The following is a 70,781-nucleotide window of genomic DNA, read 5'->3' on the forward strand; positions in this document are numbered from 1 at the left end:
GCTGCGTCCCCAGCACCCCGGCTGCTTGGCTAGCTTATGCCCGAAATAACAACACACAAACTGTATTCATTTAAACACTGCTTGGCCCATTTCTATCTATCCTCTTCTCGGCTAATTCTCTCACCTGGACTAGCCCATTTCTAGTAATGTGTGTAAGCACCCCAAGGTGCTCTTACCGGGAAGATTCTAACCTATGTCCATCTTGGGTCGGAGCTTCATCGCGTGTGCCTCAGAGAGCAGAGCTATCGGGAGAGCGGAGCATGGCATCTCTGCTCCAGAGCACAGAGCTGTCGAGTCTCTCCCGGAGCAGAGCAGAGTCTGCCTGAGGAGTCTTACCTCACTTCCTCCTGTTTACTCCTCCCACCTATGTTCTAACCAATAAAATGTGCCAAGCCAGTTTCTTTATTAGCCAATGACCTTCCTCCATCACGAGGGGAAAGGGGTAGTGGGCATGGCTTGTCTCTTAAAGGGACAGAGCAGACCATTACAACAAGTCTTCCACTTGTTTGGTTAGAGTTATTCTGAGATATTTTATGCTATTTGTGGCCGTGAAGGGGGATATTTCTCTGATTTCTTTCTCAGCCCACTTATCATCTGTGTACAGAAGGACTACTGATTTTTTTTTTAGTTAATCTTGTATCCTGCTACATTACTGAAAGTATTTATGAATTGTAGAAGTTCCTTGGTAGAATTTTTGGGGTCACTGATGTAAACTATCACATCATCAGCAAATAGTGAGAGTTTGACTTTTTCTTTTCTGATTTGTATACCCTCTATCTCCTTTTGTTGTCTTATTGCTTTAGCAAGGACCTCAAGAACTATATCAAATAGATATGGAGAGAGTGTACAACCTTGTCTTGTTCCTGATTTCAATGGGATCGCTGTGAGTTTCTCTCCATTTAGTTTGATGTTGGCTGTTGGCTTGCTGTATATTGCCTTTATTATGTTTAGGTATATTCCTTATATCCCTGCTCTCTCCAAGACCTTTATCATGAAGGGATGCTGTGTTTCAGACATAAGAGTTTTACAAAAAGAAACAGAGGATAGAGGACAGATGCTTAAGGAAGCTAATTAAGTAGGGTCTGAGAAAAGCACCAACTGTGGAAATAGTGGAGGACTGGGAAAGCACGTGGGGAGGGGCTCACTCTCCTTTATTGTCTCTCAAGCCAGAACTTGACCTCTATTCTCCAAGGAAAGGGAAGTTTTAGCTAAGTGTGAGAAACAGAGGAAGTTATTTCTTTGTTTTCTGTGTTTTTGTGCTCCCCATCCCCATTTAGCAGGTCCCAGGTTTTGGGTGAGAAACAATGCTTTAGGAACAATGCTCAGCAAATAGCCACCTCCTTTCACACTCCCACCCCTGTCCTCACCCTCTCCAAAAGAGTGAAGATTTCTTGTAAAATGAAAGAGCCAAAGGGTAGGTAGAAACTTTGGGGTAGAGTGGCAAGCTTTCTGGCTTGTTAGAAATAGTCTGTGTTTGGACAAGGTGTGGGGTACAAGGGTGCATGTATTTGTCAGAATTCACCCAACCATGGCACTAAAATTCTGTTCAGGTTGCTGAGGGAGGCTAACAGGTCAACTCTGTTTTCTATGGAGCCCTTGAGCAAGTTTTCTGTGGAAACTCTAGTCCCTGAGTGGGTCTCCAAAGTTAGGAGGGTAGATGGTGGGGAAAGCTCACCATTCTCTTGCAAGATAGAGGGTCCTGCAAGATAGGGTGTGTAGAATTAAGATACAACAATACAGAAAGTAGGGTGCAGGTGTCAGCATCGCAGAGGAGATCACATCCTAGCTCATACCCACCACGGATGCCAGGATCAAGGTTCAAATATAGGTCCAGAGGTATGCACAGCTAAGTAGTCATCTCTAAAGTGTAGTCTCCCCCATCACTGACCCATCATTGTCTCAGCTCGATCTTTCCTACAAGATGGTCTGTTGTAGTATCATACCATATAAAATCTCTTTACTGGAAACAAAATTCCTCCTCAGAAAACAAACAAACAAAAAAAGCTTGGCATGGTGGTGCACACCTTTAATCCCAGCACTTGGGAAGCAGAAGCAGGTGGACCTCTGAATTCAAGGCCAGTCTGACCTATAGAGTGAGTTCCAGAGTATCTAGTATTACACAGAGAAACCCTGTCTTGGGAGAACAAGAACAAAAGCATGTTTCTCTTCTGGCTGGCACCAAGTTTCAGCCTTCTCCTTCTCCCAGCATGAGATTCCAGGGACAATTCCTATTTCTTGGGGATCATTGTTCCCTAGTCTGAAAGTCAAAGGGAAGGAAACAAATGTCTCTTTAAAATATCCCCATTCCTGTTGAGCTGGTTATAAAAAAAAAAAACCAACAAAAACCCTACCCCTACAAGGAATCTCTTCTACTCCAAAAGGGAAGTAATAACATTCAACCTTCTCCCTTAGAAGCTGTTGTAAGTATCTAATGTGCTCATATACATGAATGCATTTTACAAAGTATGAAATACTGGAGACCATCCAAGTTCATTTTTATTATTACTTTTTATTTGTGGGAAAAATACTTAAAACATAAAATCTATCATCTTCAATGTGTGTGTGTGGTCAGTGGTCCATGGGTGTATGTGCATGGAAGGGGAGGCACATAGAGTCCAATGACAACCTTGTCTCTTTCCCCAGGTATTGTCGACCTTGTCTTCTGAGATTAGGTCTCTCATCATCTGGACCTTGTCAATTAGACTAGGCTAGCCAGCCTTCATACTCCAGCGATCTGCCTACTTCTCCCTCCTTAGCACTGAGGTTGTAAGTGTAATGATCTGTCTTTTTTTAATATTTATTTATTTATTATGTATACAATATTCTGTCTGTGTGTATGTCTGCAAGCCAGAAGACGGCACCAGATCTCATTACAGATGGTTGTGAGCCACCATGTGGTTGCTGGGAATTGAACTCAGAACCTTTGGGAGAGCAGGCAATGCTCTTAACCGCTGAGCCATCTCTCCAGCCCCCAGTGATCTGTCTTGTTCCTTTAAGAGACAAGCCCTGTCCACTCCCTCCCCCATCCACTGAGGCAGGCAGATCTTTCTTCCTGCTTGCAGCCCAAGTCTCTTCCTTTCCATCTCTCTCCCAAATAGGTAGCTGCTGCCTTGGCTCCCCTCTTCTCCCCCCCCTTTTCTTTCTCTCTCTCTCTCTCTCTCTCTCTCTCTCTCTCTCTCTCTCTCTCTCAGCTCTTCCACCATCTCCCCTTTTCTGTTACCCATCCATAACCCACTAAATAAATACCCACTTCCTCTACATGGTGTGCCTACCCATCTCGGTCTTTCACCTAACATATGGCTCCCTGCTTAGGACCCACTGGCCCTCATGGCCCACAGGCCACTCAGGGGCTCCTTGCCTGGGACCCGGCTGCCTTTGTGGCCACCATGGTCTCGGGACCTGCTGCCCACCACTGCTCAGGGACCTGCGGTATGATCTCATGGCCCGCTACCCACTGCCACCACTAGGGGACCTGCAGCATTTCTCTTGCTGTACCCCTAAGGGATCCACAGCATCTTACTTAAGCCATAACATTGGTGCCTGAGACTCAGGAGGCTCTCCCGCCCCTCTCCCAGGGTTGGGATCTGGAACTGGGTATTTTTTACACAACAACCACATGTTCCATCTGCCTGAACATCAACCTCTATGTACACCAGCAGCTTTGATGGTGAGTTTTCCCCTTCCAGCCCTCAACCACAGCCTTCACAAGCTACGGTTGAGCCTTTCACTGCTAAAAACATGACTAGATGACCCAGGGTCAATCCTCCTGTGTTAGAACTGTACACCCTGTGCAGTGCATTCGACTGGGGGCCTAGAGTCCTTTGTATTTTTCTTTCTTCTTTCTTTTTCTTTTTTCTTTTCTTTTGGACCTCTTGTCAGTGGTCCCAGCCATGAGAGACAGCTTGGAGCAGCCTCCAGCCTCTCTGCCTTCCGAGTCTCCTGGACCGGAGCCAGTCAGGTTTTAACACCCTGACTGTAGAGAGGAAACGTTCTTCTATAGGCCCTGCAGTGTTTTCTGCTGTTTTCGCGGGATTTTATGTTTTCAGCTATGGTATAAACCCTCATTCCACTGGTGTCCTGCCAGCTCCACTTTTCCTCAAACTGTCTCTGCCACCATTGTCAACAAGATTGGTCGGATCCATGAGGCAGCTGTTTTCAATTCCAGCCTTTGCTCCCCACTGTGGCTTGTGGTGGCTCAGCAACAGGACAGATCATGCCTCTAGGTCTCTCTTCCATACAACATGTGGTCACTGCCATTTTGACTGAGGTCAGGTGACTTCACCACCACCATAACTGAGAGCCAGGTCAGGTGACCAAGTTCCTTTATCTGAGGTATTCCCTGCCTATTTCCCTGGTGTTGACTCTGTTACATGTGTGTTTTACACAGTGGCATGCCTTTGGTAGAGCCCACCAAGAACATTCACTTTGCCCAATTCCTGTTCACTGTGTGTGTGTGTGTGTGTGTGTGTGTGCATACATGTAACTAAAATACACCAATGTTTACTGTTAAATGTCATAATTTTCTGTTCATTGTATCTCTTTTCAAATTACAAAGCAATAAGTCTCATGTTTTAAAATGGTATGTACTTTTAAGTCTCTTACATAAAATACTTTATATTTAATCTAACCCTGCTTTACCTGTTAAGTTGAGAGTCAATGCAGTCAAGCTCAGACCCAAGACAATGTCCACAAATAAGCAGGAAGCAGTCTTGAGAATCCACCGTCCCAATTCCTTTAACCTGTTGTGCCAACCTCCCACCCTTTTATTATAAAAAAAAAAAAAAGACATGGGAATGTAATGGTCTTCCTGTGCCTTTAAGAGACAAGCCCCGCTCACTCATCCCCCATCCACTGAGGCAGGCAGATCTTCCTTTCTGCTTGCAGGCCAAGTCTTTCCTTTTCCATCTCTCTCTCAAAGAGGTAGCTTCTGCCTTGCTCCCTTCTCCCCACTTCTCCCCTTCGCCCCCTCTCTGGTTCTCTCTCTCTCTCTCTTTACCTCTCTCTTCTCTTCCTACTTCTTCCCCTTCCCCTCCCTTTCATAACACACTAAATAAATATCCAACCTCACTCTGCATGGCGTGCCTGCCCATGTCTCTGTCTCTCACATGCCATGTGGCTCCCTGCCTGGGACCTGGCTGCCTTCGTAGCCTGCCATGGTCTTGGGACCTGCTGCCTGCCACCACTCGGAGGCATGCGATGTGGCCTCATAGCCTCCTGCCCACAGCTGCCAGTTGGGGACATGCAGCATTTCTGCCACTGCATGACTCAGGGAACCTGCATCATTTTACTTAAACTATAACTATAAAGACATGCTACCACATCAAGTTTTTTCTCATATGTCCTAGGGTTCAAACCTAGTGGTCCTCAGGCTTGCATGGTAAATGCTTAACCAACTAAAGAAACTCCCTAGCTTCTCTCAGGCATTTTGAAGTATAGAGTGGTACAAGCCATCTCCAGAAATACTATGATCATGTACCCATGAAACATTGTCTCCTGCCCCCAACCTCTGACATCAACCACTCTACTTCCTGTGTCTCTAGCCGCCTCTGATGAATGGACTCAGACAAAATCTGTCTTTCTGTTTTAGGTAGACTTTCTCTGGCCTGCCAGCCACCGTCAAAATAATCATACAGAGACTTATTATTAATTACAAATGCTCAACCAATAGCTTAGGATTGTAACTAACTAGCTCCTTTTTATTGTTTTTTATTGAGCTATAATTTTTTCTCCATTCCCCTCTCTTGCTCTCCCTTTTCCTTCAACCCTCTTCCATAGTCACTATGCTTCCAATTTACTTAGGAGATCTTGTCTTTTTCTATTTCCCATGTAGATTAGATCCATGTATGTCTCTCTTAGCGTCCTCATTGTTGTCTAGGTTCTCTGGGATTGTGATTTGTAGGCTGGTTTTCTTTGCTTTATGTTTAAAAACCACTTATGAGTGAGTACATATGGTAATTGTTTTTCTGGGTCTGTGTTACCTGACTCAAAATGATGTTTTCTAGCTCCATCCATTTGCCTGCAAATTTTAAGATGTCATTATTTTTTCCACTGTGTAGTAGTCCATTGTGTAAATGTATCACATCTTCTTTATCCATTATTTGATAGAGGGGCATTTAGATTGTTTCCAGGTTCTGGTTATGACAAATAATGCTGCTATGAATGTGGTTGAGCACATGTCCTTGTGGTATGATTGAGCATCCTTTGGGTATATACCCAAAACTGGTATTGCTGAGTCTTGAGGTAGGCTGTTTCCTAATTTTCTGAGAAATCGCCATACTGGTTTCCAAACTGACTATACAAGTTTGCACTCCCACCAGCAATGGAGGAGTGTTCCCCTTACCCTACATCCTCTCCAGCATAAGCTGTCATCAGTGTTTTTGATCTTGGCCAGTCTTACACTAACTAGCTCTTACAATTGAAATTAACCCACACTTTTTTAAACCAATGTTTAACCATGTGGCTCAGTACCTTTTTTTTTTAAGCAGGGCATGCTTGTCTCCTGCTTCCTCTGAGTCTGATTGGTGACTTTGCCCTTCCTCCCAGCACTCTCTCAGTCTGCTCTCCTGCCTAACCTCTTCCAGCCTAGCTATTGGCCACTTGGCTCTTTATTAACCAATGAGAACAACTCGTCTTCACAGTGCACAGGATTGTTCCACAGCATTGTTTCTCACAGCATAGTGTTGTCAAGGCTCACTCATGTTGTACTACTCTTCAGAATTCCACTGTCAAAGCTGAACAATGTTCTACTGCCATTTGCCACCTTTCGTTTGTCCTGTCACCCATCATGGGACAGTTGGATCGCTTTCAAGTTTTGGTATTTGCAAATAATGATGCTTTGAGTACAAATCTATAGATATTTCTTCAACACCCTCCATTTAACTATTTTGAATATATGCAGTAACTAAAAGTTGAATTGCTGGATTATATGGTAAATATATTTTTAGTTTTGGAGGGACCATTTTCATAATGACTACAGCATTTTAAACTTCTACTAGTAGTTCACAAGAGTTCTAGCTTCTCCACGTCCTTGCCAACACTTGTTATTTTCTGGTCTGTTTCAGTAGCAGCCAGCCTACTGGGTGTGAGTGGTATCTTATAGTTATGATTTTCATTTCCCTAATAATTTATGGCACTGAGAATTGTTTCACATGTTCAGGAGTCATTTATATAATCGTTTGTTTGTTCGAGTCCTTGGCCTGTTTTAACTGGGTTGCTTGTTCTGTTGAGTTCATGCTAAATCTTTTGTGAAAGAAGGTGAAGAAAAGGTACTATGGGTAGATGTTATGCACTTTTATCATTGTTGCAACGTTATAAAAAATGTATTTGCTTGTTTGTTTTTTATGTGTGTGTGTGTTTGACTGCATGAGTTAATGTGCAGCACACGTATGACAGAGCCCTTGTAGGTCAGACAAGGGAGTTGGATCCCCTGGAATTGGAATTATAGGAGGTTGTGAGCTGCCATGTGAGTACGGGGAACTAACACAGGGCCTCTGGAAGAGCCTGGGTTGTCTCTCCAGCCCATATTCCAACCTAATAACTATGAAGCCCATGTGTATTCTCTGGGTCATTCCAGAAAATATTTCACTCATTAAATTCTGATGACCTGGCTGTAATTTTTCACATTTACACCCAATAATAGGAGTGTTCACACTCACGCACACACTGGTTGTGTTTTCTCTGTCCTCTTTTGTTGTCATCAACTTGTCTGCTCTCGCCTTCTACATGCTGCTTAAAATAAACAAGGGCCAATTTTAGTCAGCTTAAATGTTAAATGCTAAAAAGTGAATAATTTATGGAATGTTTGCTTGATGGTTATTAAAAATGTTTAAAAGTAAGTCATGACAGGGGAATGCCTTTAATTAAGAAAAAAAAAAAAAGCCAAGTGGTCACATACAAGTAAAGAACCCCTGAAGACATAAGTTTTGTTTTTGTTTTTCTGAGACAGGGTTTCTCTGTAGCTTTGGAGTCTGTCCTGGAACTCGCTCTGTAGACCAGGCTGGTCTCAAAATTCACAGAGATTCTCCTGGTCTCTGTCTCCCAAGTGCTGAGATTAAAGGTATACACCATCATCCAGCCTGAAGATAGCAGTGTTAAATACTTTTTACAATAAGGCAAGTTATTGGCCAGTTTGATTCCCAGAACCCACACAAAGATGAAAAGAGAACTAACTAACTTACAATGTTGTCTTCTGACCTCTACATACGCCCTATGGCAAGGGTACCCACACTCAGATCATGTTCATAAACACAATAATAATAAATGCAATTTAAAAATTATGTAAAGAGCCGGGCGATGGTGGCGCACGCCTTTAATCCCAGCACTCAGGAGGCAGAGGCAGGCGGATCTCTGTGAGTTCGAGACCAGCCTGGTCTACAGAGCTAGTTCCAGGACAGGCTCCAAAGCCACAGAGAAACCCTGTCTCGAAAAACCAAAAAAAAAAAAAAATTATGTAAAGAAAGCAAATCTTGATTCTGATTGAACTTTAAAGAGCAATAAAGTTACACCATTAAATATGTATATCAATCCTGGGAAATATAAATTTGAAATAATAAGAACTTACAAAAGAGAATTAGAACATGAAAGGGGAGCTCCTTAGGGAGTGGGAGAGAGGCAAATACAAAAGAATGTTGGAAGATGGTGTCTCAGTTAGGGTTTTATTGCTATGAAGAAACATCATGACCACAGCAACTTTTATAAAGGAAAACATTTCCTCAAGGCTGACTTTCTGTTTCAAAGGTTTAGTCTATTATCATCACACAGGTAGACATTGTGCTGGAGAGGTAGCTAAGAGATCTACATATGGATCAGAAAACAGCAGGAAGAGAGAATGAGACTGGACCTGGTTTGAGCATCTGAAACCTTAGAGTCCACCCCCAGTGACATACTTCCTCTACAGGACACACCTACTCCAATGAGACCACGCATCCTAATCCTTTCAAATAGTGCCATTCCTTATGAGTCAATGGGGTCATTTTCATTCAAACTACCACAGAGGGTATCTTAGTTTGGGATTCTGTTGCTGTGAAGAGACACCATGAGTATGGTAACTCTTATAAAGGAAAACATTTAAATGGGTGGCTTAGAGTTCAGAGGTTCAGTCCATTATTGTTATGGTGGGATACAGTCAGACTTTCTTTGGACCACCAGCTTCCAAATAATGACTTAGAGATTTGTTAATTATGAAAGCTTGGTCTTAGTTTAGGCTTGTTCCCAATTCTTCACTTAATTCAGCCCATTTATATTAATCTGTGTTGTGTCACGTGGCTTGTTACCTCTCCTCCATACTGTACATCTGACTTGCTCCGCATCTCGTTGATGAATCCTGCATGCCTCAGATTCTTCCCAGAGTTTCTCTCTCTCCTAGAAGTCCTGACTACCCTCTTTTGCCTAGCCATTGCCATTCAGCTCTTTATTAAACCAATCAGAATGTACCTTGACAGAAACACATCTTCACAGTGTACAAAAAGATTATCCCACAACAGTGAGACATAGTGGTCTGCAGGCAGACATGGTGCTGGAGAGTTAGCTAAGAGTTCAACAGGAAGTGAAGTGAGACACTGGGTGAGGCTTAAGCATGTATGAGACCTCAAAGCCCGCCTCCACAGTGACACACTTCCTCCAACAAGGCCACACCTCCTAATAGTGTCACTCCCTTTGAGGAGCATTTTCTTTCAAATCACCACAGAGGGTAAAGGGAAATATTAGTATATAAGTGATCTCATAGGGGAAATAGGAAAAGGGGCATTCTTTAGGGAAAGGGAGGGAGGAAACACAGAAGGAGGGAAAGAAATAAAATAATAATAAGGATGTCTGAAAAGTCTTCACCCCTCATCAAGAAAACTTCTTTTCACTCTTTGTTTGTTTGTTTGTTTTTGTCGTGTTTTGTTTAGTTTTTTGAGACAGGTTGTTTTTTTTTTTTTTTTTTTTTTTTTTTTGTTTTGTGTGTGTGTGTGTGTAGCCTTGGCTATCCTGGAACTCACTTTGTAGGCCAGGCAGGTCTCAAACTCAAAGATCTACCTGCTTCTTTTTCCTGAGCACTGGGGTTAAAGGCATGTGCCACCACAGCTCACCTGAAAACTTATCTTTGCAATAGAAAAAGACCATTACAGAAAACTACAACTAACTGAAATGTAGAATTATGGAGTCCAGTCCCAATAGATACATCTATAAAATATCCCATACTCAGTGCTCAGAGAATATTGAAGAAAAGGGGCAGAAAGATTGTAAGAGTCAGATGATTAGGGAGTTGACTACGATATTGTGTCTCTTAGTAATATTAGAAGCTATACTCATAGAGGCTCACCAACATGACTGCCTGTCTTGGTTACTGTTCTATCACTGTGAAAAGACACCACAACCAAGGCAACTCATAAAAGGAAGCATTTAATTGGGAACTTGATTACAGTTTCATAAGGTTAATCCATTATCATCATGACAAGAAGCAGCCAGGCATAATGCTGGAGCAGTGGCTGAGAGCTTTACATCCTGATCCACAGGCAGCAGGCAGAGAGAGAAACACTGGACTCGGCCTGAACTTTTGAAAGGTCAAAATCCACCCCCAGTGACACTCTTCCTCCAACAAGGCCAGGCCACTTAATCCTTCTAATCTTTCTCAAACAACTCACCATCTGGGGACTAAGTAAGTAAATAGATGAGCCTGTGCAGCCATTGTCATTCAAACTACTACATTCCATTCTTTGCCCCACATAAACTTGTAGCCATACATAATGCAAAATGTATTTAGTTCAGCTTCAAAAGTTCCCATAGTCATTCACAATCTCAACACTATTTAAAAGCCCAAAGTCTCTTTTGAGACTTAAGGTAATCTCTTAACTGTAACATCAAAATAAAAAAGTAGACCAAAGACTGGACAATGGTGGCACACATCTTTAATCCCAACACTCAAGAGGCAGAGGCAAGTGGATCTCTGAGTTCAAGGTCAGACTGATCAATAAAGTGAATTTCAGGACAGCCAGAGCTACACAGAGAAACCTTATCTTGGGTTAAAAAAAAAAAAAAAGCAGACCACATATTTTCAACATACAATGGCACATAATATACATTACCATTCCAAAAGATAGGAAGGGGAACATAGTGAAGAAACACTAGACCAAAGCAGGAACAAAACCCAGCAGGACAAACTCCAAATTCTGCATCTCCAGTTCCAATGTCAAAATGCTCTCTCCAGAACTCCGCCTCTTTCCAGCAGTTTTGCTTCCTGCAACACTACAATCTCTCTCTCTCTCTCTCTCTCTCTCTCTCTCTCTCTCTCTCTCTCTCTCTCTCTCTCTCCTTCCATTTTAAGTCTGTCTTGCCAAACACCTAGCTTCAGCTGCTTTTCTTAACCATGGGGGTAGATGAGTCTCTAACTCCTTTCCTGTATCTTTCTTGATAAAACCAGAACCACCTGGTTGAAACAGCCAAATTCTTCTGCTTGCTGGGGCTCCTCCCTGACTTGCATTTGCATAAGCTTTCTATTGTTGCTGGTTTGCTCTTTGACTCAAGCTTTGGTTTAACTCATTTTCACAAGTTGGAAGCTCAGTTGGGTGGGGTCTTGCCCTGAGGCTACCACTCCCTTTGTTTTGTTTAGCTTTAGACTTTTCTTTAAATCTGGTATCTCCTAGTGCACAGGATTTGGCTCCAACACTTCCCAGGTGTTCTTTGTTAATTTTTTTTTTTTTTTTGACAGGGTCTCACTGTGGAGCCTAGGCTGTCCTAGAACTCACTACATAGACCAGGCTGGCCTTGAACTCACAGAGATCTGCTGGGATTAAAGGCCCCGTGCCAGAACTGTTTGGTTTTTGTCCTTTCTGAGGCAGAATCACTATTCCTGGTGCTCCTTTTTCCCTCAAACTGTACATCTTGTATTCTTTTATCTCTGATTGTTCTTTTTCATTGTAGCTCTGCATAATAGTAATCATTAATAACTGCACGACACAGTCAATGCTAAGCTATCTTGAAATCCCAAAGCCAGTAATCCAAAACTCTTCCATTTTGCCTCAGGCAGATTTTTAGGCCTGGGGCAAAAAAGCAACCACATTCTTTGCCTGATCTCACAAGAACGACCTTTAGGCCAGCCATATTCTTCCTCTCTGAAATCTCTTGGGCTGGCCCCTCACATTCCACATTGCTCTCAGCACCACTGTCTACCATGATCTTACTAGGATATCCCATTAGGTCACACTTAAAGCTCCCAACCACTTTTCTAGCCCAAAGTTCCAAAAACTTCTGTATTCCTCCAAATCACACCGTGGTCAGGCCTGTCACATCAATACCCCACTCCTGATACCATCTTCTGTTTGGGTTACTGTTTTATGGCTGTGAAGAGACACCCTGACCAAGGCAACTCTTATAAAAAGAAGCACTTAACTGGGGGCTTGCTTACAGTTTCAGGTGAGTCTGTTATCATCATTATGGGAAGCAGACAGGCATGGCACTGGATCAGTAGCTGAGCGCTTTACATCCTGATCCACAGGCAACAGTGGAAAGAATGACAAGAGATCCCCCCACACATAGACCTACATGCATATCCACAGCCAAATCATCAAAGAAACATACACTAAAATATACCAGGTGTAATTATTTATTCTGTCTCTATGAGAGACAAGCCATGCCCACTCCCTCCCCCATTCGCTGAGGCAGGCTGATCTTCAGCTTCCAGCCAGAGTCCCTCTTTTTTCCATCTCTCAGAGAGGCAGCTTCGGTCTCTCCCTTCTCTCTCTCTCTCTCTCTCTCTCTCTCTCTCTCTCTCTCTCTCTCTCTCTCTCTCCTTCTCCCCTTCTCCCCTCCCTTTCATAACCCCCTGAATAAATAGCCAACCTCCCAACCTCACTGCATGGCATGCCTCCATCTGTCTCTTGCCTGCTGCCACGGTCACATGGCTTGCCTCCAGGGACCAGCCACCTCAGAGACCTGTGGCATGGTCTCATACACAGTCCCTACCTAGGACTGGCTGCTCTTGGGACCCCCTGCCCACTGCCTTTCGCTGCCAGGGATCCTACAGCAAGCTACTCCAGGATCCGCAGCAATTATGTAATCATCTGTTCTGTCTCTTTAAGAGACAAGCCATGCCCACTCCCTCCCCATCCACTGAGGTAGGTTGATCTTCAGCTTCCAGCCTGAGTCTCTCTTTTTTCCATCTCCCTCTCAAAGAGGCAGCTTCTTCCTCTCCCCACTTCTCCCCTTCACCGCTTCTTTCTCTCCCTTCTCTCTCTGTCTCTCTCTGCCTCTCTGTTCTTCTCCCCTTCTCCCTTCCCTTCCATAACTACTAAATAAATATCCAACCTCACTCTGCATGGCCTTCCCATCCATCTGTCTCTTGCCCGCCACCACATGGTTCACTGCTGGGGACCAGCCACCTCTGGAGACCTGCTGCATGGTCTCATGCATTGTCCCTGCCTGGGACTGGTTGCTCTCAGAGCCCGTGGCCTGCTGCCACTCAGGGACCTGCAGTGTTTCTGCCACTGCAGCTACTCAGGGATCAGAATTTTTATTAATCCATTACACCAGGAAAGGTATTCTCTGCTGGGTGATCCTTCCTGCCTTTTACTAATTTGCAATTAGAATAAAATGATTTCAACCTACCCATTCTTTTCATGCTTCCTTTTTAAGAGTACAGTATGCATTTGGGGGGACAAGCTATTAACAGAAAAAAAATACAAAGAAACAAATACATTGGCATGGAACTCAAGCACCATTGAGCAATAACTGGAGGTCTCTGAGAGGGACACATGGGTACCTATATTTTCTATATTGATAACCAAGGGAGAAAAAAGGAGGAAGGAAAGGAAGAAAGAGATACAAACACCCAAGGAGTAGCCTTCAAATAATTTCATTTGGCCTTCTGTGGGGAAATGAAGACATAGCTACTGTTAGGAAAAAATGTTAAGACGAGCCACTCCACTGGCGCAAAGAAATCCAATCAGACCAGATTAGCCAAATTAAAATGTTCATGTTTAATAAATGTTGCACTCTCAGATAGCCAGGAGAGCATGGAAAGGGAAAGAGAAACAGAGGGGATCCATGCAAACCCAAAAACCACGTGTTCTTCTTTCTGTCACAATCCTAAATAGCCTGGGGGAGTGATCCTGACCCTCCCCAGGAAGGGGTCACTGCTTGGCAGCCTGGGATTTAGAGTCTAAGCAAGGGCAGCTGCCAGGCCAAGGGCTTCCAATCATCCCAGGCTTTTTGGATATATGGGTGCGAGAGGGCTGGGGATGCCCCCAGCTTAATAGCTATGATGTGGGATTCCCCACTGTATGCTGTGAATATGATTGGTTAATTAATAAAGAAAACTTCTTTGGCCTGTTGATAGGGCAGAACTTAGTGAGGCAGGGAAAACTAAACTGAATGCTGGGAGAAAGAAGGGCAGTGTCAAAGAGAAGCCATGTAGCCCTGCCAGAACTTTAGCTGGTAAGCCACAGCCACGTGGTGATACACAGATTAATAAAAATGGGTTAAATTAATATATAATAGTTAGCCAATGAGAAGTTAAAGCTAAGGGCCAAGCAATGATTTAAATAATATAGTTTCTGTGTGATTATTTCGGGGCTGAGCAGCCGGAAACAAACCAGTGACCTCCTTACAACATAGCTAAAAGTGTCCTATTTTATTAAAAAGCAAAAATTAGGTGACTAAGCCAGAGAGTGCTGGCACACACTTTTGGTCCCAGCACTCAGGAGGCAGAAGCAGGTGGATCTCTGTTAGTTTGAGGCCAGGCTGGTCTACAGAGCAAGTTCCAGGACAGCAAGAGCTACACAGAGCAAACCTATCTTGAAAAATAAAAACGAAACAAACAAAGAAAAAATTAGGTTGCTAAAAACAGTATAAATTTTCTCTCCTATAATTCAGGAGGCCAAAGTTCTGAAGATAGGTCTTATGGGCTAAAAAATATCAAATATTGATGCATGCATTCTCTCTAGAGGTCCTGGGGGGCCATGCTGTAGGGATGAGGGACAGATATAAAATATGAAGGAACTGAGAAGTGAGCAACATTGGGGTGCATGATATGAAATTCCCCGAGAATCAATAAAAAAATCATGTTAAAAACAGCAACAACAAAACTCGCGATTAGACTGTGTCTACTAGATAACCCAGGTTCATCTCTCCTCCTTGATGTCTTTAATTCAATTGCATCCACAAGACTCCCTATGGTGGGAAAAGGAAGACAGCTAAAAATGTCCTATTTTTTAAAAAGCAAAAATTAGGTGACTAAGCCAGGCAGTGGTGGTGCATATTTTTTGCCACATTACAGGCTGTTGTATGCACAGGTTCTGAGCTATGGGGCTAGGCCGTCACTCAACTCATCACTGCAGAAAACCAGGATGTTTGATTCTACTCCCCTCATATGCGTGATAAACAGAACCTCACCTAGTCTTTCAACAGTTCTGTGGAAGACACGCCAGATTCCTTCTGAAGTGAAAGAGGCCCAGCCTTGGTGTAATTTGAGGTTCTGCCCCAAGTGAGAGAGCTGGGATCAAACCCAGGTCCACAGCCTGGACCAGAGCCAAAGCCTGCCTGCTTGCTGCCTTGCCTCCATTCTTCTGGCCATTCTGTCGCACTTCCTCTTTCCTGTCTAGCTCTGTTGCCCTGAACAAGTTCAGCTGCTGTCTCCTAACCTGCCGCGTGCTTCTGACGGCAGTGTGACTACAGTTTGTTCTTGGAGATTGCTGTTTTCCTGCTTCAACCTCATGTTTGGGGCCTGTTGTTCTAGGTGAAAAAGTAGAGGAAAGACAGATGTAAGTAAAAATTACAGGGCTGTATGAGACAGGTGGATGGGGGAAATCAGACCAAGCAAGGAGTTCCAAATCCGGGAAACCAGGCGTCATGTTCTTTGTCCTTTGGTTTAAAAAATCTAAACTCTAAGAAAGAACCAAAGGCAATAATCTGAGTTATTAATCTTTGCTTCCCTATGCCTTACAAGTAATTGTGCAACAGTTGGAAACTGGGTGGAAAGAAGCTGATGGATTGGAGCAAGCAGTGTCTGGGACCAACAAGGGGTTAAATTTTATTGCTTTCATTTTGTAGGTCTCTATCTTACCTAGCAACTGATGATACCAGGTATCTTTCCCTGTTCTTATTGGAGAAGGCCTTTTGAATTGCTCAATTACCAAATTTCCGGGTGAGCGGTAGAGTACAGGTTCTCAAAAGATTCACCAGGGGCCTGTAATCACTTGGAGTAAAAGAATCTGGAAAGAAAAGGATGTTACTTGGGGTTAATGATGCTCCTCTTCCTTCTCCTCACAGTACCCTGGGTGCAGCACAGCCATGCCCGTAAGTATCCCAAGTGCTCTGTACTCCCAAATCCAGAGCTAACCCATAATGGCTAATTCCTAAACTTGTGCAAACTACAGAAAGGCCAGGGGCAAATCTGCAGGCCTACTACACCTAAGACTTGAAGGGAAATGGAGCAGCTGACCTGTTGCCCAGAGTGTGTGTGTTAGTGTGTATATGTGAGTGTGTGGGTGTATATGTGTATGTGAGTGTATTGTGTGTGTGCAAGCTTTTCTAGAAAACTCTGTAACTTCCTCACTTTCCCTCTGAGAGATGTCTCCTTATTTTTCTGCTATGCCCTTGCTTTTCCTTGTTTCTCTTCTTTTCTAACAGTGAATCTCATTGGACTGTGGTGGGAGTTCCAGGGATGTCAAACAGTCCAGTGGGTCCATTATCCAGGTCAATAGATGGCTTTCCTCCTCCACTCCAAGGTCTACCTGTAAGAGAAGATCTAAGAAAAACAAAGCAGATTCTGAGCTTGTTTACTGGGTGTAGAAAATATTCATTGATTAAAAAATAAAGAGAGACAGACAGAAAGAGAAAGGAAAGAAAGAGAGGAAGAGAGAGAGAGAGAGAGAAAGAAAAAAAGAAAGAAAGAAAGAAAGAAAGAAAGAAAGAAAGAAAGAAAGAAAGAAAGAAAGAAAGAAAGAAAGAGAAAAGCTGGGCGATGGTGACACACATGTCTTTAATCCCAGGAGGCAGAGGCTGGTGGAGAGCTAGTTCCAGGACAGGCTCCAAAGTTACAGAGAAACCTTGTCTCAAGAAACAAAAACCAACAAACAAAAACAAAACCAAAAAAAAAAAAAGTTCTGGGGCAGAAGAGATGGTTCAGTGGTTAAGAGCACATGGCAGCTCACAAGTGCATATGATACCAGCTCCAGGAGATCCAACACCCTCAAACAGACATACATGCAAGCAAAACAATAATGTGCATAAAAATAAATAAAATTAAAATAAAAAACAAAAACAAACAAAATCCTTGAGTTCTTCATAGTTTAAAGATCTTGTGTCTCTAGGGAAGCAGAAGCCTTGTGTTGCCACAAACACATGAGAGTCCTTATGTGACAGAAGGCTCCTCTTCTCTGCCCTAAGCAACTGCTTTCTAGATGGTGTTGGTGCTTCTGAAGGTTCATAGGAGAATTCCAGAACTCAGACCAGACCACCTAAGCTGCTGACTGATGCACCCACTAGGAAGGAAATCTTTCAGATCATCTGTGTATTAATTCACAAATGTGCCAGGTGATTTGGGGAATAGAACAGCTGGATATGGTGATGCATACTTGCAGCGACTAGCTACTGGAGAGGAAGGAAGAAAGGAAGGAAGGAAGGAAGGAAGGAAGGAAGGAAGGAAGGAAGGAAGGAGGGAGGGAGGGAGGGAGGGAAGAGGGTAGGAAGGAAGGAAGGAGGGAGGGAGGGAGGGAAGAGGGAAGGAAGGAAGGGAGGGAGGGAGGAAGGAAGGAAGGAAAAAAGAAGGAAGGAGGAAGGAAGGAAGGAAGAAGAAAGGAAGGGAAGGAAAGAAACAAAAAAAAGAAAGAAAAGAGGAGAAGGGGAGAGAGCGAGATTAGTAGCGCTCACATAGCAGTCAGAACACAGATCTTTCGTCTTCAGTCCAGGCCTTTTCTGTGATACCACTAGATTTATGAGTAGTTGGATAATCTGTGGGAAAATATAAGCAAGGCTGTTGCTCCGTGCTTCCCTGTTTGCCTTTTGGCTGACTCCTTAGGGCCTTGCTGCTCTGTTGCTTACAGAGCAGTCTTTTTGCAGATTAGTTTCTGGGTTGGTTCACCTGGTAGGAGGCACTACAGAAGAGAGACCAGTGCACAGGAAAGAGGGATGGGGTGTGCCTAGCTGGTCCCTTCCCGTCTTTCTGAGTCTCTGGCTGTAGCTATAGCTCTCTACAATGTACATTGTTTTGTTTTCCTTTCTCTGAAAACCCCTCTTCTTCACAGCTTTCTGGGTTTCAGTAACTCTTATTTGCTGTTCATTTCCCTTCGATCTTAGGGGTGAAAGTGTTTTTTTATAGTTGCTTCATTACTGTCTCTCCATGGCACCTATCTGGTGAAGGCTATTTCCTGCTGGTGACGCTCGCTAAATGTGCTTTGAGGACAAGGACAGGGAAGGGATTTTGGATTTATGGAAAATGGCTTAAGGTCTACTTAATATTTGTGCCCAGTGTTACCCATAAACAGATACTTTTACACTGTAGATGGATGGAGGATATGGGGAAGAGAAACCCCGAATGCTCAAGACATAACTCCCGGAAGTGTTAAGATAATTCCCATATTACTCCCAGCGTGTCGCTTCTTAAGCTGCATAGCCCACAAGTGATCGCCCCTGCTCCTTCCTCTCATAGCTCCTGTTCACAGGTCTCTAACTCTCTTTCCCCAGAATCTTCCCTGAGCTGCTCCCCTTAAAGGCAGGAAGAGGCAGCTCCATTTCCCCTTTGTTTCTGTGACTCTATCTATTCCCAGCAGGCACTTAAATGCTTCCTGAAAGACCTCGTGTTTCAAAGTCGCATTCCTAAGCATTGAAACCACCTGTTGGAGTGACAGTGAGCTTGGACAATGATAATAAGTTTGAAACTGATCTACCGTAGTTGCAGAATTTATGTAAAAATGAGTGTTTTGTGCTTTTCCAGGTTTTCTTGCCCTTCATTTCAGCGGGTGTGAAACTGAGCTGGTGAGGTGTGCCGCTGTGATCACACTGGGGGCATCGTGCATGAGAAGTCCGCTGCCTAACTGTATATAGTATGTGTGCTTCATCTTGATATAAGCACAGTTAGGTTCTTTTTGTTGTTGGTGGTGGTGGTGGTGTTTTATTTTTTCGAGACGGGGTTTCTCTGTGTATCTCTGACTGTCCGGGAACTCACTATGTAGACCAGGCTGGCCTCGGACTCACAGAGATCCGCCTGCCTCTGCCTCCCGAGTGCTGGGATTAAATGTGTTTGCCACTACTGGCCAGCACAGTTAGTCTCTTGACGTTATTAATAATTTAATAGGTGTGTTAGCTCATTACATCAATCTACTTTATGAGCAATGCTTCAGAGACAAGGACGATCACAGACAAGTCAGTAGTGCTAGCGTTAGAAGTCAACATTTGTAGACTATCTGTTCAGAAATCTTGAGTTCAAAGAATTAACAGGAGAAAATATGGACATTTGCTGAGACCTTTATTAGACTTCAGTCTGTTTCCATGGAGCTCTTGCCCAGGTCCATGCAGAAGAAATTTCTCCAAGGCAGTATTTCACTTCCTTAAGGTTCTCTTCTTCATAGGTGACATTGAATATATCTAAATCTGAAAAACTCAACTAATTTATAGATTTTTCTTTTAACTAGGCAGAACAGCTGTCTATTCGTGCTTGACCACAATCCTCTCACTTCAGAGGATTGCTGAAAATTGGAGGGAGGAGGTCTAGATTAAAGATCAAACATATAACTCTTTAAATGCTTTGATTTTCTAAAGCTTAAATTGAGACAGATGACAAAAGGCATTATTTCTGACATCTAAGTTTATATTAGAGAAAAATCTTTTTTAAAAACAATACTTTTTAAAGAGTATGTGTATCAAATCACATTTTATTACAACTTCAATGAATCATTTAAAGACTAAGATTTGTAAGGTGCATGCCTTTAATCCCAGTACTCAGGAGGCAGATCTCTGAGTTCGAGGCCAGCCTGGTTTCCAGAGCAAGTTCCAGGACAGCCAGGGCTATACAAAGAGGCCCTGTCTCAAATAAAACATTAATAACCCAGGCGGTGGTGGCATAGGTCTTTAATTCCAATATTTCTGAGACAGAGGCAGGCGGATCTCTGGTTCAAAGCCTCGTATTCCTCTCTCTGCCCAGTCATAACACTTCCTGACTCCACCTCCCTGGGATTGAAGGTGTGAGCTACCATGGTTTGGCTCTGTTTCTCTTTTAGACTGATTCAATCTCATGTAGCTCAGGGTGGCCCTGAACTCACAGAGATCCATCTGCCTCTGTCTCCCGAGTGTTGGGATTAAAGGTGTGTGCTACCACTGCTGACCCCTATGGCTAACTCGTGTGGCTAGCTCCACACTCTGATCTTCAGGAAAGCTTTATGCGCTAAAGCACAAACAAATATCACCACATTGCCGTTCCTCCAATATGTAAAGTATGCACCCTCAAGGATTCGGGCTTAGCTGTCTGGAAAGGTCTTTTCCCATGGACTCCTCCTTCACTAAAGACTTAACTCTGGTCAATATTATCTGATCATAGAAGCCTTTTCTGGTCTCTTTAACACATTGGTCCTCTCCACACCATCTCCTTTCTCTGCTTTAGTTTTCTATATACAGTTTATTACCACTCGGCCTCATATTATATATTTGTTGATTGGGAATGTTTCTTCTAGTAATTATCTCAGAGAACTAGGACTTGGACTTATTCTTATTGTACCCCTAGCACCTCGGACTATGTTCACTAAAAATTCAGAAGAGATTAATACACGAAATGAGATCTTGGTAACCTTTGAAAGGGTAGTGTACTGGCTGGTTTTGTGTGCCAACTCGACACAAGCTAGAGTCATCAGAGAGGAAGGAGCCTCAGCGGAGGAAGTGTCTCCATGAGATCCAGCTGTAAGGCATTTTCCCATTTAGTTATCGTACAGGGATGACCCAGCCCATGGTGGGTGGCGCCATTTCAGGGCAGGTGGTCCTGGATTCTATAAGAAGGGTGAACTGAGCAAGCCATGGGAGCAAGCCAGGAAGCAGCACTCCTCCATGGCCTCTGCATCCGCTGCCTCCAAGGTCCAGCCGTGTTTGAGCTCCTATCCTGCCTTCCTTCAGTGTGAGCAGCAGTGCTGATGTGTAAGCCAAATAAACCCTTTCCTCCCCAGTTTGCTTTTAGGTCGTGGTGTTTCATCAAAGCAGTAAAGACCCTAAGACAAGTATCCATTGCAGAGTAGCTGCTATGGCTTCCATGGGTGTTCCTCACAGGCGTATGTGTTTGAACGCTTGCTCTCAAGATGGTGGCACTGTCAGGGTATTGTAGAGCTTTAGGGCATGGGGCTTAGCTTGCAGGCTTAAGGCTGTGGGGGCAAAAGTTGAGTCATTGGTTGACCCTGCTTCTATCCCAAGCCCAATATTTCCTGACTGTGTTCTGCAAGGTCCTCCCTCCCTAACCAAGATAATCCCAGCTTCCATGCCTCCTCCACTTTAATGTACTCTGTCCCCTTTACCCGTTATACAAATAAATCCTTCCTGCTCTAAGCTGTTTCTGTCAAATCAAGTATCGTGTCACAGCAACGAGAAAAGTAATGTGTACAGAATATGGGCTCCAGAGGTGGGGGTCATTGTGATGGGAAACCTGGCTGTACAATTTGCAGGATTTTGGAAGTGATGTGGAAAAGTGACATGAAAAGGTTTGGAGCTGTAGGCTAGCACAACCTTAGAATGCTGTAAACAGAGCCTCGTGGGATATTCTGGCAGGAGTGTGGCAGACCGGATGTTGCGATAAAGGAATATTCCCTCATCTGAGAGACAAGGAATGAGTTTCAAATGGCAGCAAGGATTTTTTTTTTTCAGGAATTGAACTAGAGGACATTTGTGTTATATTCTGACAAAGAATCTATGTTCTTCCTGTGTCCTGAAAGTCAAACTGATGCTGAATTAAAAAGTAACATACCAATTTGTTTGGTGAAGCAAATTTCTAGCCAGCGCAGCAGCAGACAATAGCAGTTACTGTCCCATGCTTTTAGCCACAGTACAGTGATAGGCAGCAGAAACTAGAAAAGAAATGTTTCAAAAGTGTGTAGTTTGATAAGGAAAGGAACCTGAGTTCAGTCGTCGTCAAAGCAACTGTGGAAAGAGCTGGGATAATTAATAAAGATATTAGTACAATTAAAGGAAAATCTCACATTCTGTATGAGGCCAATAGAAATGGTAAGATTTCTTGAAGGCAAGATCTCACTCAGCAAAGACTCCACCTAACCCATCCAAAGGGGACCACTTGGGGGAGTGGTTTCTCAGGGTCAGCTATGCAGGTGCTCAGAAGCCCCCGGAGCTATGTTGAAGACAGACATCTCAAGCTGGCGGCAGAACTTAACAGCAGCAGCTGCATGGTGCTGGCTTTGCAAGCATGCACAATACACTGGTTATCAGGTTAAAGAGGCTTGTACCGAGGTCTAGAAAACCACTGAGGGAAGGCATCGTGTAGAAGAGTAGGATTCCTGCATGGAGCTCCTGAGTAGACTCTGCATGGATCAGTGAGGGTGAAGCCTAGGATGCAATGAAGATCCCAAGATGCTGTAGGACTGCCCACAATCCTACATCTGCTGAAGAAAAAACTGTAAGCACTCTGGGCAAGGTAGACTGCCGGGAGCAGAGCTGTGTAGGTTGGACTCCCCAAACCCACAGGAACACAGATGACATTGCCAAATCCCCGAGGAACTAGACACAGAGCTGAAAACTACTTCTGTCCCTTCTTCCCACAATGCCTGAAACCCCAAGGCTCACTACCAGGAATCACAACCGTATTTGCCTTCTAAGGCATTGGGTTGCTTGGACCACACAACAGATGAACTTTGTTGACTTGGCTAGCCTTGCTTCGGTCCCATTTTCCCCGGCTATACTTTTGTTCCTCCCCTTCGGAAGGGCCATGTTTACTCTGTGCCAGTATATTTTGAAAGCATATATGTTTTTTGTTTTACAGATGTTCACAGTTAAAAGACTGCCTGATCTTGGGAAAATTCTTTTGGACTTTGGATTATTCTTAAAAGATGTATTTATTTGCATTTCTGAATTTTTTCTTAAAAGATGTATTTATTTGCATTTTATAAGTGAATGTTGTCTTCATGTATGTGTATGTATATGTATCACATGTGTGTTGTGCTCATGCGAGGCCAAAAAGGGGCATTGAATCTCCTGGAACTACAATTCCAGTTTTGAGCTGTCTTGTGGACACTGGAGACCAAACTTGGATCCTCAGGAAGAGCAGCAAATGCTCTTAACTACTTTGCCATCCCTCCAGCCCCAAGATTTTGGACTTTTTGATCAGTGTTGGAACTCTTAGGACTTTGGGGGCTTTTGCAGTAGTAAAATGTATCTTGCATTATGAAATGGCCATGAGCCTCTGGGGCCAGGGTGGAATGCTGTGGTTTGAATGTGAAATAGACTTCCAGACGTGTATATTTAAGCACTAGGTGCTCAGCTGTTGGCATCTCTCGAGAGGCTGTGCATCCTTTTGGACACAGAGCCAAGATAACAGGTGTAGGGCCTTATGGTTAGGACTTAAGGGCTATAGTCTGGCACACTTCTAGCCTGAGTCCTCTGCTTCCTGACCCTCAGAGAGGTGAGGGAACTATACCACAAGATCTGGCAAACCCAGACTGGAGTGAGCCCAGCCACCTTGTCTTTCCACCATTATGGACTGTACCCCTTTATACCATGAGCCAAAACAAGTCCTGTTCCCCTAATGTTTCTATCACATATTTTTCCAGAAGGACAAGACAAGTAATTAAGATGGCGGCTAAGAAGCCAGACTGACACATTTATCATTTTTGGGCTCATCATAAGATCCTGTCACGAGACAGTTGCTAGGACAGAGGACTAATGGTTCCAGCTAAATGTAGAGCCATCAACATTGCTACATGCTTTGAGAAGAGTCCAAAGGCTGTTTTAGCTAAAAACACAACCATCTACTTCTCTCCTCGCTCCCACAAAACCCGGAATCCCAAAGAGTAGTTATCAGGGATCATCTTTTCCTTACTAAGGCATTAGGTTTCCTGAACAGGCAACAATAAAAAGGTCTTTGTTGACTTGATTATCCAACCAGAGGAAGAAGTGGCATGTGGACCTTAGGGACTGGGAAAATCAGAGCCTGAAGCATGTTTGACACAAGGGGGCAGGAGAGAGCGCTGATACTCTAGGGTCTAGAAGGCTGTTACATCCTGTACTGGGGAAAGCGCCTCTCTCTTAATCAGGGTTGGGTAGTCATAGGTAGAGAAGCTCCCTATATGAGATCAGATTTTGATTCCTGATTCTTTCATCATGGCTTCTAAGGCTGTCCTTACTTAAGTTAGTAATTTTGAGCAATGTACTTAATCTCTTTGCATTTTTCATCTGTGCAATGGGAACTAAGGGACCTACCTTGAAGGACTATTGGGAGGACTGGATAGGTAGCCCCGTAGACAGATACTTGCCTAACTTGTGCAAAGTCCTAGGTTCCCCAGTGCCACATAAAGCCAGATTTGGAGATGCATGTCTGTGACCTCAGCACTTGGGAAATAGAGGCAGGAGAATCAGAAGTTCAAGGTGATTCTTGACTACATAGAAAGTTTGAAGCTAGCCTGGGGTACGTGAGACCATGTTATGTTTTGTTTTATTATTGTGAGGAATTAATGAAACCTATGTTTCTCATTAGTATGGTACCAAACACATGGTACTCACTTAATAAATAAATTCAATTCTAATAGTTATGATGGAGGTGTCTGCTGCCCTTTAAGACTCATTGAAGCTGATCCTTGTAGATTTCTATTTTTGTTTGTTTGATTTTTTTTGTTTTGTTTTTTTATGAGATAGGGGTTCTCTGTGTAGCCCTGGCTGTGCTGGAACTCACTCTGTAGACCAGGTTGGCCTAGAACTCAGAGGTCTGCTTGCCTCTGCCTCCCAGTGCTGGGATTAAAGGCGTGCGTCGGTGCCCCTCTTTTGATCCTTGTGTTTGTTTGTGTTGCACACTTGTCATTTCCCAGTTATGCTGTTAATTCCTGGAGGGAAGTTTGGTATCTGGTTCACTTGCCTCTTTCTGAATTTACCCTGTATCTTGTCCATGGCAGATATCCCATAAACCCAAATCTCCATGGATGAATGCCTGAAAACACATGTTCAATTGCTTTGCAATCCAGTAACTTTCCTTAGAGGTTTGTCAAAATGGCCCAACTGCTGCTGTGCCAAGTTAAAGGGACAAAACTCAGGACAGTAAAGTAGCCAGCATGTTGGTGTGAGAGCTGCTTGCACGTTTGGATGGGATCTCCAGCCAGGCCTAGCAGAAGCGAGTAAGCAGCAAATGCCCCTTGAGAAGCAGTTTGATTGGCCCAGCTAGACAAAGGCCAAATTCTAGATCATAGATTTCTGCTCAGTGACTAATGGTGGGTGATTCATGGAAAGGGAAGAACCAAACCTGATTTCATAATTATTGGAGCAAGGAAGGGGCCAGAGCAATCGGTGCGGAATTGACATTTGTGTAGGACAACATTAGTCTTTCCAAATGACTCAACCTTAATAGTTATATCTTTGATCCTCTGAGCAACATATTCAGGTAAGACAGAAATTGTCACAGGCCTGACATGCCTTTTCCTCATTTTCCCTGTTCTGAATTACTAACTTCACACCTGTCAGCAGGCATTCCTATATAGTGAAGTGTCATTTTAGAAGCCCAGCTAAGGGCCAGGCACGACTTGTACCTGTAGAGGTACCAGACGGATCCCAGGGAGCATGAGGAGACAGCTGTGGTGTCCTTGGCCAGCATGTATGCAAGCAACTCCCACTGCCCTCTCTCCCCCTGGCCTATTGGTCGCCTCTTGTTAACCCTGAAATCTCCTCTGAGATGTCACCTTCTCTGTCAAGACGTCCCCGAGAGCCCACACTGACATGCTAGCCCCCACCGTGCTACTTTGAGACTGTCTTCTTTGTCTCCACCATGCTCTGAAATTCTTGGACAACCTGAGGGGTTCAGTGTCGGTGGGGAGGATTATTTCATTTCGATTTACTTTTAATCCTTAGTGATGATCACAATTCTCATATTGGTATTTAGACAAAAGAAAAAGTTGAAAAATAATAAGAAAGGAGATAAGAGGAGTGGTTCAGTAAGGCAAGAAAAAAAGCGCTGTTTGAAAGTGTTTTCCCCAGGAGGCCTGACTCTCCATGGCTGTTCTAATCCGGGAGGAGGGGTGTGCAGCCCTGTGTGTGTAGAGATAAAGGGATAGGTTGAGAGCCCTCAGTTATCAGCCCAGAGGCTTTATTGGTAGTGCAAGTGAGTTGGGTTGTCAGGGTCTTCTCTCCCTCAGAGGTTCTGAAGGCTTCTTCAGGCATTACCCATTTAGCCCCAGTCCAGTGAATGGTCTTTGGGCCTTCACCCAAGACCAGAGCATCACACTGTATATTGCTTACAAGTTGAGGTTACCTGTAAAATTTCATCCTTGGCCACAGGGCTGAAGTCTTTTCCAGGTTGTAATTCCTAGGGATTAGATAATGGTGTTGGAGAAAATAGTGGGATGGATGCATTGAGTATGGGGCGAGGACGCTGGTATGGGGTGTCAGTGGAATGCAGTTAATATAGCCTGTCGTCTGTGACTCTCACACTCTCTTTGCTTCCTTCTCAGGGACTCACTCTCTGAGATATTTTCGTCTGGCTGTTTCACACCCTGGCCCTGGAGTCCCTGAGTTTATCTCTGTTGGGTACGTGGACTCACACCCTATCACTACATACGACAGTGTCACCCGGCAGAAGGAGCCAAGGGCTCCATGGATGGCAGAGAACCTGACACCTGATCACTGGGACAGGTACACTCAGCTGCTGAGGAGCTGGCAGCGGACATTCAAGGAGGAGCTGAAGGGCCTACAGAAGCACTACAACCACTCAGGTGTGATGGCAACAGATGAACACTCTTGCTCACTGACTACTTCTGGGGAGAAAGGCCCCAGGCTGCCTCAGGCCAACGTGGCACACATTGCTCACACCCTCTGTAGTCTCTGGCAAAACCCAGAAAATTAGGTGACTGGGTTTCAGTGCCCACCATTTTCCTGTGGCTCTTACACACTATCCTTTTAAGAAAATCGTTTGTCCCTTGTCCCCATATTCCTATCCATTGGCATCCAACAATTTTCTCTCTTCTCATTCTAAATTTGCCCATTTTGGGTCTTATTTTCTCATGGTTGGGCTTCCTGATTTGCTGATTTCTGCACAGAAACGTATGATATGAATTGTCCCAGAGATATTTCTGGCTCCTGCGTGTATCTCTTGCTCCTACACTGCACTCAGAATAGCTGGGAGATTTATCAATGAATCATTTCAAAGATAGGCTAATTCCCCAAGGCAGGCATCATCGTGACCCTTTGGCATGCAGTAAGTACCCCATCAATGTCTGTTAGTATGTGGGTCTGCAAAACAGGAACCTTCTGGATCCCAAATATACAGGCCTGTGAGGTGGTGTCTTCCGGAGCAAAGAGTGCTTGCTTCCGACCATGCTCCAGTTGCATCATCCGAGAAGCCCCCCATCTCTGCTTTCACCCGTGATTCCACAGCTTGTGTGTGTTTCAGGGCTTCACACTTACCAGAGAATGATTGGCTGCGAGTTGCTGGAAGATGGCAGCACCACAGGGTTTCTCCAATATGCATATGATGGACAAGATTTCATCGTCTTCAATAAAGACACCCTCTCCTGGGTGGCTGTAGATAATGTAGCTCAAATCACCAAGCAGACATGGGAGGCCAACCTGCATGAGTTGCAATACCAAAAGAACTGGCTGGAAAAGGAATGCATTGCCTGGCTCAAGAGGTTCTTGGAGTACGGAAAAGATACCCTAGAAAGGACAGGTAAGGAGGAGAGAGAACCTTGCTCTCACATCCCTAGAAAAACTGGCTTTGTGTCTAACTTCCTCTTCTGCAGGTGCTATTTACTCTGTGCTGAAATCCATCTCTTGGTTGGACTGTTCTGACCTATAAACCCCTAAGAGAATTCTCATTAGTTGGTATTTTTAGCAGCATCTTGACAAGCCTTAGCAGTTCCACTTGTCTTGACAGAATGTGGTGCCTCCAAGGGCACCTCTATCAAAAAAAAGTCCTCCGTCTCCTGCCAGGGAGAGGCTGGGAAAACTTTTGAGAGTGGGCCAGTTGTTAGAAATTATTTAGGAAGCAGGGTTCACTGAGTGAGAGTGAAAAGCTGGCCTATGAGGAAGGGCTTAGGAAGACTGGCTTCCTAAGAAACTCAGGGATTAACAGGACGATTCTTCTGGATACACAGCTCGTCTCCTGCCGTAAATACACGAGCCTTTTGGTCAACTTCAACAGAACGCAGAATGTTTGGTGTTCGATGGGATGATTCAAATATTTCCGGAAATCCCTAAACACTGTTGACCTTTCCTGGAAGAGTAATGTCTAACCGGAGGGACTTTGCAGAGCTGGGACAAGCCCGGGGTGGAGATGATGGGTCTGGACCGCAGTTGTAAGCATGTGCTGTGTGTCTAAACATGCAGGCTTTGGAGGTGAATGATTAGAGCCTTGCGGTGGCTTCCTCCCTACTTGCAGAGTAACTACCATAGCTATGCTCAATGGCTGCCGTTAACACATCTGCTTCTAACAGACTTGAGCAGATCCTATTAGAAAACAGGAATCAGAACGGCATGGAGACCTAAGAAACCAAACCATGTTTGAAAGCTTTTCTCCATGGGAAGGGTGGAGGCAGGGGATGAAGGGACCAGCACAAATGTCACATCTTCACGGCTTCTCCATTCTGCAAGACAAGCTACTGTTTCTGAGTACTTGTTACCTAAATAAATAAATCTCAAGAGAACTGTGACTGGCCTGAGTTGGATCATTTGTGACCTCTTTACCTAATCACTGTGACCACCAGGAAAACTTCAAAGATCTGCACTGGGCAACAAAGTTTTGGCAAAGACTAAGGGCACAGTCAACATGGTCTAATTGAGGAGATTCAACCAGGGATCCTTCACAAGGGGTCTAGTGGGGATCCCAACAAGGGGTGGTGAAGATTCTGGAGAGATGAAGTATGAGAACACCTTTGCCCCAGTACGAGGCAGGAAGAGGAGACGTCGCTAGCAGAGCCCAGCAAGAGTTGGTTTGTTGAAAGGGGATCCTTAAGGTGAAAGGTGTGGCCACAGGCAGGACTGCAGCCTGGTAAGACCGGTACTTCCTCAGCTGCTGCTCTCTGCTTGAGGCAGTCCAGCTGGAAACTAGGGGCAGAACAGTTCCAGAGAGAGTGTGAAGGCCTAGACAGACCACAGAGGGTCAGAGGCTACATCCGGGGGCCACAAAGAGACCCTGGCTGTTGCACGCTGTTTGAGTGATGGTCGAAGAGGAATTAAGATGAACGCTTCATCTGAGCCCATGTTATAGAGGGGTGCATTTATGTCCCCAAACGTGCTGTTATTTGGCAGGAGGAGTCTCTCCTGTCAGGAACAAGTGAAGCTTCTAGAAGGTAGGCCAGCTAAGTCACAGTTTTGAGTAAAATAGGGTAATAGTGCCTACTTTAAAGAAGTTAGTGAGAATAATATGGATGAAAACACATGCTAAGCTTTTGACTCTGCTCACATGTGGATTGCGTTGGGGTGGGCTACTCAGTCTAGGGGTTGTAACCCACCCCGCAATCAGGTTACTCCAGGGTCTCGGAGGGGCGCTACCTGGAAGGGAATGAGCTAAGACAGAAGAAGGAGGCCAAGCAGTTTTGTCAAAGCCTCCGTTTGTTAGGGACGGGTTACAGTTTATATATGGTAAGGAATGGGGGGCAGGGTAACTGGATTCTTGCCGCGTGTTCCAGGTCACGTAGGCCAGGAGGTAGGCTAGGAAGTCAAGTGGCCGCCACACCTGGTTCCCTGGATAGCTGGAATGTGAGGCGGGTTCCGCTAAGAGATTGCTGCTAAATGGGTGAGGGGCATTCTGCAGACTCCCCAGGGTGATGGTTCCTGTAATGATTGTTAGTGGGGAAATGGCTCCTGACACTCACATATTAAATATTACTGTTGCCTGACTGAAATGTCTGATAGCCTAGATTTGGCCAGTCTTGGCCACCCTTAACCACTAAGATGCTTTAGGCTGAGTCTTATCAGATAGGAAAAGGAGAAATAGTTTGCTTTCTGATGTGAGGATGTCTGCCACATAGCTATATCGGTTTGACAAATAACTTAAAAGTAGAAAAAAACTTTTTAAAAAAGTAGGAAAGGTTGTTCACAATTTCAGAGGTTTGGGTCCATCCTGATGGGAAGGGTGTGGCAAAGCAGTTTACGTCAGAGTGGACAGGAAGCAGAAGGGAGAAGAGCCAAGGCAAGATACAGCTGTAGTGCAAATTCTAAGTGGTCTTAATAATAAAAACCAAGAGTCAGATATGGGGGTGGGGGTGAAAGCTGAAAGATCAGAGAAGCAGAGCAACTAGCCAATCCTCAGACCGAATGGAGTATCCTGTGTCTACAAGTCCTCAGACTAAATGCTCAGAGCTCCTGTCTCCTCCCGCCTTATATTCCAGTCTCTGCCCAGTCTATCACTCCTGTCTCCACCTCCCTAGTGCTGAGATCACCTTTGTGTGAGCTCTGTTTCTTTTAGACTGGTTCAATCTTGTATAGCCCAAATGGCCTTGAACTCACAGTGTCTTGTCTCCTGAGTGCTGCAATTAAAGGTGTGTGCCACCACTGCTTGGCCTCTATGGCTAACTAGTGTGGCTAGCCCCGCTCTCTGATCTTCAGGCAAGCTTTATTTGTTCCAGCACAAAATATCACCACATACAGCCCTCAGGGATTCCCCACAGGGACCTACTTCCTTTAGCTAGACCCCGCCTCTTAGCATTTCCAGAATCTGGCAAAATAACACCAACATCTAGAAAGCGTGGATTCAACACATGAGCCTGTGAGGGACATTTTATGTTCCAAGCACACCAGCAGCTTTTGTCCCAAGTTTCCTGGTCTGCTGCTTGTCCTTGCATCCCTGGGCAAATAGTAAGAAAACACAGAGTCACTAAGAATTGAGGTTTAGAGGCCACTAGCTAATTTTGTTGGTTCTGCTTGGCTCGAAAACTCTGGATCAATTAAGAGGAACCTGGGTTGTATGGGAAGAATGTGGAAAGTTTGACTTAAGTGTATGTGATTCCCATTCCCTAACTTGAGTCACAGAGGTATCTCAGCCTTTGGTAAGAACCTGTGTCTTGGGAGGTAGATTCATTTCTTGCAAGCATAGTAAAATAAGTAAACAAGCAAATAAAATTAATTAATTAATTAAATACTCTTGGCAGTATTCTATTTTGTATGTTGGAAAGACTTTTCCTACAACTAAACCCCATGCCTCAGGTTAAAGACAAGGGAGGTAGGTCTGAGATGAAGGCTCTTACCTGTATCCACAATGTAAGGCAATAAAGACAGAGATAAGGAGGCAAGTCTCACAGACGGGTAAAAAGGTCCTCCGGACAGTGTGCTTGGTTTGGATACGGCTCCATGACCAGGTCGAGCTGGAAATGTTAAGACAACACCATATGGAAGGTGAAAGAGGAAGCAAGCTCACCAATGGATAACCCTGGACGGGGCATGGTGGTACATACCTGCAATCCTAACATTCAGAAGGCTGAGGTAGGGAGATTATGAGTTCAATCATCTTTGGGCATAGAGATGATGTCCCCTCCCTCTCTCGTCATTGTTAGAGCCCTTCTGTGATATTAACTTCTGTAGCTTCTCTGAGGGCACATGAGCTATGACCTGTGCTTGTATCGGATTGCGCCTATCAGAGTACCAATCTGATAGTACAGCGCAGTTCAGAGCCCCATGGACCTGGAGTTAGCTGTGTGTTTTTATTGTCACCAAACACAGATCAGGGATCTGTTGCATTCTACTCTCCAATCTCTTGGTGAATTACTTATCAAGACAATCATTTGCACATGTTGTGACTTACTTTTCCTTGTCACACAAGGGTATTTCAAAGGTGCACAGTTGGCAGCTCTGATACTCTCTCCAAACACTTGAAGCTATCTGCCCCTTTTTCCCTCCAAAACAAAACGAGGTTCACCTCCATGTGTTCCCCAGCCTATTCCATAGAAGAAAGTCTACAAAATACATATTTGCTGTTGATGAATCTGGGCTCTGGTTCATTCTCAGTCTGAGATATTTCTTGCTGCAAAGAAAGTTAACAGGAGAACATGTCTCTGTTTGAATACTCTATGTTCAGTGCTCAAGATCCCCCACCTCACTTTCCTGTGGCTGCTTCTCTCTAGAACCTCCAGTGGTAAGAACAAGTCGAAAGGAAACGTTTCCGGGGATTACAACTCTCTTCTGCAGAGCTCATGGCTTCTACCCACCAGAAATTTTTATGACGTGGATGAAAAATGGGGAAGAAATTGCCCAAGAAGTGGATCACGGAGGAGTGCTTCCCAGTGGGGATGGAACCTATCAAACGTGGGTGTCGGTTGATCTGAATCCTCAGAGCAAAGACATTTATTCTTGTCATGTGGAGCACTGTGGCCTCCAAATGGTTTTTGAGACTCCTCAGGGTAAGTGTGGGGGCGATGACTGTCTGGGGAGTAAGTCTGAGGAAAGAGATAAGAAGCTGTGACGCTGCCAGGAAGGGAGAATGGGTCACTGCCTCACCAGGTGGGCGGAACAATAGCGACAGTCTTTTCTTTTAATGACTATTAAAGTTTTTATTTTTATTCTCTCTCTTTCTCGCTCTCTCTGTCTTGGGAGTCAGAGGCAGGTGAATCTCTGAGTTCGAGCCCAGCCTGGTCTATAGAGAGTGTTCCAGGGCAGCCAGGACTACACGTAGAAACCCTGACTTGGGACTAAATAAGTAAATAAATAGAAGATAGTGTAGGCACATAGTCCACTTGTCACCAGATGATGAGGGAGAAGAGATGATGGCGGAGCTTCCTGGTGATCACAGTGATGCAGTTAATGCAGACAGAAGAAGCAACTTGGAGGTTTTTCTCATTTGCTTACAGAATCTGAAATCGTTCTAGTAGTGAACACGGTCTCTGGGACCATAATCCTCACCATTGTCCTGGCTGGAGTTGGCGTTCTGATCTGGAGAAGAAGGTCTCAAGGTAAGAGGCATGAAGGGCTCTAGGGAGCTGCTTGTGGTCCCCTTGCTGCAGCTCCCAAGACTTTTGTTTACTGTGTCTGCCATGTTGGTTCCATTTAGAAGCTGCTCAACCCTCATGTTGGGATCACCGGAGGGCCTGGGACAATTTCCCCCTGTATGGAGAAAATATCTGTTAATTGTCCCACTTTTCACAACCATTCTTCTATCTGAATTAGAAGAAAGTCCTCCTCCTTCAAAATTCACTTCTCAGACATGAAATGTTTACAAGTAGATGCCTTTGGAAAATTGGGCTTGAGATAAGGAACGGGGAAGGAGAAGCAGGAGAAGAAGGAGCTTTTGATGGCACAGGCGACAAACCCATTCCTTACAAGTGCACTAAATGTCTAGTGTGTTTTTTGAGCTCCATTCTGGCTCGTGGGAAACAGCAATGGAAAAGACAGAATGGCCCCATGTCACAGAGCTAATGGCATAGTCTTGAAAGGTCATTTTCTATGTCTGATTTACTAGTTACTCAAGCTGATCACAGCAAATATCAGTGGCACCTGGAGAAGGCTTGACAGCCAAGGACTTGAGACCAATCCAAGGGATACTGTACGTGTGTGGTACTAGGTACTTGTAGGACCAATCCATTTGTTGTTGGTTGGTTCTTACTCTTTGTTCTCTTGGCCCTTTGGGGGCCTACCACCCAGCTCTCAAATAAATCACACTCAGAGGCTTATTTTTTCTTATGAATGCCCGGCCTTAGCTTGGCTTGTTTCTAGACAGCTTTTCTTAGCTTATCCAGTCTACCTTTTGCCTCTGGGCTTTTACCTTTCTCTATTTTTGTATTTCTTTCTTTACTTTTTTCTCCATGACTTGCTGTGTAGCTGGGTGGCTGGCTCCTGGAGTCTTCCTCCCCTCCTCTTTTTCATTTCTTGATCTTTTCCTCCCAAATCTCTCCTATTTATTCTCTCTGCCTGTCAGCCCTGCCTATCCTTTCTCCTGCCTAACTACTGGTTGTTCAGCTCTTTAGTAGACCAATCAGGTCTTTTAGACAGACAAAGTAACACAGCTTCACAGAGTTAAAAATACAACATAAAGAATGCAACACATCTTTGCATCATTAAACAAATGTTCCACAGCATAAACAAATGTAACACACCTTAAAATAATATTCTACAACATCTATTTGCTAGAAAACCAACTAAGATAGCTGGTGGATAAGTAATGTTTCATTATAAATATAGTACAATCTGAATCCTAAACCAATTAATACATTCATCTTAAGAAGAAAGCTCCTGCTTTTTTATCTTCTGGAGTCTGTAAATTTTGAGTTAAAATTTGTCAAGTTCTAAGAGAATCTTGAGAAAGGCTAAAACTGTCAGTGGTTGCTTCTAGGTTTGCAGAATATTGTGTAAGTTTTGAGCTGTGAGGAAAAACACATGTAACTGATTAAAAACCTCTCTTCCTTTCAGGGTAAAAAGAAGCCGACTACCATTCCACTCCAGACAATGAGTGCGGTTCTCCCTCCTAGGAGCCAGGATCTCTGCTCTCAGGCCCCAACACGTTTGTTGTCGGAAGCCTTGGCCAAACTCCTGACACAGGGGGGATTTAGAGAATTGAGCGTTTGTGACAACAAGACAGGAGCTACCAGTTTTTCTTTGTTCTTTGGTTCCTGAAGAGCTGTCAACTTTCAGGCTCTTTATGGACTGACTCCTTTATCACCGTCGACGTTGAATACACTCTGTCTCACGACCCAATACTTCCCAACATCCTATGTCTCCATGATGATTTACAAGTAGATTACAGAGTCTCAGAGATGCAAGGAACTTCCTCACTGTAGCAGGAGACGTCTTCCTATAATGCCACAGATGTGAGCATCCAGCCTCCACTTGACACCATGTGAGGATCCCCCATTCCACCACAAGACAGCCTTTCTTGTTCATTTTCTCTCCTGAGAATGTTTGCCATGTAAGAACCTTGACTATCATGGCTTTGACTGTGAATCTAGGGTTGGACCAACCCATGAGAACAGCCAGCAAGTTTTCTAAACAGTCTGAGAATGGGCTAGTCATTAAACACATATCATGGCCCAAGAGGAAACAGAAGCACCATGTTCAAGGCGGCTCTGCCAGAGAGCTTGGGATATTGGAAATGTGTCTAGCTATAGCAATGACTTCACTTTTTATTGCTTCTGTGGGAAATTAGAACAATAATTTATACAGCTGAATGTGATGGGACTCCTATAAGCCCAATACTAGGAAACTGAGGCAGATGGATTTTAAGTTTGGGGCTAGCTTAAGCTACACAGTGAAACTATCTAAAACAAGCAAAAACAAAACCAAAAGCCCTTAACAGAACAAAACCAGTAATTACCAGACATATTATCTCCTCCAATGGAACTACAGAGAACTCCAGTCACTTGTAATATTTGAATGTGAAAATAATGGCATTTAGTTGGGGATGGCTCAGTGGACAAAGATGCCTGCCACCTAGCCTGAGGCCCTGAAATCAGTGGTCAGGACTCAGAAGCTGAAAGAAAGAAAACCACTCCCGAAAGTTGTCCTCTGACCTCTGCATGAGTGTCATGGCACAAAATCTGCCAAATAAATAAATGTAAAAAAATTCTTATAAATATGATAGTATGTTTATGTCTCAAAGAGTCCTCCCTGTTGTGTCATCCCCATCCCATCCCATTGTCCCCGTCCCCCCCCCCCTCCCCAGCCCCTCCCTTTCACGCTTTGGTGTCGGAGACTGAATTAGTACAGAAAAGACAGAAATTAGAATTGAACTTTTGGGGGCTGAGGGTGTAACCCAGTGGTAGAGAGCTTGCTTAGCAAGTGTGAGGTCCTGGGGTCTATCTTCAGCACTGCAAACACACACACACACACACACACACACACACCAACAAAAGCTAAAACTTTAGATTTTTTTGTAAATGGTTTAAAATTATATTGTTTCTTAATACTCTTAGGCTTGTGATTTAATTAACTCATGTTTACTGATTACAAATGTTCAGTAGCCAAGGTCTACCAACAAGGCGGCATCATAATCTAAGTGTGACAGAGAACTTCCCTCCTCCAGTCAGGCTTAGGCTCTGAGTTGTCTTTGCTGAATATTTTAGATCGAGAGCGCTGCATGAAGAACCTGTTTGACTGGTTTTGTTTTAGACTCCACTATGTTTATTATCTGTTTTCTTTTTTTAGCACGTACAGACCAAGGTTTGTCCAGAAAAATGGCAAACGCAGCAGGTAAGAAGGGAAGCAATCTGAAGGAGTGATGTGGGGACTGGGCACGTTGTTCAGTTGCTAGACATTCAGAAGGTTCAGTACCTGGGCCAGCATAAAACTGGGTGTGACAACACATGCCTGTAATCCCAACACCTGGGAGATGGAGGGAGAAGGAGCAGGGGTTCAAAGTTCCTCAGCTACATAGGGAATTTGAGACCAGATTGGGATACATGTGGTCCTGTAACAATTATAACAACAAAATAAAAGCAGTATGGTGACAGGTTTCTCAATGTCCTTCTTAACCTCTTGTTCCAACAATTTCCATGTTCCGACCCCTCCCTTATCTCTGAGGAACTGCCGCCCTTTTCCTCTTCTCGCTGTTTTTGGATGGAGAGAAGAGAGGAGTGGTTTTGCTTTGTGTCATCAGGTCCCTTAGTTGGTCGTTTTTCTGGCAGGGTTCCACGAGGTCGTCATATTCTGATCCCCCCCAGTCTGAAGCTTTGTCCTCATCTGTGCAGGTCAAGTGTACCCATGAGGGAATCAGATGGGTGCATAAGAAGAATGTCAAATGCCAATGCACTCACTTGCTGCCAAGAGTGGAACGCCAAATGGGTCAGGGACTAGTGTCCACAGGGCTGCTCATCATCTAGTGGGTGGGTTCCCGTGAGAACAAGAACATCACAGAGAGGGGTCTGCTGACCCCAGACAGGCCGGCCCAGGGACATATTCTTTTATCTCCTATGTTTTCATGACAGCATATTAATTCACAGAATGTTCTTTTGGGAGGAGTGTGTCTTAAGCCACAAACAGTGGACAGCAAAGCCAGAAAGGATCTCTGGTTGTCTGTCTCCAAAATCTGAGTCTCCCCTACTCACTTGGCAGCCCTGCCATCCTTAGATGACGACCTCCGTAGGCCCTTCCAAAGCACCTCTCCTCAGAAGCTTGCCCACATTTAACCTTAACCTCTGTGTAAGTCTCCGCATCTCCCCCTTCACTTTGGGCTCCCTTTCTTCGCAGTCCTTCTAGCTTGTAATGAGGCCCAAACCCATAGGCTATGTAACAGATCCCCAAACCTAGTTGCTTAAAGCAGCCATCATTTCAGGATCTTTCATGGCTTCTGTAGGTCAGGGATTGGGTAGGACTTGGGTAGGCAATGCTGGCTTCTATCCTTTCGTGGAACTATAGACAATCGGAGGCTGGAAGTAAAACAGTGAAGAACTTAGGGAAGCTGTGAGCACAACATAGGGTGTCTGTCTTCAAGCCAAGCCAAGTGTCACCCCCTTCGGGGTGTGACAGTGACTCTACGTTGGCTCTCTGTGTGGTTAAGTGTGAGCTTCCTCACAACATGGTGGCTTTGGAGCGATCAGATTCTGTAGGTGGTAGCGAACTCCCCTAGCTGGTGTCACTTTTGCCATATTCTTTAGTTGGCCAGCAAAGTCACTAAAGCCTGTTCAGTTTCAAGGAGAAGAGGCATAGATCCTGACACTCAGTAGGAAGATTGTCAAAGCAACATTATGAAGAGCATATGTAGACAGGAGTCACTCTGTATCTAACAGGCTTTGCTTAGGAAGCCTGAGGTTTCTGGTGCCTTCATCTTTGCCTCTCAGCATGGAGGTCAAATTCTATCGAGGGGAAATGGTGATGCCGTCAGTGGGTTAAATGAGCTGGGACCCTAGGGTTCCTAGGTGCCCTGGGTATATGGTTTCCCTGTATCAAGGGAACATCTTGAGGCTTTCGTTGTGGCCTCCTTTGTCGAGTTCCCCTCTTCTTCCCACAGCTGGCAGGGAAAATGCTACACATATATGGGTAGCTTCTCATGTAGAAAGAGAAGCTGTCTGTATATGCCACCAAAAATTTGTTGTAGATCTTGTTTGATTAAAAGCACAAAATTTTGCCCAGTTTTTCGGTGTCTGTCTTGTGAACAAGTAGAGCCACCACTAACCCATATAGGACAGCTGTGGTCAAGACCCTCCAAATGTCTTAGTTAGGTTTATTACTACCTTGATGAAAGGCCATGACTGAAAGCAACTTGGGGAGGAAAGAATTTGTTTGACTTACACTTCCACATCATAGTCCATCACTGAAGGAAGTCAGGACAGGAACTCAGACAGGGAAGGAAGGAACCTGGTGACAGGAGCTGACGCAGAGGCCATGGAGAGGTGCTGCTTACTGGCTTGCTCATCATGACTTGTTCCTTCCTTTCTTCTTTCCTTTCTTCCTTCCTCTTTTCCTTTCTTTTTTGTTTTCTTTTCAAGACAGGGTTTCTCTGTGTAGCTCTGGCTGTCCTGGAACTCTCTCTGTTGATCAGGATGGCCTCAAGCTCAAAGATTTACCTGCCTCTGCCCCTCCCAAGTGTTGGAATTAAAAGTGTACACCACTACGGCCAGGCTATTAGCCTCCTTTTTTATAGGACCCAGGACCAGCAGCCCAGGGATGGCACCACGCACCATAGACTGGGCCCTCCCCCATCAGTCACCAGTTAAGAAAATGTCTTACAGAAGAATTTCATGGAGATATTTTCTCTATTGAGGTTCCCTCCCTTCAGGTGGTTCTAGCTGTGTCCAGTTGACATAAAACTAGCCAGACCAGGTCATGCGGCTTGGCCTGTCCAGCGCAGAGTGAACTTTGACCTCATTTGCCCTTTTGTTGGGGATCTCTGTGCAGACTACACTTTACACAGTAACTCGCCATACCGTTAGAAACCAAGCAGACCCGACACGGAAGTCATTGGATGGATTTGGAAGGAAGGAGTGAGGGCGGGAATAAAAAGGTCAGTCCACCCAACAGGGTAGAAGCAAATGCCCTCCTTAATTTTTCCAGGCAAAACTATTCCAGTCATTTTACGTAATCACCATGTTTATCTGTAACGATCTATTTTTAAAATCTTTATATAACATTGCACGATGGGCTTCCATGATGCCTTGTATGTAGTAGAAGCTCAGTAGATACCTCTTGAGTGAGTCAGTACAGTATTTTGATTAGCTAGTCTTCATGTGCTAGTGCAAAAGGACAGTGTCATCTTACAGCTGAAGTCAGACAGGAGAAATAGCCCACGTCGCTGCAGGCGCCCGGGGGTTAACAGCCCACAGCTTCGTCCGAGTTCTTGATGGAGTTCAGCAGCTTTAAGTTGTTTAAAATTTACCTTCATTAGTTTGTATATGAGTGGGGGTGGGGGTGAGGGCAGGGCACGGGCATCCCAGGGTGCACATGTGGAAGGCTGAATATAACACACACACACACACACACACACACTCCATCTCCAGATTGTACAATGTAGTCCAGGCTTGCTCCTCTTGCCTCAGCTTCTGGGCTGGTCTTACAGGCCTCACTACTATAGCCACGATCTTATCTAGATTTTGCCCTGTTTGTGAGATTAGATCCCAAAGATTCTACCAACTTCTATCCCCCCACACTGTAAATGTGTATTAAAGACAGACAGAATTCAGTAACTCAGTGCTTCATACATGAGACACTATCTTTTCTTCTTTCTTCCTTTCTCTTTCTTCCCCTCCCTCCCTCCCTCCCTCCTTCCTTCCTTCCTTTTACCATGCCCATTAAGGAATAAGGTTTGCACTCTCATTTTCTCTAACACAGGGTTTCATGTAGCCCAGGCTAGCCTCAAACTCAATAGGAGACAAAGCCGAACTCCTACTCTTCCTAAGGCACTGTTCTTGAAAGCTGTAGAAGGTGCTTGACCAGACTCAGAAGGACAAATATCACATACTTTCTTTCATATGCAGAATCTAGTTATAAACACAAATATAAAGGGAGACTATGAGGGACAGGAAGAGATCTAAAGGGAGGGGGGAAGAGTGGCAACAAGAGAGGGTATAGTCCTACATTTCCCTTGTAAGTACAATCTAGATTTGTGAGTTACCTGAGATGGAACTGCAAGGGCTTTATTGAACTGTCCGCCCAGGCAGAACGTTTCATCGTCAATACTCCCTCTTCCTTCCCCTCTACCCCGTGTATTACTGGGGACTGGATTTAGGACCTCAAGCGTGCCAGGCAAGCACTCTGCTCCTGAGCTATACCGCCCAAACAGATCCGGCTCAGTTCTCATCAATGCCGGTCCCGGAGGAAGTATGGGAAAGAGCTCCTTCGGAGGCTTGGCCCCCCTTGCTTTATTCCTCTCCTCCTTCCTCCCACTCAGAGTCAACTGAACCCAGCAGGGGCCTCTGCGTGTGTCCCTTGTGGGGGATGGGTGTGAAAGAATGTTTGGGGCCAGAAGGTTCTGAGTCTTGGCACCTAAGGGCTGAGTGACAGAGTGGCAGCTGGAAGGCTGCGCTGGCCTGGAGCCCCTGGCAGGGAGAGTCTGGGTCTGAGGCAAGTGCGGTGGCAGCAGCCAGACCTCTGAGAAGCAAAGGAGGTGCGAGAGGGAGCAAGGAAGGAGGAACACGGTCTCGGAAAGCAAGCTTGCTTACAACAGATACAGTCAAGGAGTGGGGCCTGCGGGATGAGAGAATGGGAAAAGAAGGATTTCCCAAGCGGAAATAAGGCACGCAGACCCAAGCCGGATCAGTCTTTGTTCTTTTTCCTTCTTGGGTATAGGGGCGGAAGCAACCGTTACAGGAACTGAGTAAAAGCTCATGGTTGTTTCTTGTTTCTCTTCTTTTCCTCTGAGCAACACGACAGTAGAACAAATAGAGAATTCCAGGAACACTCCGAGAAGGAAAATGCCCTAAGAAGTGTCAATTCTGGGAATTTTTAAGGGGTTATAATAATAAAACGCAATCATTTGGATTCGCATCCGCTGCTGAAACACAACCCTCTCCTGTGCTTTAAAATACCTAGGCACACGCTCGGCTCATTACTCACAAGACAGCTATGGATACATCATCTGTGTATTATCCACAACAGGAAGTTGTCAAACCAGACAGGGCCCCAGAGGCTGAGTACATGGGCTGCCAATCACCCTACTTAGAATGAAAACTAATGCAATCAGTCATTGGTCCCCGTGGATCCCCGAAGGGGAAAAGCAAACTGCTTTAATCCAGTTTGGGCCTTTCCAAATGAAACTGAAATCAAACATCAAAGATCTGTGAAGGAGCTGTTTAGCTAGGCACCGCCGTGCACACTTCTAATTCCATGTTTTGGGAAGCAGAGGCAGGTGGATCTCTGTGAGTTCAAAGTCAGCCTGGTCTAGAGAGTGGGTTCCAGGAAGATGGGTTTCTACCAGAAGGAGTTGTTAGCTTTTCTCTGGCACTGTGCATGCTAGAATATTGTTAATCCCAAAGACTGGAGGAGAAAGACCACCAGCCCACATCGTCATGGCCAAAGTAATTAAAGAAAACAATTAATTAAAGTACGATTTGTTATTCACGTACACAGGCTGTATCTCCCTAAAAGGCAGTTTTTAGAGATCAGCCTTGGACATGAGGAAGACAAGGTCCTTTTTTTTTTTTTTAAGTTTTATTGATTTTTATTGAGCTCTATATTTTTCTCTACTCCCCTCCCTTCCTCTCCCCCACCCCTTTCTACTCTCTCCCAAGGTTCCCATGCTCCCAATTTACTCAGGAGATCTTGCCTTTTTCTACTTCCCTTGTAGATTAGATCAATGTATGTCTCTCTTAGTGTCCTCACTGTTGTCTAGGTCCTCAGGGATTGTGATTTGTAGGATGGTTTTCTTTGCTTTATGTTTAAAAACCACCTATGAATGAGTATATGTGATAATTGTCTTTCTGGGTCTGGATTAACTCACTCAAAATGATGTTTTCTAGCTCCATCCATTTGCCTGCGAAATTCAAGATGTCATTATTTTTTTCTGTTGTGTAGTACTCCATTGTGTAAATGTACAACATTTTCCTTATCCATTCTTCAGTCAAGGGGCATTTAGGTTGTTTCCAGGTTCTGGCTATGGCAAACAATGCTGCAATGAACATAGTTGAGCACATGTCCTTGTGGTATGATTGGGCATCCTTTGGATATGTAGCCAAAAGTGGTATTACTGGGTCCTGAGGAAGGCTGTTTCCTAATTTTCTGAAAAATCTGCACACTAACATCCAAAGGGGCTATACCAGCTTGCATTCCCACCAGCAATGCAGAAGTGTTTCTTTCCCCACAACCTCTCCAATTATATGTTGTCGTCAGTGTTTTTGATCTTGGCCATTCTTACAGGTATAAGATGGAATCTCAGAGTTGTTTTGATTTACATTTCTCTGATGGCTAAGGATGTTGAGCATTTCCTTAAGTGTCTTTCAGCCATTTTATATTCCTCTGTTGAGAGTTCTCTGTTTTGGTCTGTACTTCATTTTTTTTATTGGATTATGTGATCTTTTGATGTCCAATTTCTTGAGTTCTTTGTATGTTTTGGAGATCAGACCGTTGTCTGATGTGGGGTTGGTGAAGATCTTTTCCCATTCTGTAGGCTGCTGTTTTGTCTTATTGACCATGTCCTTTGCTTTACAGAAGATTTTCAGTTTCAGGTCCCATTTATTAATTGTTTTTCTCAGTGTCTGTGCTGCTGGGATTATATTTAGGAAGTGGTCTCCTGTGCCAATGTGTTTAAGTGTACTTCCCACTTTCTCTTCTATGACATTCAGTGTGGCTGGCTTTATGTTGAGGTCTTTGATTCATTTGGACTTGAGTTTTGTGCATGGTGATAGGTATGAGTCCATTTTCATTCTTCTACATGTTCATATCCAGTTATGCCAGCATCATTTGTTAAATCTGCTTTCTTTTTTCTATTTGAAATTTTTTGCTTCTTTGTCAAAAATCAGGTGTTCAAAAGTGTGTGGATTAATATCCGGGTCTTCAATTCAGTTCCATTGGTCCTCCTGTCTGTTTTTATGCCAATACCAGGCTGTTTTCAGTTCTGTAGCTCTATAGTAAAGATTGAAGTCAAGGATTGTGATGCCTCCAGAAGTTCTTTTATTGTACAGGATTGTTTTAGCTATCCTGGGTTTTTTGCTCTTCCATAGGAAGTTGAGTACCATTCTTTTGAGGTCTGCGAAGAATTTTGCTAGGATTTTGATGGGCATTGCATTGAATCTGTAGATTGCTTTTGGCAAGATTGCCATTTTTACTATGTAAATTCTACCTACCCAAGAGCATGGGATATCTTTCCTCTTTCTGGTGTCTTCTTCAATTTCTTTCTTCAAAGATTTAAAGTTCTTGTCATACAAGTCTTCCACTTGTTTTTTAGAGTTACTCCGAGATATTTATGCTATTTGTGGCTATTGTGAAGGGTGATGTTTCTCTGATTTCTTTCTCAGCACATTTATCATCTGTGTACAGGAGAGCTACTGATTTTTTTGAGTTAATCTTATATCCTGCTACATTACTGAAAGTATTCATGAGTTGTAGAAGTTCCTTGGTAGAATTTTTGGGGTCACTTATGTAAACTATCATACCACTAGCAAATAGTGAGAGTTTGACTTCTTCTTTTCCAGTTTGTATCCCTTTGATCTCTTTTTGTTGGGAAGACAAGGTTTTTATAGCTCAGGTAGGGAGTTTCCAAATGGGGGATTTGGTAGGCAAAATAGGCGGGGCTATAGAAGCAGAGCATAGCAAGGTGGTCATAACAACAGGTAGTCATCACCTTTTAAAAACAAAGGTAGGGCTGCAAGATGGTCATTACAACTTTTTAAAACAAAGATATGGTTGCTGTTTCCTGGAACAGAAAGTACAGAACCATTTGTAGCTAAGGTTACAGATGGGACATAGCCCAATCCTTGAGAAACAGAGATTTAATCACAAATAGGGATGAGCCTAGTTAGTCTTTATTATAAGATGGCTTTCAAGCTTAAGGTGGAGGCAGGCTGATTCATTAAAGCCACAAAGTTTGTTTACTCTAAGTTCTTAATGTGCCACAATTATTGATATTCTGATGGCCTTCATTAGTTCTCAACCATTCATAAAATGCAGGTTCCTTGAAGCCTGAGATGCCAGTGTGTGGGATAAGAAAGGTACTCTACACACATGCGTATTGACAATGAGTTGCTGGAAAGCCTACCAGGAGCCAGATAACGTGGTGTGGACCAAAATCACGGCTGTCAAGTCAAAGGGGATCAAAGAGTTTATCGTAAGCCAAAATATGACTATGACTGGTAACCAAGGATTCAGGTAGATTTGTTTCCCTCTTGCGGTGGAAGGACGAATTTCTTATAGTCATACGATGAAAGACTCTCAGAAATCAAGATACTTATCAAACACATTCGAGAGTGCCAAAAAGCGGTAGGTTTCTGCTATCCGATGACATTCTTAGTCCGTGGGTTGATGGAAACTGTTGTCTGCTAAGAATACATTCCGGGGCCAGCAAGATGGCCCAGTGGATAAAGGTACTTCCCACCAAGTCTGATGTCATGACTTAGAGCCCCAGGACCCATGAGGTAGAAGGAGAAAAACTGACCCTTGCAAGTTGTCCTCTAACCTCCCACACATGCACACATATAAACAAACAAACAAATAAAATAAACAAAAAGTAGTTTGGTTTTGCTCCTGTTTTTTTAAGAAAAAGGTAGTCCAAAGGCATAATTTTATGAATTATCTGATAATTCATAAAAGCATTAATTAGATACCTAGAGATGGGGCAATAGTTGACTATTCAGAGGACTGTGGTGGTTTGAATGAGAAATATACAGAGACCCATGTATTTGATCAGGAGATACCATTGTCTCCTTTTGCTGGTTTTGTTTCTCAACAAGGTCACATGTTTCTGTGGTTTGAATGTTGTCTGTCTCCTAAAAGCCTTGAATATTTGGAGCATAGTACCCAGGCTGGTGGCCTGCTCTGTGTAGTCCTGGCTGTCCTGGAATTCACTCTATAGACCAGGCTGGCCTCAAGCTCACAGAGATTGACCTGCTTCTGCTTCCAGAGTGCTGGGATTAAAGGTGTGCACCACCACCAACCGGCGCATTTCTACCATTGTAATGTTTAAAAAACACAGGCTCGTAAGACTTTAGTGACCATGAAATGGAAGGGCCCGTGTTTAACTAGTCTGTGAACTAATGAGAAAAGGGAGCGGTGGGGAGAGCTGAGAGCCACTTCCTCCCTGCAGCAGCTGGACTGGGCTTCTAGGACCACAAGCTGCTGTGGTACGATGCTCTTGAGATAGGAAGTTTTCTTTCTTTGGCTTCCTTTTGCCTCCCTGACTTGCCTGGTTCTCAGCGGTAACTCTCTTGCTGAGTCAAATGTTTTGCAACTCTGCTGCCTGACTCTTAGCTCCTCTGCATCAGTGTTTATGTTTGTGTACAGCTTATTAATACGAGTGGAGTGGTCCCCTAGGCATGCTGGTTGAATCCCACCTCTTTCTTTAAGTGCTGGGGTGATCTTAAGTGATATAGCTTTTCTGCATCTCGGCTTTATAAACCAGTGTTTCTTGGTACTAATGGGGAACTCAAGTGGCATGGACATGTGACAGGGCATGCATAGGGCATGACGCTTGCTATGTGTTTTCCTCCGTGTCTTCTGTGGTGACCACTCCAGTTGTCTCACATGGTTATAGCTGCCTATTCTGCACGAGGCACTTTCCACATATATGGCCACCTCTTTATGACCACTTTGTCAGCAGATGTCGTTTCACAGTCTGCTGAAGTTGCATTGCTTTTTGTTTGTTTGTTCTTGAGACAGAGTATCTCTGTGTAGCAGCTCTGGCTGTCCCAGAACTTGTGCTGTAGACCAAGCTGGCCTCAAAGTCACTGAGATCCCCCTGCCTCTGCCTCCTGAGTGCTGGGATTAAAGGTGTGTACCACCATGTCCAGCTCTCCACCACCACCCCCCTTTTTTGAAGTTGCATTTCTTGACAAACTCTCATGTTTCTGTGGTTTGGATGGATGGTACTTGTCTCTTAAAAGGTTCATGTAGTAGGAATGTGGTCCCCAGGATGGCAGTTTCAAGAGGCTTAGGTCAAACAGGAGTATGTCCTCAGAAGGGTCTAAGGCATGCCTTGCTGCTGGAGTTTTGGCTACAGTCTTTGGGCTCCTCTCTGGTTATTTAATTTCTTTCTCCTGCACAGGTCCCCATAATGACATCATAAGATCCTTACAGAGCCAGGGCCTATCAGCAGCATGACCTTGAATGTCTAGAACATTTTCCCCAACAGTAGCTTACCAGGCACACTTTGGGTCCCAACCCTGAAGAGGCAGAGGCAGGCGGATCTCTGTGGGTTTGAGTCCAGGCTGGTCTACATAGCAAGCTATTGAGTTCCAGGCCATTTAGGGCTACGTAGCGAGACCCTGTACATATACATACATACATACAAACACACATACACACACACATGCATCTTGCTTTAGGTATTGTATGATAGTGAGACCTTGTGTGTATGTGTGTGTGTAGCTTGCATTAGGCACTGTCTGATAGTAATGACAAATGGATTATGTGTGTGTATATGTGTGTGTGTGTATATATATATATGTGTGTGTGTATGTGTGTATATATTAGGCACTGTCTGATAGTAATGACAAGTGGATTATGTGTGTGTATATGTGTGTGTGTGTATATATGTGTGTGTGTGTGTATATTAGGCACTGTCTGATAGTAATGACAAGTGGATTAATACACTCAATAAGTGGCAGAGCATGAACCAAACTCAACTTTTTCTCCACAGACAACTGACTGCACCTTTTCCAGAACAAAACCCAGTAGGCACTCAAATGATGCTTGACCAAAATAATGAGTTTCTCACCCACTCAAAACTGTGACCTACAGAGAGGTCTTGGGAACAAAGTAATTCAAATATCTTTTCAGTGCATCGGAAAATTAATAAATTTTCTTGCAAATTTGTTATAATTTTTTTGTTCAGCCTATGATGACGGGACTTACGTGCTGAATAAGGCTTAAAGGGTCAAACGAAGCTCCTGCACATTTCCCAGAAATGTCAGCGAAGCTCTCAGGTAAGAGCCATTGCTAGTCAGTTCTTGGCAGATAGGGCTAATGATGCCTAAAGGGAAAATGGAAAGCTTGTCACCTTGCAAAGGAGCTGCCCTGGGGTGGGTCCAGGAATATGTGGGTATGGAGAGCTGAGAACCTGCCAGACATCACCTGGTTCAATTCTCTCGTTCAACAGATGAGAAAGTTAAGGCTTGAAGAGAAGAAAATCATTTGCTGGAAGAAAAGTTGAAACCAGTGACAAACTTCATAGTCCGATATTAAATATTTCCAGCATCACCCGTCACTAGGGAAACAGCAGCTATCACTACACACTTAGGCAACAAGTAAGAAGACAGCAGTAGCTACCACTACACATCTATAAAAACAGCCAAAATTGAAAAAAAAAAAAAAACACGTGACAATAACAAATACTGGAAAGAATGTGGAGGAATCTGCTCTTGCCCCATTCCCTGATGAAATGCAGAAATGTAGCAAGGTCCAGCCACTCTGTGCAGCTGTGGCTGCGTAGTGAGTTCAAGGCCAGTCAGGGCCGAGTGAGACCCCTTTTCAGAAACAGTGAACAGGAGTAAAAGTCACTTGGGGGTAAAAGTCACTTGTTTGGGAAATGTTTACAGCTGTTTCCACTGGTCTGAAATCTCACAAAAGAAAAACCCAGGAAGGTTAGTACCTGGCTCTTGCTACTCTGTTGCCTTTCATGATTTGAAGATGTCTGCACTCAAGGTGATTGTCCTCGACCTCATAGGTCCCAAAGCGCTCACTGTTCCGTAGAAGGAAGAAGCTCCAGAGGATCTAAGCTTTAAGTCCTGTTTACTCAGGCCGAGGTTGTCTTTGTCCCATCTAGTGGGTCTATCTTTCTTTCGTTTTATGAAACAGGTTTTCTTTGTGGAGTTTTGGGCCTGTCCTGGAACTCAGCCAGGGTGGCCTTGAACTCAGGGAGATCTGTCCGCCTCTGCCTCCCTGAGTCCTTGGGATCAAGGCCTGCACCACCACTGCCCAGCTACTTAGCATAATTTAAAAGGAGGAAAGGCTCCTGGTTTCAGGGGCTTCGCTCCACGTTCCACGTTTGGCTGGACCCCTTGCTTTGGGCCTGGAGGTGAGAAAGAGGTCACGGCAGAAGGAACTAGAGCAGAGCCTGCTCATTTCATGGCAGGTGGGAAGAAGGGAGCGTAAAGAGGCGTCAAGGTACATCATTCTAGAACAGGCCCCAGTTGTACCTAGAGGTACAACTTTCTTTCTTTTTTTCTTAGCAGACTAGCTAGCTTGACAGACCCCCCGCCCATCTGCCTATCTTTGCCCCCTCAGTACTGGGGTTACAGGTACCCGTCACCAAGCCTGACTTTTATGTCAGTTCTGGGCACCCAAACTCAGGTCCTCAAGGTTGCGCAGCAAGCTCTTCACCCACGGAGCAGTCTCTCCAGTCCAAAGTGTCTAAACACTGAGCCTACCTATATCTCCTTCTCTTCCCGGAGCCAGGTGCCAGCCGCGTGGAGATGGCGGCATTGCGTCCTTCACTGGTTACCCGGGGCCTTTCCAGCAGAGTTGGATAGCTGGAGTGGAATGCTGCCTGCTCACCTCGCTGCTCCCTGACCTCAGAGACAAGGATCCCTGAGGACACTTTTATCGAGCCGAGAAGGACCAAACTCAGTATTTCACGCGCCTGTTTCCGAGTTTATCTTTCCTTAATCTCAATTGTCCCAGATCCAGGGTTCTGAGACAAGGATCTGTGCTTGCGATTCTTGTCAATACAACCTGGTTTCCTTAAAACAACCTCCAGAACTGCTCTGGATTTAAACTGAGACAGGACTGCGAGAGAGTAGTCGGCAGAATTAATGTGCTAATGAGGTACTAACACAGCTTGGCTCAGGATTAACACATTCAGGAGCCAACCAATTAACTGCCCTTCCTAATACCTCCCAGGCATTTTCTGTGTTCCTACTTGGTGAAGCTACTGGCCTCGGTAAATCTCATCTCTCCTGCGCTTTTGGTTGTTCTTTTTGCAAAGCCTGATGAGCAAGGGGAGTGGAATAAAAGAATGGCCTTAAAGACTGCTCGTGACAAATCCCAGATTGAGCTATGGTTAGACTAGCCACGCAATCATGTGTGGGTTTCGGTCACCTTCACATGTTCCTACCCACCGGGGTCAGGGCAGAAGCTGTGTCCTCTGGGTTGTAAGTGTTCTCTTTTGCCTACTATTCTGGAGCTGAACTCCTCTAATTAACATCTGTCAGTCAAGCAACTCAAGTGCCTGCCAAAGTGCAGAGAAGGTAAGCCTGTCTGGGTTGGAACGCCACACAGTTGAGTCAACCCCAGACGCCTGCAAAGAAAGGCCTTCAGAAATTTCACACCACACAAATACTTCCGTCCTTTCTGCGTACACCTAGAGCCCTTCTGAAGTATCTCTCCTCTTCAGGTTTTCTGTCTGTCAAGATGTTTCAAAAACCAGATCAGGTCAGGCAGTGGTGCCTGCTTTTAATCCCAGCACTGCAGAGGCTGAGAGAGAGGGATCTTTGTGAGTTCAAGGCCAACCTGCTCTGCACACTGAGATTAAGCCAGCTAGGGTTGCCTGGTGAGACCCTGCCTCAAAACAACAAAATCAAAACATACAAAGGAAGGGAAGGTGTTGGAAAATGTTTAATGTTTGCGCCTCTCTATACTGCTCCTCCCCCTCTCTCCTAGAGAGGCTCCTACAGTGGAGAACAGCTATTCTTTTGTCTCCCGAATCATTAACTGAACCCTCATGTGCTGATTGTGATTCTGTGCAAACCATCTGGAACACTAGGTGTTGAGAGGACAGAGGAGGAGCAAGTCTTCCAGGAATGTTGGGCCAATCATATCATTTCACTATTCTGCCTGTCTGTCAAAAGAAAAAAAAACCCCAGTTTTATAATATTTTATAATATATCCCTCTTCTAGACAGTTGTGAGAAAATGAGATGCTTTATAAATATCCCAACCCTTTCCTCTACCATCTACCTGTCCATCCATCCACTTGAATATCCATCCGTCTGTCTATCCATCCACTACCCCACCCACCCACCTTCAAGAGCCCCTTTAGCACCCCAGTGCCTCTTGTGGACCAATGTACTGAGTCCTGAAGACACACTCCCGGAACAAGACCTGCCTTCCGGCCTCAGGGAAGTCCTGGTATAGAAGGACACAGCCCTGTGATCAGACTTTGAAATAGCATTGCCGCTGTAACAGAAAAATGTGTGCAAAACACATGGCTCAAATCCTATGTTCCTAAGAGCTGAAGCTGGTGGCGAGTTAATTCACAGAACAGGCTTCGCTGCTTTAATTCCTCTTGGGGATATTTGGAAGGAAATTTTCAAACAGCAAAGCCCAGAATCCAGCGTGATATGTTTAATCTTTGAATCCACCGGGGTAATAGTTTGGTCCTTGCCTTTTTCCACCTTCCTCCTTTATCTTCGGGCTCCTGACCTTCTCAAAGGTGAGCCGCTGGTTGTTCCCTTTGTTTAGCCCAGCGTGTGTTTTCCCTTTCCAGCCGCAGCCCTGCCTCTGACAGGCACTGTTTCAGGACCCCAGAGAGCCTGGGCTGCAGAACACACGGGCGGGCGTGTGCGGGTGTGGGGAACGGTCTTTCAGGGAAAATGGCAGGCTTAGAGAGCAGGGAAGGAAAGAGAGAAATGGAGAGAGAGAAAAGGAAGCCAGGCAGAGGCTGCAGGAGGACACCGCCAGCCCTAATCCCCTCTTCAAACCATGGTGCTGGGCAATTTCTGTAAACTAGGAATCGGGTTTCCCAAAGGGCTGGCTGTGACACTCTTTCCAAATACGGGGCGAGGCGGAGCAGAATTGCCGGAATACCAGAGGACCTGGCTCATCCACGCGGCCAAGTCTCACAGGCTGATTTCCTTTGGCTGTGATGAACCAAGGGTGGGGCAGGGGTGGGAGGAGGTGGTATAGAAAACCCAGCATCCATCATGTGTTGCTTTTGAAAATTATTATTTTGGAGTGCAGGCTGTTTCCTGTCTTTAAAGCCTATTATCTAGTTCCCGTCCAGGTGGAGCCTGAGCTGCCTGCTAATTTAATCCCCTGGGTTTCCCCTCTGCCTTCAGGATCTCGAGACATTCAGGCTTCATAAAGAGGGCACCTTTGTGTCTTCTCCCCTGAAGGCACCCATCTACCCTGGCAGCAAAGGAGATGCTATCCTGGGAAACAGCAGCTGAGGAGGGAGGGTTGTTAATTGTTTGTCAAATCCTTCCACTCTAGTTAGATCCTATGCAGAAAAGAGAGAAGCCATAGCCTCTCCTTCATTCTGGCCTTCCTCTCCCATACGCAAGAGGGAAAGGGAAAGGGGCTCTTGGTTCTTCAGGCACAGACAGACAGACAGACAGACAGACACACACACTTAAAAAAAAGCCTACTTATGTAATAGAAACACATCAACAAACATACTATTGGTCCAGGAACCAAACAAAATAGTTTTAAAATCACACATGGTGCTGGAGAGATGGCTCAGCAGCTAAGAGCTGGTACTGCGTTGGAAGAGGACCTGCGTTTGGTTCACAGTACCCGATGGCAAGTGGCTCGTAACTGCCTATGACTGCAGCTCCAGTAGATCTGGCATCCTCTTCTGATTCCGCAGGCACCTGCTCTCATATGTTATAGGCACCCCCACTCCCCCAGGTACGCATGCTTAAAAGAAATCTTCAAATATCACTTGTAAGACTCAAACAACAACAAGAAAACAAAACAAACAAACAAATAAACAAAAAACAGAGCAAAGCAAAACCAGCCAAACAAAATACTCACTGTAAGCCAGGTGGTGGTGGTGCATGCCTTTAATCCCAGCACTCGGGAAGCAGAGGCAGGCAGATCTCTGTGAGTTCGAGGCCAGCCTGGTTTACAAGAGTTAGTTCCAGGACTGGCTCCAAAGCTACAGAGAAACCCTGTCTCGAAAAACCAAAAAACCAAAAGCCAAAAAAAAAAAAAAAAAAAAAAAAAAAAAAAAAAAAAAAAAAAAAAAAAAAAAAAAAAAAAAAAAAAAAAAAAAAACCAAACCTCACAGTGATGGAAAAAAAGAGATTCAGGGACTTTCTGAAAATCACATTTGTTCATACTGCGGCCAAACTGACTAAGCACACCCAGGCTCCACCACTCCACTGACACGCTTGACAATGATCCCACCCAGGGCCCACTCACTGGAACACTCATCCGGCACACATTTACTCCATCAGGGCAGGGACAGACGCAAAAACAAACAGAAAGTGACACAGACTGAGCAATAGCCTCTCAGGACTCTGACCTCAGGAGTCCGTTGGGACGCTGAGACTTTCTAAGTATTAGGTCAGCTGGTGAAGGGGGCAGGACCTGGAATATGATCTGATTTCTTTGAAGAGAAGCACTGCACATCATTACTGACCAATTCTTTTCTCCCTTGACCAGTTTTCATGTGAACTCTCTCCTCTCTCTCCTTTCTCCTCCCTCCCCCACCTCTATGGGATCTCGTCTCTCTATGAAGAACAGTTTTGCCTCCAGTTCCCACTTACCCACTTATCCTGGTGTGCCTTGACACTTGGCTCCTCCCATTTATCCTGGTGTGCCTTGACACTGGCTCCTCCCATTTATCCTGGTGTGCCTTGACACTGGCTCCTCCCACTTATCCTGGTGTGCCTTGACACTGGCTCCTCCTACTTATCCTGGTGTGCCTTGACACTTGGCTCCTCCTACTTATCCTGGCGTGCCATGACACTTGGCTCCTCCCACTTATCCTATTGTGCCTTGACACTTGGCTCCTACTTGGAAACTTAGAAAAGCTCTCTTGCTATTTGACGGGAACAATGAAAGAACTCTGTCTCCTATGAATGCACACAGTGGCTGTGAGGACTTTCATGAAGTGATAGTGGTCAAGGGACGAGATCATAGCTTCGCCTGTGTGACATTCCTCTGCCCTCAGAAGAGCTCAGGGTGCCTAGTTGGTCTGCCAATCCACACAGGCACCCTCAGTTAGACAGCAGGGCTGAAGCTTCCGTTTATACTAGGGGAATGTCTGTATAAATAAACACTTACTCAGAATTTGCTTAGTCAAAATGATCACGACATGGTTGGAGGCTTGGGGTTTCTTGAATGAGCGTTCATGTTCGAACTGAGATCAGCTGTGTGGATCTAAAAAGGATGTGACTGGTGAATTAGAACAGGTCTTATTGGTTACAGCAGGTAGAGTGGGGTGAGGCAGGCTTTCTTATTGGCTAAACAATAAGACGATGCTACTCACTGGTGGTTTCAGCCTATCACTGACCCACAGTCGTGTTGGATAGAACCAGCAGACACTCTGTTACTTTTTCAGTAATAAAAGGACACGTCTGTAAACAGGGAGGTGGGGTGCAGACAATGTGTGATACCATCTTCCAGCATTTAGTAGCGTTCAGGGGGAATACATGTGTCTACAGAACAGGTGAATGTGTAATATGCGAGTTAAGTAAATTGCAAAAATATATAGTTGTTGTCATGAGATGGTGGTTTTAAGTAACAAATAACTGGGGGAGAGAGACAGACAGACAGAAAGGGCGGGGGGGGAGGGAGGGACAAGCCAGTATACTATAAACATTAATGGGCACTGAAGGCTTTCTGAAATGATGTGTAGATGTGAGGTAGCAGCTGGGAGGTTTTTTGTTGAGGGGATAGGAAATGAGATGTACACTTTTATTTATTATTTATTTATCTTGGTGCTAGCAGTCATGGCAGGGATTTAGGTATGCTAAGTATGTGCTCTACCGCTGAGCTACACGCCCAGTGCTAAAAGATATACTTTTGAGGTTAGAGGTGTGTATGTGTGCATATGGGCACAGCTGGAAGCCAGAGCTTGGCTTCTGGTGTCTTCCTCTATTGCTGTCCACCTTGTATCTTAAGATCGTGTACCGGTATCGGATGTGGAGCTTACTGTTTCAGCTAGACGGTCTAGCCAGCAAGCCCTTGGGATCCACTTGTCTCTGTCCCCAGCTTACAAAACAGATGTTCCACCACCTCAGAATCCATTTACTGTGTCATATTTTTGAAGCTTAAAGTGATATGTGTGACAAATATAAATTACAAAAGCATGCTGCCATATTCGAGTTTTATGGGGGTGCTAGGGATCCAAACTCAGGTCTTTGGGCAGCAAGCACTTTACCCATTGAGGCATTTCTGCCTCCCAAGATATATTTTTTTTCTGTTTGTTTGTAGACCAGGCTGGCCTTGAACCCACAGACATCCACCTGCCTCTGCCTCCCGAGTGGAGTGTGCCACCACCGCCCAGCAAAGATATTCTTTTTTGAAACAGGGGTCTCACACCATAGTCCAAGTTACCCAGGCTGACCTTGAACTCATATCCATCTTTCTGCTTTGGCTAAGAGTTACACATTTAAGTGGGGGTATTTAGCTGGAATACAGATAATACAGATGGAGTGTTTGTGGTCTCAGAGGAGTAGATTTAAAGAACCCGAAACTGTTAGAGCTGATCCAAAGCCAATCCGCTTGGCTACTCTTCTCACCGTCTAGACAGTATAACCACCTAGGGAGTTTTGGAAAACTGTGACACAGAACTGTCTCCCCACAGAGCCTCTCTGATTTAAAGGATCTGGTAAGGTCTGGGTGCCTGGATATCGAAGGGCTCTGCAGGGGATGCTAACATGCAGTTGTGATGTGAAGGTTACTAGCCACTTTCACAAGAATAGGAGCACCTCCCTGCTCCCTGTGCCCAGACTCAGTCTGTGAGAACTGCCATGGTGTTCAGAGGGCTTCAGCCTATCCACAGTCCTGGCAGTTTGTTTTGAACATTGCATTGCATAGGATTTGGGAGACCAGGCCCGAAAGCTGGAATCCCACAATAGTCATGGGAAGACATTTATGGTGGGTCCATCCCGCACCCCCCACCCCCAGGAAAGAATATGGCACATTACAAGTAAATGTATCTGTACCTTCCAGGTGGACATCAAGACTAAAGAAAAAGTCCACTCCAGCAACCCAGGAGGGTGATGCTATCCAAGTGAGCACCCTCAGAAATTTATTTGTACATTTGCATATTATTTCGTTTTGTTGTTTGCTTTTAAAGCAAATTCTTCAGTTGCTCAGGCTGGCCTAGAACTGAATTCCCTATGTAACCAAGGATGACCCTGAAGCTTTTTTTTTATTAAATAATTTTATTTTTATTTTATGTGCATTGGTTTTTTGCCTGGATGTGCATCTGTCAGATTCCCTGGAACTGGAGTTACAGATAGTTGTGAGCTGCCATGCGGGTGCTGGGAAATGAACCCAGGTCTCTGGAAGAGCAACAAGTGCTTTTAACTGCTGAGCCTTCTCTCCATCCACCAGCCCTTAAAGTCTTAATGCCCCTGCCTCCACCTTCAGAATGTTTCAATTACAGGTCTGTGCAACCACACCCTGTTGGTATGTTTGCATTTTGAGTTGAAATACTGTTGGGTTGGTTTATGTGGTACTATGTCTAGGTAAGTGCTTTTCCAAGCATTGTGGCTTCTTCTCTCCCTCTTTGCCCAGTGAACTGTTTCTACAGTGCTGTAAATATGGCATGTCTTTATTTTTTCCCTTTAACATTGAAACTGTTTTGTGTTTCACTTTCTTTCTGTTTTATCTTCCTTGTTCTTTCTCTCTTCTCCAGTTAAAGACATCTGTTATCCCCAGTATATTTATATGGTTATGCTTAACTACCTCCTTGTTGTCCCTAGAAATACGACTAGAGCCAGGTATGTAAACAATTATAATGATATAGCAACAATATATAAATGTAATATATAATGCAATTATATAATTATATTAATTGGCTTAAATTATTTTATTTAACCCGATATAACAAAATTTTTGTCGTTTCTATACGTAACTATCATAAAAATATTTTATTATGATTTCCACTGTGATTTGGGGGAGAATTTTGTTTGTCTGAGACCGGATCTTTCTACATAGTCTTGGGTAGCCTTCAACTTTGGCTGATCCTCCTTCCCCAGCTTACCCCAGCACTTGCTCTGGGATTACAGGTATGCACTACTATGCTCTGCCATCACAATGGAAATGAGGCATTTTACATTTCCTTTTGATACTAAGTTCCTGAACCCTGCTGTGGAATTTATATTTGTCGCACATATCACTTAAGCTTTAAAAATATGACTAAGTAAATGGATTCTGGTGGGAGGGACACTTCTTGTTTTGATTTTAAGTTGATTAAAGTCAATAAAATTAAACGTTTAATATCTTCGGTTGTACTAGCCACATTTCATAGCCACTGTGTCCTCACTTTGTGGTAGTAGAAGCCTCCTGATCACAAGTGCTTGGTCCCTTGGAGATGAATTCTCAAGAGTCCATTCCGTCGGCTCAGGATTACAGGAAATCCTGGCAATAATTACGAAAGCACAAACGCAAGTTAGCTGACATTTATTAAGGCTCCATGATGTGCTGGGTCCTGATGAAATAAAAAGAATAACCATAGCAACAGGTAAGACTTTGTAAGTGCTTATATGTACCATGACCTATACTAAACAATGCAAGTCATCTTTATTAGTGCCATTTTCCACGGTAGACTGAGGCACAAAAGTAGGATGAGTTTTCCTATTTCACTAGAGATGAAATAAGTTTTTGAAGGTCACACAGAAAATAAGAGGTGGATCCAGGCATTACAGGCCAGAACATCACACACTCAAGATGAATCTCTACCATCCCAACTTACAACTCGGCAGCTTTGGGAAACTGACTTCACTTCTTGGAGTCTCCGTTTACTCATCTATAACGCCTGTAAGCTGACCATCATGGTGCTCGTAATCTCATGATTACTAGAGATTCTACATATGTGATCTCTGGATGTACTACCGTGGCCACCTCAATTGTTACAATGTTGGCATGTCCCGACAGTTGATGGGACATCTTTCCCAGCTCTTTCCCCTTCCTGCCACCCTGCCTGTCCCACAGGTGCCTTCCGTAACCTGACATTCTGATGGTTAGTGTCTGTGCCCCATCAGGCAGCCTCTATTTTCACTATCCCTGTCTTTGATAAGGGCACAAGCTGGGAGGGGCGCTAGGCATAAAGGAAGAAAGTGATAAGGGCAGCCACGAAGGAGTGTAAAGTGTCCTGTGGTTAATGCTGGCATAGCTCAGCTCAGATGGGTCAGAAAGCCTTCTCAGGCCCCTTAGCAGCCTGTGTGTATTGGGCAGTATCCCAGATCAGCATTACATCACCAGAGTTCTTTTTGTCTCTTACATTGTGTGTGTGTGTGTGTGTGTGTGTGTGTGCAGGTGTGCTCAGCTGTGCATGCTTATATGGAGGCCAGAGTCACGCATCTTCCTCAATCACACTCTACCTAATTTATTTCTTATTTTTTTCTTTGGCAGTTTCGTACACAAATTCAAAGTATTTAGATCACATTTAACATCCATTACCCCCTTCGAACTCCTCCTCCTGACTTTCTCATCATATCTTCCTCCTCCTCTTCAACCCACTGGTCCAATGAGCACTGAGCATATTACACGGGGGTAGAGCCACCCACTGGAGCACAGGCAACCTACCAGGGGTCATGGCTCCCTCCTATAGCAGCCAGCACTTGACAAAAGTTCCTCAGCTTGGGGTAGAGCCTCATGAACTTTCCCTCTTCATACTGGGGTTTCTCCTTATTTTTTGAGATAGGGTCTCTCATTGAATCTGGAGCTTGCCATTTTGGCCAGACTGGCTAGCTAGTGAGTCCCTGGAAGCCACGTGTTTCTGCTCCCCAGGCCAGGGATCCAGGCATGCACCACTAGGCTTGACCTTCTATGGGAACCTGGGGATCCAAACTCTGGGTGCTGTGCATATACAGCAAGCCTCTGCCTCTCTGAGTCATCACACAGCCCTGTCTCTTTACTCCCCTGCCCCCACTCTTTCTAACTCATTCAATCTACTTCATGCCTTCTCAATAATTCTTTGCCTAAACATTCATGGAGGTTTTACACTTGATCACCTGCTATACCGATTGTTCTAGAATCCATCCTGGGGTCCTCTTGTTATCTTTAGTCAGTCCCTGAGGCCTCCCTGTTGAGGCATCCAGGATTTGCTATCATCACCTTGGCAACCTGACAAAGGAGATGCTCCCTGTACTCCATCCTTGTGTTGCTTCTCAGAGTCTGGATGCTACCTGACAGCTTTGAGCACCTCTTCAAATACGCTTTCCTTACTCAAACATCCATCTATGTTCCTTCCTTCCATAGCCACTTCTGTTATTCCAAATTCAAGTGGAGAGGGGAGCATGTTCTAATAACTAAGGTGTTTCGATAGTGTTCATATATAAGCCCAGTGCTAGTCTGAGGGTTTTTTGTTTGGTTTTGTTTGGTTTGGTTTGGTTTCTTGAGACATGGTTTCTCTGTGAAACAGCCCTAATTGTCCTGGAACTAGCCCTTGTAGATCAGGCTGGCTTCAAACTCACGGAGATTCCCCTGCCTCTGCCTCCAGTGCTGGGATTAAAGCCGTGTGCCACCACCATCAGGCCATTCTTTGACTTTTTAAATAAAATCAAATGATGCTTGGTGGGTAAGGCAGCACACACCTTTAGTCCTGGCACTGGGGAGGCAGAGGTAGGTACATCTCCAAGCTCGAGGCTAGCTAGTTCCAGAACAGTCAGAGCTACATAGGGAAATCCAATCTCAAAAAATCAAAAATAAATAAATATATAAATCTTAAAAAGAAATGCTGGTAAAAGAAATAAAGCTTTGAAAGACACAGGTCCTGTACCTCCCCATGGTCATGAACCAACTCACGGAGTCCACTCAAGAAGGAGCATCGGTTGGCATGTACGGCTAAGCAAGCTGTATTAGACAGGAGCACGGACTATGACTACACTGTAGTGGTATATTATTTGTATTTTAACAAATAAGTCTTGCCTGAAGACCAGAGGCAAAGCTAAAGCCACTAGAGGTCAGGTAATGATGACACATACCTTTAATCCCAGGATTTGGGAGACAGAGGCAGATGGATCTCTATGAGTTCAAGACCACTCTGGGCTATACAAGATCAATGCAGAAACAAACCCAGGTGGTGGTGGCTCAGACCTTTAATCCCAGAGCTAGGGAGTCATATGCCTTTAATCCCAGAACTAGAGAGAATATGAAATGAGAGGAGAGTGAAATTTAGTCTGCTTAGTCTGACATCGCCCAGCCTTGGTAGAGGTAAGACTTCTCTAGTAGCTTGGCTGCTTTGCTTTTCTGGTCTTCAGGAAAGATTTATTTATTAAAATACAAATAATATGCTACAGTACACTTATCTAAGACCACCTATTATGTGGCGTCAATGAAGGTATCCATGAGATGCACTGTTTTGATACACTCTCCATGTCCTCCTGAACAGGTCATTTGTAATGTAGCAGGTTCTATCAGAACCTCACTGAGCTGCTCCCTTAGGAAACCGGAAGCATGCAAAGTCTTCGCTGCTAAGAGTAAGTGGCCAAGGGTAGATGCTGACTTGGATTCCAATATTTAATAAATATTGTCAAAAAAGAAAGAAAGAAAGATGGACAGAAAAGATTTTCAAAGGAAGAAAATAGAGAAGAACCTTGTATTATTAATGAACATATGTTGCTGTAGCTCGATGTCATAATTATTTTCTCTCCTCTATGTGAGCTGGAAATTCCTAGGAAGGGGGGCTTCACTTGTAACTACTAGTGAGTGGTCAAGGGGAAGTGACCAGGTTATCACAGGTGAGGGCACCCGACTGTGAACTGCCTATGGTCAGGCCTTCCTCTCACTAGTATTTGCATAAACATATTGCTTGGCAAAACCCTATTGTAGTAGGATCAGGTCAAGTTTTCACCCAGACTCCGTGAAAGCTGTGCTGAAGTTTACTGTGGCTAAGAGTTGTCATTATCTTCTGTATAATAAAATAGGTGTATATGTGATTTCTCCTTTTTAGAATCGAAACTTAAAGACTATGAATGATTTACAAAGTCATCAGGCACCAATAGAATCCTGTGGCCCTTTTGTCAGGGTACTAAGAGTCAGGGGATGGAGTACGCGGTTGACCGGGACCCTTCCCATGTTATTAGCTTGTCATAAAACAAATTTACAACATCATTATGCGAACCCAGGACTTCTCTGCTTGTAGTTTCAGAACTTACTAGATTTTCCCAAGGGTGAATTAGTCAGTTACTGTGCTAAAAAAAGAAAAACCGAACAGCCAACTCCTAAACCAACCAAACAAGCAAAGACTGTGGAGAAGTAGGTAATATCTTCCATTCATTCCACTTAATAATATGACAACCGAGGATTTGGGGAAGGGAGTGGAAAATGACGGCTTTGGGCGAGAACCAATGACTTTGTGCCTGAATACTGTTCCTTGATAAGCCAGAAGCTTCCCCTTTTGTTTGTGGTCAAATGCTAAGAGTGTGACGCTAATGGGAAAGGAACTGACTCCAAAATAATATAGCAAAACGTCGTGCTGTTTGTTGTTCAGGGTTGTCCCTGTCTTGTATTGCCATAGCTTCCATTCCTGTCAAGAAATGGTGTGAGCAGTTGGAGACTGCTCATGAAGAAAGCCGAACTTCATTATTTTCAGCACCCTAAACGAATGACAGTTCGGTTCCAGTGAGTTCCAGCTCACAATTCGGATATCCTAACGACAGACAGTTCTGTGGACCTCACTCGCCTACACCGTTGCCTTGGAACCCAAATCCCACCGCACTTGTTCAATGGATCCACCGCGATCGCCCCCTTTAAGAGCCTGCTCCGCGGGACTAACGTTTGAACCGGCCCTGACGCCCCTCCTCCTCCTCCGATTGGCTGGGGGGCGGTGCACGAGCCGCATCGGCCCGCCCAGAACGGTTGGCAGCACTTTGTGATTGGCGTTCGAGGAGTCTATATAAGGCGCGGTGTGGGCTTGCTCCTCTCAGTTTAGCGAGCTGCCGGGATCAGGTCTGTTGTCTTAGGTGGAGAGGCGGAGGGGATTACGCGTCACCGGGTCTTTTCTCCACCGAGCTTTCAGCCGGCGAGGGTGCACCCCAGAGGCGAACCTATTCAGGGTTCCTGCCTCCAGCTCCTCTCCCGCTTCGGAACGCGTACCGGCGTTCACCCACCCCATCGTCTAGGCTCCCCTCTTGAGAAGCGAAGGCAGGATGGAGTTCAAGCTGGAGGCTCACCGCATCGTCAGCATCTCCCTTGGCAAGATCTACAACTCGCGGGTCCAGCGCGGCGGCATCAAGCTGCACAAGAACCTCTTGGTGTCGTTGGTGCTGCGCAGCGCCCGCCAGGTCTACCTGAGTGACCCATGCCCTGGCCTCTACCTGGCCGGCCCTACGGGTACTCCGGCGGTGCCACCGCCTCAGCAGCCCGGAGAGCCGGTGGCCGGGCCACCCTCCGGCTGGGGAGAGCCGCCTCCCCCTGCCGGCCGCGCCGCCTGGCCGGAGCCCGAGCCGCAGCCTCAGCGCCCCGTGGTGTGCCACACACCGGGAGCGGGAAGCTCAGAGCCGTTGGCTTCAGGAGCAGGGGACGCTCTCCGGGGCGAAGAGACGGACTCGGCGGCAGCTGCTTGGAGCCGCGTGGAGCGTCCGCGCGCGGCGGCTTCTGGAGGCGGCTCGGACACGTGCCCCGAGGGGCCCCGGGCTGTACGCCGCCCGTGCGGCTGTCCCCCGGCCCGGGAGGAGCAGCCTGTCGGGGACGGTTCCCCCGCGCCACCCGCCCCGTGTCCCAGGAAGCGCGGCGCAGCGGGAGTGGGTGGTGGCCGCGCTGGCTGCCCGGCGCCTGGCTCGACCCCTCTCAAGAAGCCGCGCCGGAACTCGGAGGAGCAGCCGAGCACCACCGATGAGGACACCGACGAGGAGATGGAGACCGGGAACGTGGCAAACCTCATCAGCATCTTCGGGTCTAGCTTCTCCGGACTCCTACGGAAAAGCCCTGCGGGCGGCCGGGAGGAAGAGGAGGCGGAGGAGAGCGGCCCGGAAGCCGCCGAGCCCGGGCAGATCTGCTGCGACAAGCCGGTGCTGAGAGACATGAGCCCCTGGAGCACAGCCATCGTGGCCTTCTGAGTTGCCGGGGCCCGAGCAGCTGGAGCTTGAGCAGCGGGCGTCCCCGAAGTGCGGCCGTGGCCTTTCCCGGCCTCGAGGGCGAGCCGAGACCGTTGGCGCTGGGCGCGAAGGGGAGACTGGTTGCTGTCGGGCAGCACATCGCCCCGAACGGGGCAGCCCGGCTGGGCCGTGGCTCTCGAGTCTCACGTAGAGACCTAGAGTTGGAGGCTTATCGGAAGAGGACGATCGATCGTTAACTTTTGTGTCTGTGTGTGTCCGTGTGTAAGTTTGTCTTGTGTTGAGACTGTTCTGTGGTTCTGGAATGCACCACCCCTTCCCCGGGGCTTGAGACTTTTGGGGGCGCAGACCGGGACTTTCCTCCGCCAGCAGCACAGAAAAGGAAGCTGCTGAAAGGCTCGAGGCAGGGGAGTTCCCCGCTCGATCTTGGGGGAGAGAGGGACTTTACACACTCTCATGAAAGCTAGAACCTCATCGGGCGCGGAGTGGCGTTTCTTCACAGGATTTCCTCAGACTAGAGGGAGTTCGTCTGGAGTAGAGACTTGTATTATTTTTCTCCCTCCCCACCTTTCTCTAGCACAGAAGCGCTTCTACCCTGTGATTACTCTGGGACAGCAGAACATTAAGGGACCTTCAATTCCCCAAAGGGGAAAGAAGCTTGGTGAACTTCACAGAAGAGTTCAAGCTTGGAAATACGGAGTTTATAGAGAAAAGATATATTTTTAAAAGCTCTAGCTCAGAACTTACTACACAGTGCTTTTAAAAAGTGTTTAATGAAACAAAGTTTACAGACGAGCTCTAAGTGGAAGGACCTTATGGTTTTGTAGATACGGTGACTCCAGTCTTTGTTGTATAAAGGTTGGGGGAGCTGATAAGGGTTTTGTACAGTATTTTCTCCTCCTCTGTATTGATTTTTGTATAAAAATGTAACTTTACGTGTCTAACACGTATTAAATATTTTGAAGCAACTCCATTGCCTGCTTGTATGTAATCACCTGTCTGGGTTTTCAACAAAGTGGGGGGAGGGGTGGCCAGACCGGGAAATGAAAGTGTGGTTCTTAGTATCAGTCATTGACAGACTAGGGACATTGTTGGTTTACTTGAGTAAGTATCAGGAGAGACACATATAAGAGGTTTTTTTGGGGGGGGGGCGGGGAAGGAGAGGGAGGGTTCTTTTTTCCACACACATCCTCATCTCAGAGGACTGCTGATTGATAGATGCTGATGTCGAGGGCTGGCAGGTTCTTAACCTGTCCCTACAACTGCCTTTTCTATAGACTAGGTTAGTTGGTTTTTCTGTAGTCTGATCAATGGAATCTTTAATATTAAATAATTTAAAGCACCAAGTTTTGAAGCCTTTTCTATCCTCAGATGTTTCCACCAAAACTTTTGTTTCAGTCTCCTGTGAATTTATAGACCATGGGTTATTTTTTTTAGATTAATGGGGGAGGGTTAGTGGGTAACAGCTTACTTCAGAAGTCTAGTAGGGCCAAATATGAAGAAGCCAATGAGATTGACTTGTCTAAATGTTCAGATCCATTTCTGTGTTCCACTAGATGTCAAAATTGAAATTTTACCCCCCCCCCCCCGTAATTTAGTTGTAGAAAGTAATTGCATTGGTGAAAGTGAAATTATGTGTATCAAACTAGAGGAGGAAGGAGGCCAAGGAGGGTTGAGTAAATTTAATTCTTATTTAGCAGAACTTCCTGATTTGTGCTTGTCACCTACATGATGACATAAGTGTTTTGGGTCGTGATAAACAGATGACAGCCAAGTCAATTTAAAGAGACCGTTTGCCTAATGCAAAACGTTCAATATTTAAGAGGTAGTGATCTCTTAGGAGCAAGCCAATTAGAGACTGTGTTTTATAATATAATTGCTAGTTCTTTAAAAGACGGCACCAGTTTTATCTAAATAGAGTCTTAAGAGAACAGGAGAAACTGAGAAGAGACAAAGCTTTAGACAAAAGGAGCATGATCGGACGCCTTGGCCCTAGCTTGTTCTAATTATATACTCATAGCTGAGGAGGCCATTGCTTTGCTCTTTCTGTAAGACCAGCTTCTTTAAGCAAGGGAGCTGTGAGCTTTCTATTCCATCACCATAATAATATAGACATAGAATGAAACATGCTTTAATCGGGAAGTTATTAAATTGCCTTGTTTTTCTTTTAGACATTAGCTACTTAAGCTTTATTATAACTACTAAGGTTCCATTAAGTGGATCTTAAAATGAAGGTGTCCAGGGCCTTAATTCTGCCAACATTTCCTGTTACTAGAATGCAGTTATGCTCGAACAGCTGTCTCGATGTGCTTCTATATTTGAAAGGGTTACACTTGGTGTAAAGAGAGCTGTGTTTGTTTGAGGTGTGACTAAGGTCCTTCTTCGCCCTTGGTTTCACACAAAGATGAACCATGGGACCGTGTGTCTGCTTAATTTAGAGCCTGTACACCGGGAGGAGTTTGCACAGCATCTCCTTGTTGCACAAATCCTGTTGCTCAGGATGCTTAGTTTCATACCTTACTGCTGCCACTGTGTTGCTTCAGCTCTGTATATTTTTTTCCCCAAGTCTAAAAGGAGGATAATTGTACTTGCCTCATAAAGTTGTAAAAATTACTGAGTTGATGTTCTTGGAAAGTGTTTCATACCTACAGGGCAAAGTGCTACATGCAGGCAATTCCAGGCCTTGGGAAGCTGAAGCAGGAGGTTCTCCAGTTGGAAGCTAGCCAAGGCTACACATTGAGACCCTGGCTCAGACTCCTGCCTCCTACTTGGGAAGCACTCAACTGTTAGTTGTTATCCTTGCCACAGAAGTGAATTGTGTGTGTAAATCAGATGTGGGCTAAGAGGATTGTGTCCATTGGTCGGAAAGGAGAAGAAGGAGGTTGCTATTTTTAAATGATCCTATCAGCAAATATGGGTCGTTTTATTCCCTTTTTCCTCTGGCCCCTTGGCAGGCAGGAAGCTTAGCTCCACCAGCAGAGTTTGTTGCTGCGTCTGTCTCACACCAACCCTGTGACTTTCTTGGATTTTATCAGCTCTATTTTCAGGAAGGAATAAACAGGAGTAAAAATCGCAGAGAACAACGTTCCTGTTGACATCCAAATGCTCTCAGTGATGAGTGAAGGAATAATAATAATAATAATAATAATAATAATAATAATAATAATAAAATAGACCATGGAGTTTTTGTAGCTCTAGTTGCTGGCGTAGACTGTTTCTTTTTTTTTTTTTTTTTTTTTGGTTTTTCGAGACAGGGTTTCTCTGTGGTTTTTGGAGCCTGTCCTGGAACAGATTGTAGACCAGGCTGGTCTCCGCCTGCCTCTGCCTCCCAAGTGCTGGGATTAAAGGCTGGCGCCACCACCGCCCGGCCGCGTAGACTGTTTCTTAAGCCATGCTTGTTTCTAGGCCTGGGCACTTGATGCTCAGGTAGGATTATCAGAACTAGGTGATATACAGTGTGAGTAGAAACTGTTTTGAGTTGTGTAGCCTTTTTGGAGGGGGACACTTTGAGTGGGTCTCCAGTCCCTTCATTAAATTAACCATTGTAACATTGGACTCCAAGCCTGTTAGATGATCATTCTACCACCGAGCTGGACCCCCAAGTTGAAAACTTTTAACACTATGCAAAAGCCAGATATTTCAAGGGATTTTGGAACAGGCTTGGTGGCACATGCATTTAATTCTAGCATTCACGAGGCAGAGGCAGGCAGATCTCTGAGTCGGAGTCCTGATCTACGTGGCAGGTTCCAGGATAGCCAGATACATAGAGTCTCATTAAAAATGATAAGCATCATCATCATCATCATCATCTTGGTTCTTTCTCTCTGTGGCTTCTAGCAGCGTTTCCCCTCCTTCCTGATGGTAGATTAGATTTAGAATGGGGAGTTGTAGGGAATGTACCTTTTAACTTCTTTGGCAGAATACTCAGAATAAAACATGTTAGTATTGGGAATGAAGTTAATGACAGAACTGCCCCCATTTTATCCTTGGGTTAACGTGAATCTCTTCAACTTACTTGGTGTGAAGATATAGCTCAGAGCCAGTGTGCTGTGGTCTAAAGCCTCATACTGTGGCATAGTGTTTGATAGAAATTTATTTCTTTATAGTTATTATTATTTTTTTTAGTAGAGTTAGTTCAGTTCACTGAATATCCAAGGGACTTCTGGTCTTTTGCCCTAAATATTTTATTCTGGTCCTGTGTTTGTGAAATTTTCATTCTCCTAGACTCCCTTTTATCCCAGCAGTACCTAAAAGAAGGTGAGATGAAAAGAAACGCTGGTCCGGCCTTCCCTGGCTATGAATGGAACCTTTACTGCGAAGTGCAGTGCTCCGGTGGGGCGTGAGGTTGCCTTCCCAGGATCCCTGGCACTCTGTCCAGTAATGAGCAGTTTGTCTCGCAGCCTTTGAATCATTGTTCAAATTAAAAGCTCTACCCAGTGGAAAGCTTTGGGAGGAAAAACAGAAGCAGAGTTGGTTAGGAATCACTTCAATTTTAACTCATGCCCTTGGACGTTTTCAGTAATACGTTTTTTTTCTTTTTTCTTTTCTCTTCGAGGCAGGGTTTCTCTCTGTAACCCTGACTGTCCTGCTCACTTTGTGGACCAGACTAGCCTCGAATTCACAAAGATCCACCTGCCTCTGCTTCCTGAGTCCTTGGATCAAAGTTGTGTGCCACCACTGCCCGGCTAGTAATAAGAGTACAATAGAGAAAGAATATGGCCAGGTGGTGGTAATACACACCTTTAATCCAGCACTCCGGAAGGTAGAGGCAGGCGAATATCTGTGAGTTCGAGGCCAGCCTGGTTTACAAAGCAAGTTCTAGGACAGTTAAGGGCTACACAAAGAAACCCTGTCTCGAAAAATCAAAATAAATAAATAAAATAAAGTGTAAGATGTACACATCTAGTTGGATGCCCCCGTCTGATTTGGTTTTGCCTCATGTGTGCCATCACTCCTCCCCAGTAGTGGGAATGAAGATTTAAAAATAAAAAGGCTCTTTAGCAATCTCTGTCCCAGGGGGATAGAGCCCAAGTAGTCTTTGCTGGACTGTATCCTGGGGTTTGTCTCAGGCCTTTGGAATTCTGCAGGCAGAGAAGGGGAAGCCTCTGGGGACTGCATTCCGAAAAAGGCCTCTCTGTCCTCTGTAGACCCATGGCAGTCTCCACCGCTGGAGGCTGCCCACTTAGGGATGAGTACAGACTGTCATCTCTGGAGGTTGTAAAAAGATCCAGCCATCACTAGCACAACCCTGAGCATCTCCAGCAGGTGACTCGGAGGTGGAGTAGGCTTACGGTGCTTGTGGGTAAACCTAGATTTACTAAAGCGTTTTCTATGGTATGTTCTGAGACCTGGTCACCAGGCCTGTGTCATAAGCCACATCCCTACCTTTCAGAAGGAACGTGAGAATTAGCTGTCCCTGACTTTAACCAAGTTTTCACCCTGGCTCCAGCTATCTGCTTTCTTTCTATCAACTGGACCTCTGCCAACTTGCCCAGTCCCCTAAGGCAAGGCTCCTTTCAGTTTCTCGAGTACTCAGGGATGTGCTAAAAGTCCTGTTCCCAACTGCTTATTCTTCCATCCATTCCCCCTACCCCCAACCCTGCCTGGCAGGGCATCAGCTGGGAGCTTACTCGCTCTGGGGTGACAAAGGGAGAACAAAAGAAAAACCAAATTAAACCATTCTCTTCAACTCAGCTAACCTGGGTTCCATGGACTCCAAACATTAAGGTGGACATTCTATGCCTCAGGCTGCTTTTCCTTTTGATTCCCTCCTTGCACCCCCGAGAACCATTGCAGCTAACTGCCAGCATCACCTGACCTTCACAGCTCAGACCAGGCCTGTGTGGCAGGTGGCTCTGCTCCTGTTTATCTCTGCTCTTCCTAGGCCATCCCCCTCTCCTGTGAGGGGATGCACACTCTTTGTTTGCAGAAGAGTCTGGCTGCTCAGGGAAGAAGTGCTATGATCAGGAAGGTGACAGCCCAGGAGAAAGGAGCAAAGATTAATATTTCCTGACCAGAAACTTGCAAAGAGTCTTCCAAAACTCTGGACGCTGGAGACCAAGCCACAGCTGTGCTGGCTGGAAGCTGTCACCCTTTCTCTGTGCCTCACCAGATCCCCAATCCCTGCAGAATAGCAGGGGTGGGTAGGGGAGTCTACGCACTGGAAACAGGAGCAGCAGCTGAAAGCCCGCTTGGCTGGTGGCCAGACGCAGGAAAGGAGAGGCAAAGCCAGGGGAACCCACACGTGGGCTCCACAGCCTCTCCCCCAGCCTTTGCTGCGACTGCATGTGTTGTTTCGTAGAACAGATAGTGAATCTCAGAACCATTTGGATGAAGAAATCCAAAAGGCGGCTTCGCCCTGTCTCCCTCTCTAGTCTTTGATTGATCAATAGAGGCTTTTTGCCGGGAGAGTGGCTAGAAAGAGAGGAGAGCCAGCCGTTAGTCGCATCATGCACCAAGGGTCCTACCGGCAGTCATGGTGAGGAATCACCACAGAGTCAAGTTCTCTGCGAGAGGTCTGCTGTGGGCCAACTGAATTTAGGGCAAGCACACCCCGCCCACCTCCTTCTCCCTGGCTTTTCTTAAGCTCTCCCTCTTTTCTTCAGACAGTTTCCAAGTTTTATTTTTGGTTTGGAAAAGGGTGAAAATTCCTTGACATCTGTATTCAGCAGCTCCCTTCCCCCACAGTGTGACCTACTTTAAAGACTAGAGTGACTTTTATTTTTACGGCCATGGGAGAAATCACTAAGAGCAAAGAAGCTGAAGTTGAGGGACTTGAAACATTGTCTGGGGGGAGGTTATAGTCCTATAACTTCTGTGGGTGTCCCCTAGCTCTATCTCCAGACTCTTAAAGGGTGCTTTCTTAGTGGGGCTGTGAGAACAGCTGTAAGGGAGACCATGTGGGTGACTGGTGTGGGCTGGCCCAGCTGTCTGCCTCACAGCCTCCCGGTCACCTCAGCAGCAGGCATCTGGCCTCCCAAGGTGGCACTTGCTGATGCTCTTGGGGTTCCTGAATGCCAACATGAGCAAAGAGGAGAAAATTGCTTCTCAGGCAGGACAGAATAAATGAGGTCACCAGCAAGCAAGTTGTACATCTTGAGTAGTCTAGTGAGACCTCAAGTAAAAGATTTCAAAGTCACCCCTCACCTGGTGCCATGAGACTCTTCTGAGGAAGGGCCTAGGAACCCGAAACTGAAAATGTGACTCGGCTCAGGAAGTCACTCACTTCTCTTGGTTTCTATTTGTGTGTGCGCGTGTGTGTTCTATAATTGTGATTAAAAGATAAAGTGTTTGTGAGGCAAAGTTGAAAATATACGTATGAAGACACACACCTTTAATCCCAGCACTTGAAAGGCAGAGGCAGGTGGATCTCTGAGTTTGAGGCCAGCCTGGTCTACAGCGTGAGTTCCAGGACAGCCAGAGAAATCCTGTCTCAAAAAAAAAAAAAAAAAAAAAAAACAAAAAAACCCTAACTAATCAACAAAACAAAATAGATATTAGACAAATCACACAGAATAAAAGATAGGGAAATTTATTTTAAAAATGTAAAGCAAAAGAAGCAGACATTTCTCCTGGTCTCACCACCCAATGTGAATTCCTCAGGTTTCGGTTACTGGAGGCCTAGCTCCTGCTTGCCATTTCTTCCTTCGCACGCTGCCCCCAGCCATATGGAATGATTTACAGTTTGAGAAACATTCCTGCAGGCTTCTGGACCTTTCTATATATCTTCCTCAGGGGGATGTGGTCAAGTTTAGAAATAGTGCTCGGAGCTATAAGAGTAGAAATCTTGCTCACTTTGGTGGCACATGGACTAAAATTGGAATAATGCAGAGAAGATTAGCGTGGCCCTGCTCAAGGATGACATGCAGGACTGTGGAGTGCTAACACTGAAAAAGAAAAGAAGCCCCGGGGAGAAGGAAGAGCAGAAAGCTAAGGCCTGGTTGACGAGAGAGTCTTTAGAAGCAGGGGCTACCGCAGGAAGTGGCCACCACCAAAGGGAGCAGGTGAGTCGAACCGGACTACTTACTGCCATGGGAGGTGAGCCACAGAAAGGTCATGTAAAACAAGGGACAAAGACAATTTTGCCGAGTCAAAGATTGTCATGGGTGGAATTTAACAGGTTCTGGTAGAAGATGAGCGAGAGAAATGAGATTAGAGAGAAATGAGTGGAGGGACAGCCGTGGAGGCTCTGGCTATAACTTCCTTCTCCCCTTGAATTGGCATAAAAGTAAGCAAGAATTAAGATGACAGAAAGGAACTGAGGTCAACTCAAAAGGCCTGCATATGACTGAAGGAGAGCCAGTGGAGGCAGGAACTGAGGGTGAATGGGGTTTGGAAGTATAGATACACATACATATAGATGTATATACATGCATATATGTATATATTCCCCTAAATATTTGTCTTAACAGGAGGAATAACCGCCTTCTGTAAAACATCAGAGACACTAATAGATTACTCCAGGGACCTTGTTAGTTTCAGTCTACAGTCTCCTCCTCACTCCCAGTCGACGAAGACCCTTGCAGTTTGCACTCCAACACACCAGTTGGCAAGGTAACGAATTACTTGGGCCTCTGGAAAATAAAGGGATGGTTTCCGGGAGCCCTAGTGCCACCAGCTACCATGCCCGAAGAGAGAGATTTCTGATGCACCATTCCTGTCTGTACGCATCAGGAGTTAAAGACATTGGAACGAACGTTATGTTCCATGAAGAAGGCGGGGTTTGGTTTTC

General features: G+C 45.1%; 2 protein-coding genes, 1 long non-coding RNA gene and 1 other non-coding gene across 5 annotated transcripts; all 4 read left to right on the top strand.

The window, feature by feature from the left end:
* Positions 1 to 15,601: 15,601 nt before the first annotated feature.
* LOC126497240 (major histocompatibility complex class I-related gene protein) lies at positions 15,602 to 35,470 on the top strand. Of its 2 annotated transcripts, XM_050135158.1 has the most exons (7): positions 15,602 to 15,737; positions 16,246 to 16,272; positions 26,607 to 26,867; positions 27,545 to 27,820; positions 32,211 to 32,486; positions 32,934 to 33,035; positions 34,489 to 35,470. In XM_050135158.1, the coding sequence occupies exons 3-7, from the start codon at positions 26,753 to 26,755 to the stop codon at positions 34,491 to 34,493; spliced, it is 774 nt and encodes a 257-aa protein (XP_049991115.1). In that variant the 5' UTR covers positions 15,602 to 15,737; positions 16,246 to 16,272; positions 26,607 to 26,752; the 3' UTR covers positions 34,494 to 35,470. The 2 variants fall into 2 exon arrangements, with proteins under 2 accessions (XP_049991115.1, XP_049991114.1); XM_050135157.1 differs by lacking the exon at positions 15,602 to 15,737 and having other exon boundaries at positions 15,841 to 16,272.
* Positions 35,471 to 38,907: 3,437 nt separating this feature from the next.
* Positions 38,908 to 48,954, top strand: LOC126497251 (uncharacterized). The gene is made up of 3 exons (XR_007590553.1): positions 38,908 to 39,013; positions 46,988 to 47,078; positions 48,550 to 48,954. It is a non-coding gene; the product is annotated as an uncharacterized lncRNA (long non-coding RNA).
* An 11,956-nt stretch (positions 48,955 to 60,910) lies between these two features.
* On the top strand, positions 60,911 to 63,019 carry Ier5 (immediate early response 5). Its single transcript, XM_050135159.1, has one exon. It carries the CDS (start codon positions 61,145 to 61,147, stop codon positions 62,051 to 62,053), a length of 909 nt encoding a protein of 302 aa, XP_049991116.1. The 5' UTR covers positions 60,911 to 61,144; the 3' UTR covers positions 62,054 to 63,019.
* A 6,817-nt stretch (positions 63,020 to 69,836) lies between these two features.
* LOC126497416 (U6 spliceosomal RNA) lies at positions 69,837 to 69,942 on the top strand. The gene has a single exon (XR_007590605.1). It is a non-coding gene; the product is annotated as a U6 spliceosomal RNA (small nuclear RNA).
* The last annotated feature ends 839 nt before the right edge of the window (positions 69,943 to 70,781 follow it).

The sequence above is a fragment of the Alexandromys fortis genome, unplaced genomic scaffold (assembly GCF_014885135.2).
Source record: "Alexandromys fortis isolate MF-2015 unplaced genomic scaffold, M_Fortis_MF-2015_v1.1 scaffold_21, whole genome shotgun sequence".
NCBI lineage: Eukaryota > Metazoa > Chordata > Mammalia > Rodentia > Cricetidae > Alexandromys > Alexandromys fortis.

Excerpts from the sequence above, each read along its gene's own strand:
- Ier5 (XM_050135159.1), top strand. The coding sequence starts at position 61,145 with ATGGAGTTCAAGCTGGAGGCTCACCGCATCGTCAGCATCTCCCTTGGC.
- LOC126497240 (XM_050135157.1), top strand. The coding sequence starts at position 16,218 with ATGATGCTCCTCTTCCTTCTCCTCACAGTACCCTGGGTGCAGCACAGC. Across the intron at positions 27,821-32,210 it reads AGATACCCTAGAAAGGACAG|AACCTCCAGTGGTAAGAACA; the intron begins GTAAGGAGGAGA and ends GCTTCTCTCTAG. Across the intron at positions 32,487-32,933 it reads GGTTTTTGAGACTCCTCAGG|AATCTGAAATCGTTCTAGTA; the intron begins GTAAGTGTGGGG and ends ATTTGCTTACAG.